Here is a 72,089-nt window from a genome sequence, read left to right as displayed (position 1 = left end):
ACTTATCGATTCCTGAAGATCCATGACCCAAATCCATACTATTACCCAGTTCTCGTAATCTGAATGCAACATGACCCTGTTCTCCCCGAATTATAGTATCATCTTGCTCTACCATCCCAAGAAATATTGTACTCCGAAATGGCTATGCCCATATTAATGAAATAAGACTTCTTCTTATCAATGACTGTCTTGACTATGAGTATTGATAAAAAGTTAAGTGATTGGGTCTCTTGACCGAAAACTGAGTCGGGCATGAAATGTAATGTAAGTAACAATCAAGTGAGTTGTTAACGTTAAGAATCTCTTACTCAGGCACAACCCCAGGTACAGGTTCCTAGTCCGACCCCTACACCAAGTACGGTCGTGATTCAAGAGAAGAAGTTTCTTCTCAAGCAGATCAAGCCACCAGAAATTGATGGGAAAGGAAGGACTATCCAAGCTGATGCTGAGATTTGGATCGAGTCCATGGAAGATTACTGTGAAGCGTCCGATACTGCACCTGCCAACCAGGCAATGCTCACCAAGCTAAAGCTCACCGGTGAAGCCAGAAGCAATGGTGCAGAGACCAAGGAATCTCGAAAGGGTCCATTACTTGGGAAAAGCTGAAAAAAGCTATGCAATGAAGATACTTACCACCTGCGTACCGCACACAGAAGATGAATGGGTTCTATGAGATGGAATAGCTTGGTCTGACCCTTGACGCACACTACTCAAAGTTCGTCTCACTTTTGAAGTATGTGCCACAAATGGATATGACACAATAGGTGTCGACAAAGTTTTGTGCCGGATTAAACCCACCTATAAATACCCGCCTCAAATCAATGAGCCCAACAAACCTTCAGGATGCACTCATTCAAGCTACGCCCATAATTCAAGAGGTGCAGACCAGGCCAAGAAATATCAAGACTTGGTCTTTTAATGATAAAAAAAACAGAGTATATAGATCCCAAGCAAAGAGAGTTCAAGGTCAAAACCGGGGATAAAGGAAGAAAACAAGGACCAAAAATGTCGATCACTTTGTTCTTGCCCAAGGTAATGGCTGCAATCTCCGTTGCTTCCATTGCAATGAGCTCGATCATTTCAAAAGGCAATGTCCCAAACTTGGCGGAGGACAACGTCAAGGACCATTCCAAGGAACCGCCCGTGGCCAAGGAGCTGCCACCCAAGGCAGAGGAAGAACCGCCTGTGTTGCCAACAGGGAAATGTGCAAAGAAGAAGACTCGACCATGGAAGCAGACTTTGAGAGGGCAACAGTTCATGCTGCCCTTCACAAGAGAGGCCCGAATCGCCAGTTTTCGGCGATTCAGACACCATCAGATTATCAAGGTAAAGGCTTCAAAACCTTGATTGATTGTGGCAATAAGCATTTCTTTATCTCAATAGCTTGTGCAAGAAGATTAGGAATAGCCACAATAGAAGCACCTACCTTGCTTGTGGAATTAGCAAATGGTCGTGAGGTCACTTGTACTAGGCAAATTGCTAAGGTGGAATTCTTTGTGGGAGGAAAGTCGACTTCGGTCAGATTCAAGGTCATGAACCTAGGTATCCATGAGTATTTGCTCGAAATGGATTGGCTTAAACTGAATGATGCCCACATTCATTGTGGAAAGGGCCAAGTTTCCTTTCGAAACTCTGAAGGGGAATTGGTCACAACTCATGGAGAGTCTGGAAAGCTGAAAATTCAATTGGCCAAAGCATCTCGAATTATAAAGGGAGTTAGAAAGGGACTACTTGTCTACTTGATTAAGCTTAATAAGCTAGATCAGAAGCACGAGTCTAGTGAAGAACCTTCATGGCTAAAGGAGTACGAGGACGTATATCGTGAAGAGCTGACAGAACTTTCACCTCAAAGGGAAGTTGATCATGAAAGTAAGCTAGTGCTAGGAGCTGCACCAAATCACAAAGAGGCCATATAGGATGTCCATCCCGGAAGTGATTGAGCTAAAGGAGCAACTCAAGCAACTGTTAGATCAGGGCTACATCTGTCCAAGCAGTTTGCCATGGGGAGCTCCAGTGCTGTTCCAGAAGAAGAAGGATGGAACACTTCCGCTGTGTATTGATTACAGAGGTTTGAATCAATCAACCATTAAGAACAAGTACCCTATTCCTAAAATAGATGAACTTCTTGACCGTCATCAAGGTGTGAAGATCTTATCCAATATTGATCTCAGGTCTGGATACTATCAGATAAGGATCAAGGAAAAAGATATCCCAAAGATGGCATTCAACACAAGTTATGGACACTTTGAGTTCCTAGTCATGTCATTCGGGCTAACGAATGCACTTGTCACCTTCAACAGGTTAATGCAAGATATCTTTAGGCCATATCTTGAAGACTTTGTACTCGTCTTCTTTGATGATACCTTAGTCTACTCCAAACAGGAAGAAGATCATGAACCCCAGCTTTGCATTGTCCTTGAGACAATGAGGGCACACAAGCTTTATGCCAAGATGAAGAAGTGTGCATTATTCAAATGTCAAATTGAATATCTGGGATTCATCGTATCACCAGAAGGAATCTCAGTGGATCTGGCCAAAGTCAGATATGTTCTGGAGTGGCCAATACCAACAACTATCAAAGAAATACGCAGTTTTCTTGGATTGACAGGATGGTACGGGATCTTTATCAAAAACTATGCTTTGATTGCAACACCTCTAATGGATCTACTGAAGAAGCAAACATCGATTATATGGTCAACTATTGAACAATCTAGCTTTGATAGATTAAAACAAAGTTTGGTATCAGCACCTATCCTGAAACTTCCTGATGCTAGCACACTTGCCTTAGGATGTGTGCTTATGCAAGAAGGTCATCCTATAGCATACTCTTCAAGAAAACTAAAGATCCATGAGAAGAATTATGCTACCCATGATCTAGAGCTGTTAGCTCTCATCGATGCTCTAAAGCTTTGGAGACACTACTTGCTAGGTAACAAGTTTACCCTAGTGATGGATCATAAAAGTCTCAAGTGGATCTTTACCCAAAACGAGCTCAACATGAGGCAGTATCAGTGGTTTGAAGTGCTGGAGGAGTATGATTTTGAAATAAAATACTTGCTTGGAAAGGAGAATGTAGTTGCCGATGCACTTAGTCGCAATGCATTCCTTAATTCTCTAATCTTGCAAAATCCATCAACAGCTAGATCTCTAGCCACAAAGGTATCCATGCCAAACAACCCAATACTTGAGCTAGCTAGAGAAGAAGCATGCCATGATCCAACCTATCAAAAGATGCTAAGGGAGATCCCTATCAAGGATTAAGACCCGAAGCTATAGACTAAGTATCAAGAATTCTCTATGAATAGTGGACTTGTCTACTATAGAGTGAGATTATGTATACCGGCAAGCCAAGCACTCAAGAAAAAGATGCTTTGGGAAGCTCATAATTTCCCTTTCTCAGGACATCCTGGCTATGCCAAGACCCTCAATGCAGTCAGAAAGAGCTACTATTGGGAGAGGCTTAAAGGTGACGTTCTCAAATATAACACTGAGTGTTTGTCTTGTCAATGTATTAGGACCGAACATGTCAAAATGCCAAGAAAGTTGCAACCACTTGACATTTCCCAAATGAAATGGGAATTCATCAGTATGGACTTTTTTGTTGGCCTACCCCAAGTTCAGGGAGGATACAACTCCATGATGGTTGTTGTTGATATGCTTACTAAGGTTGCACACCTTGTTCCTGTTAAGACAAACTATAAAGCCTCAGACAATGCAAGGTTGTTCATCAAGGAGATATTCAAACCGCATGGGTTACCTAGAAGAATCATTAGTGATCGTGATTCTCTCTTCACATCACACTTCTGGAGAGCTATCTTCGAAGCCATTGGGACTCAACTCTGTTTTAGTATAGCTTACCATCCCCAAACCGATGGTCAAACGGAGCGAGTCAACCAAGTCATTGAGGATATGCTAAGGGCACACTACTGCCGTGAACCAAAAAGGTCAATTCAATACTTGCCAGTGGTTGAGTTTTCCTACAATACTTCTTATCAACAAAGCATTCAAATGACCCCTTTTCAAGCATTGTATGGACACGACTGTCAAAGTCCTTTAAACTTCTCAGATCCAACCTTGAGGGTTGAAACTTCAAGGCAGATGCTGGAAGATATGGATGACCAAATGAAGCCAATAAGACAGGACATCCAAGCTGCCAAGGATACGCAGAAGGCATACGGGGATTTGAAACATCAAGATAGAACCTTCGAGGAAGGAGACATGGTCTTCATTCACGTATATCCAAAGAAGAGTTTCCTATCCTTAGGTCAGCGTAAGAAGCTAAGTCCAAGGTATTGTGGACCATACAAGATCCTCAAGTGCCTAGGACCCAATGCTTATAGACTGCAACTCCCTGAGAACCTAAAGGTTCATAATGTATTCCATATCAGCCTACTAAAGAAGTATGTACCTAATCCTAGCCATGTACTTGATGATCAACAAGTTGTAATGCCTAGCCAAGGAGTCCTTGAGCTACAGCCTGACAGGATCTTAGATGTTAGGGAGAGACAATTGAGATCCAGAACCTTGAGAGAATGCCTCGTCCAATGGAAAGATTATCCCAAGGAGGATGCCACTTGGATGGATGAAAGCACTCTCAACCAACAATACCCCCAGTTCTTCTCAAGATGAGGACATCTCGATTCCTCCAAGGGGGAGAGAATGTAATATTTCCGCTCAAAAATATTGATGAACTTGACTCTATGCACGCCGCGTAAAAACCTGTGCAAGATCATCTCTCACATCGTAATTAGCGACCGCTTAATCCATACCCTGCATGCGCAAGAATGAGGCCTCCACATTGTGAAATCAAGGTCAAGGTTGAAGACCGTAAAAACCTGTGGGGGAGAACACCCTCTTTGAAGGGAAAAATTGGGATAATGATAAAATTAAGTCAAATTTTTTTTATTATCCCTTCCCCCAGCCGATACATGGCTGGAGGAGAGGGAGTGTGGGGAGGAATGGGCTAGGTAGAGTGGTGTGGGTTGCGTGAGGGGGGGAGCCATGCATAATCCATGTGGTGGAGCTTCCCTTTCCCCCCTTGGCCTATATGAACACCCCTTAGGCATTGGGGGAGGGAACACAGGAGGGTAGAAGCTGCCGAATTGAGGGAAAATGAGGAGCTATTGAGCTGCAGTAAACGCCGCCGCCTGTAAATCGCCGCCATGTCGTTGCAGCGCTGCTGCAACTCCACGATCGGCTGCCCTGTCGACGTCAAACTTCCCTCCCTTCCAATCATTGCCTTCCCCTCTTCCACATTGGCCCTGCTCAACATCAAAAGCTTCTTTAAGAAGCTTCTAAGGATAAGAGACATAGGCCTTGTTCGTATGTGGCCTTCCCCGGATTTAAACCGAGTTCAAAAAACTTCAACTCTTATGCGAGGAGAAGGTATCGACCTCCAGGAAATCTCGGGAAGCGAGAGTGAAGGCTAGAGGGAATCCACAGAGTCCATAATCACGTCTATGATGGCTCCCAAGAAGACGCAAGGCGCACCTGCGGGAGGTTCTTCCCCGAACTTACACGTGGAGATCACCGCGGATCCAAAAGCCCAGGTTTTATGAATTTAATCCCACGTATAAGAAATGCTTTAAACACACTCAATTCCATAGGGGGAATGCATTTTTATGTTTATCGTTAATTCATGTGGTAGTGATAAAAGTACATTTGATAAATTATCTCTTTGAACAATAGACAAGGGCTGGTGCATGTCATGCAATAGGATCGCTTGCATTTCCAAAGTCATGAACATAAACTACTTGTCCGTCTTAGGAGATTAGTTGCATGTTGCCTTGTCGTGCATTTCAAAGTGAAAGTCTAAAACGCATATTGCCTAGGGTTAAAAAGGAAATTGTCAAGTGCATTGGCCATGAAGAAAAATAGTATCTTGCATCTTGTCAATAACAGTAGGTTTCATGCAAGTTATCATTCATTGTGACTTTAGTAAGAAAAGTAAAGGGTTCTTGCATACCTCATAGAACGTAGATGTAAATAACCGTATACTTGCATGAAATGTGGTATCTAGCATATTTTCACTCCTTTAGAACAAGGTTAGCATCTCTAGGAAAGGATCGCCCTTGTCGCAAGACAAGTAGATCAATTTATCTAAATCACCTAACCCGCAAGGGATTCGTATAGGCATGGTTAAGTCAATACGATAAACACCCCAAGTGCTAACTAGGGTTTAGCACGTTAGGGATTCCGCCTAGTTTGCACTTAGTTGCCAAGTCAAAACCCTCAAACCCAAAGGTCCTACCCACATTCACGGAATGTTTGGGTCAATTGGACGCCCATGCAAACAACCATCTAGGGTCTCTACCCTAAGGAGGATCAATCGACTTAATGTTAAAACTTTGTTTGAGTTTGGAAACCCTAGGATGGCCTAGTACAATCAGAGTTGGGATGGGTAAGAAGACACCCTAAACCCTACATATTGTCTAAACAAAAGTCCTTGACCAGGAAACGTCGTTCAATGGGTGAAATGATCCCATAAGTTAGGTGTGACACTTGTGCAACAAGTTGCAACGTGGCACAGCCTTGTGGTCTAATCACAAGATAGTTTTGCCAATTCCTTGGAATGAGATTGGCAGGTTCTTACGCAAGTTTAACTTGAAAGAGGATGAGTAGACATCCTATTACATCACCTTTCTTGGACTGATTTGCCAAGTTAAGGGAGGATATGCTTTGCCTAGTAAGCAAAGGATCAATTAGGTTAGAGCGACATGGTCGCCACGATTTACTGTCTTAATTTAAGAAACACTAAGGTGTTGATTAATTTGGTTAACAGGGTATGACCCTAACCCAAGGACAAAAGGGTAAACAAACAAACCCTTGGGGATCTTGCCAAGTCGTAATTGATCCCGAATCGAATGTTGGATGCATTCGGAGAGAAGGATTCACTCCTTAGTAGTTGGCCAAATAAAACGACCACTGGATTGTTTGTGCTTGTATAAGTTAGGAGCACTGTTTGCATTGTTTGCTCAAGGAACTAAGGATGGAAAGATAACTAATGCTTCAGGTTGAAGGCCTAAAGGGAGAGGCAGCATCAGTTACCCTGACTGTCTGCGTGACCCTAACCAAGGGGATTGTTAGCGCACCGAGAACGTGGACCGAACCCGCTGCGAGAGGTCTCTCTGTTGGGCACTACTTGGAGCAGGAGGACGCTTGGGTGCCAAGGGGGATCTGGCCATAAATCCCTTACCTTCCGGGACCTGCACAAGAGGCCAACACAACTCGGGATTGGATCTTGAGGCCCACATACTAGTCTACGGGCAGAATCTTGGATTAGTAATCCCTATGGATTGCTAGATAGCCTTCGGGTGGATTATGGATTAGCCTACGGGCTAGATTTTTATGGATGTATTCCAAAAATAAGTAAGATCACCTATTGGAAAGGAACTTGTTTGGCACTTTTTCTATGTTAAGTGCTAAAGATTATATGAAGGAACCAATGTCTAACTGGCTAATTAAAGAAGTTGTTTTATGCATGTCTAACTAAATGTGGTAGATAATTAGACAACTAAAGCAACCTTGAGAAAAGTGCACTGGATGTAGCCATGGGTTCGTCCTACGGATGGGTGGTGCCTGTTGGCCGGGAACTTTTCTCAAACAATATGGATAGCAAGGAGCTCTTCTCGAAGGAAATGAACAACAAGGGCGCCGACCTAGAGTTTAGGTTACTGGAATCCCGATTTATGCTGTTTTAGGGGAACGTAATGGGACTATACCTTATGGGCAGAGAGGTTGAGCTTTGCATCCCTCTCATTTCCCATTCTCCTTGAACCAAGTGCAGCATGAATCTGCTTCGACCCTGACGTTTTTGCATAAAGTAGTTCACGTGAGGTTCGATGCTAGCTGCCATTCTAGGAGTTTGACCACTAGGAAAACCCTGATTCAAGTCACTCCTAAGTGGGAACGGTTGGAATACTTCCGCTACGTGGCAAACTCGGAAAGACCTAGATCGCAAACCCCGTAACATTCCATGGGAGTGCTGGGCAGAGCTTTCTAGACCCTCTTTCCAATGGGCTGCTAAGATGTGTCCTACAAGTAATGGGTGGACACGTTATAGGACAGGAGTTATATTATTGGCTTTTCCATATGATGTGATAAACTTTGAATTTCTAGGAGAAGAGGATGTTGGTGTTGTGGTAGATAAATCCCTTGATCAAACCACAAGAGCATACATAGATGACAACCTCCGCTGTGCCACTTTGGAAAGATGGCTTTTTAAACAAGTCACCTTTGATGATGGGACATTGCTGCTACAACAACAATCATAGATGCAATATATCTCCACAAATTCTTGTGCAAAAAACATGGAAGATACCAATGAAGATTATGTTTCTGCAAAAAAATCAATTTTTGTTCAGAAGAGATCATATTGTATGGTCAATAGAAAGCCTCGAATTATTTCCCCTAAAGGTGCAAACTTGAGGACTTCTATGGACTCCATTTCAGAGGTTTCCATGATTGATTGTTGCCAAGAAAAGTGTTGTAAGTTTGATGATAGAGAAGCAATGCAACAATTGGGTAAATACTTTTGGGGATTGTAATTTGAAGACCACACAAACTATGTTTATGACAAGTTTGAATCATCATGCAAGATTGATTACTTGGTAACAAGGAAGTACAAATTGATCTTCAATAGACAAGTGGTATGTGGAAGGGCATGGTATGAGATTCATGGAATCCCAAAGACATCTTTTTACACCTACAAAACACAATTTAAGCATAGTGTGAGGAGGGCAATTCATGGAAACAAGGGGGTAATAAGAGCAACTTGGGATCACACAGAGATGGAAAGAGCCATCCTTAGAGACTTTGTTAAGAACAATGTAGAGAAAATGCCACACAAGAGTAGAACAATGCAAGATGGATCAAGGGAGACACAATTGGTCATCCTAAATGTTTATAAGTAGGTAGATATATGGGCAAGTAAATACAACATTGAGTGGTATTGGATGTAAGCAAATGTCCTTGTCCACCTTCAATCGTATTTGGAACACAAAGTTCAAGCATGTAAGCTTAGCAAAGACAAGTGAGTTATTAAAATGTAGTATTTTCTCAAAGATCAAAGAGAAACTTGTAGCAGCAAAGTGTCTTCAAGATCAAAATGTGCTTGTAAAGAAGCATCAATCACGGGGGATTCACTAGTAGTAATAAGGAGACGTCACCTGTGTGCAAGAAATATATGAAAATACCCCTTATCTACCCCTATTTATGGAACCTTACCTTATAAAATGTACCTTACTTTCCTTAAAAAACCCCCCTCCCTTACACTCACATGGTATCATACAATAAACCCTAGAGGGGCATCAATGTGACATGCTACAACAACAAAGTTGTTGAAACATATACTACAATTGGCGCTTAGTCTCAACATTAGATGCAGATAAAAACTTGTGCATCATACATGATAAAATGGATCATAAAAAGACAACTATCCCTAGGTTAACACTTCGACAAAAGAGAGTGAAAGATCTACTCAACTACCAATTTCTTTAACAGGCATGATTACACATGGACATGGAGAAGGTAGATATGGATATTTCTCACTCGATCTATGGCCCTCACGATCCTAACTTCACAATTTCCTCATTGTCATTGTACTTTAGGAACTTGGAGCAACTACACAGGCATGAAAATGGTGATCTACAAGTAGATGGAATGTCGAGATCAACGTATGTGCTACTAAATGCCCTCAACTCGAAAAAAGAACTAGACCACCATCAAGGTATTGCACAAAATAAATTATGCATTGAAGATAATACACCACAGGATGGCCATCATCATTTCAAACGATTGCTAGAGAACTTACTACTTCAACTTGATAATTGTGGATCAGAATACAAAAATCGCTATCTCTTTGCATATCTATCATTGCTTGTTGCACAAGGAACATTCAAGATGATCCAGCTTGGGTTTCTCATGGTGGGTCATACACATGAAGACATCGATGCGATGTTCAATAAATTTTTAGAGAAGCTAAGGATGAGCATGACCTTCACTTTTCCTCATCTTATGCAACATTGTCAATCATGCTAGATGACAAGTCCTACACCTTTCTTATTGACACATGTGCATGACTTTAAGAGATACATTGAGGGATACTTGTGTGATTCCAAAATACACTTGTTGGTAGCTCAAAACCTCTTCAATTTCGATTTTATATGCAAGGAGATACACCTATCATGCAATACAAGATGCATCCAAAGTCCCCAGACAAGAGAAGGTGGCATTGAATTATGGAAGAGAGACCTTGCATGAAAGCCTACTGTTACAAAGGGTGTTCCAACATTGCTGCCCATGTTTGAGTACATTAAGGATCCTCAAGAAGTAGTAAGTGGAGTTAAGATTATTTGAACTATTGGGAAAGATGGTCAAATGTACAAGAACCTGAAGCAGAGTTCACAAAGTTTATAACACTAGTGATTGATTATTGGAAACATATGATCTACTCTCTTCAAACTCCAAATGTCCAAGAAGATTTATTTTTCATAGACTTTTGGCCAAGAACACAAAGTGATGTAACCAATATAGATGTAGATAATGCAAATGACTTTATTGGATTGGAAGAGTTGAATGATCACTATTGTGGTCCTCTGAAAAAACGATCCAAACATGCATTTGAACCAATGCTTGATGTTAAGAAAGATGAATTTGTGCTTGTTAGACCTTCAGATTCAGTATATCCAATATAGCTTGGTGTTGCACAAAATGAGGTCGATACAAATAGAATTTCCAAAAGCTTCAACAAGGTACGTATACAATATTGGGCACTAGTTTGTAGTCATCAAATTACTACAGATACATAGGTGTATTTTAATTGTGTCTACAAGAATCCATTGATTAAAGATTTTCCTTGAATATATTCAAGGATATTAGAACTAAGGTGTTTATTAACACCACCTTTTTGAGTTTTTTTCAATAACTTGGAAACAACCGTAAGCAGTAATATGTTCCATTGCAGCAAGTTCCAAATTAATGAAATTTCTAAAATTCACGAAATCCATTTTGATTTGGATTTCCCATATTGATGGGAAATTCCCAAAATCCCGAATATGAAGTTTGATCATTTTCATTCAAAGTGGAGCATTTCTTTCTGTTTTCTTGTCCTCTTGATCAAGAATATGAAGAATGAGCTGCAATTTTGTTGTGATTGTAAGGTGTCCCCCTGTCCGCTGGTAGGACACGTCTTAGCAGCCCATCGGGAAGAGAGTCCAGAAAGCGCCGCCCGGCACTTTCAAGGAATGTCACGGGGTTTGATATCTAGGCCTTCCCGAGTCTGCCACGAAGCGGAAGCATTCCGGCTGTTCTCACTTAGGACCGACTTGAATTAGGGTTTCCCTAATGGTCAAGTTCCTAGGAGGTACTAGTGTCGAGCCCCAGATGAACTACTTTACATAGAAACATCACGGTCGAAGCAAATTTATGCTGCACTTGGTTCAAGGAGAATGGGAAAGGAGAGGGATGCGAAGCTCGTTCTCTACTTGTAAGGCATAGTCCCATTCCGTTCCCCTAAAACAACACAAACCAGGATTCTAGCTTTCTAGATTCTATGTCATTGTCACCTTGCTCTCAATTCCTTTAAGAAAAGTTCCCGACCAACTGGGACCACCCTTCCATAGGATGGACCCAGGGTCACATCCACCGCACTTTCCTCACGTTGCTTTAGTTATCTAATTACCTACCACATTTAGTTTGACAAGCAAAAATAGCTTCCTTAATTAACCAATTAATCACTGGTTCCTTCACATAACTTAGGCACTGACATAGAAAAACAATGTCAAACAAGTTTCTTTTCAACATTTGATCTTTATTTATCAGTCTTTGGAATACATCATATAATCCGCCCGAAGGCTATTCCAGAAATCCTTAGGGATCGCTATTCCAAGTTCCGCCCGTTGACTAGTATGCGGGCCTCGAGATCCCATCTCAAGTCACGTCGGCCTCTTGTGTAGGATTCGGAGGCAAGGGATTTAGGACCAGAGCCTCCCCTAGCACCCAAGCACCCTCTTGCTCCAAGTAGCACCCATGGAGAGACCTCTCGCGGCGGGTTTGGTCCACGTGCACGGCGCGGCTCGGAGGTAACTGATTTTGCCTCTTCCTCCATGCTTTCAACCTGAAGCATTAGTTATTTTTCTAGCATTAGTTCCTTGAGCAAAGAAGTACAAAAAGTGCTCCTAGTGTACAATCATGAGCATTCTAGTGGTCGTTTGTACAACCAACTGCTAAGGTGTGAATCCTTCTCTCCGAATACATCCAACGTTCGATCCAGGATCAATCGTGACTTGGCAAGATCCCAAGGGTTTCGTAAGCTAAGTTGCTTGTTTACCATTTATCCTTGGGTTAGGGTTTATACCCTGTTGACCCAAATTGTCAATACCTTAGGTTTCCTTATATTAAGGTCAATAAATCCTCGGCAACCTCGTCGCCCTAACTTGGATGGCCAACTGCTTTCTTGGGAAATTCGGAACTCCCCTAGCTTGGCAAATTAGCCCCAAGGAAGGGTGATGTAGCAGGATGACTACTCATCCTCTAAAAAATTAGACTTATACCTAGAACTCGCCAACCTTGTTCTAAGGAGTGGCAATACTATTTTGTGATTTAGACGCAAAACCATGCGACGTTGCAACTTGTTGCACGAGATAGGTGTCAGCACCTAACTTGTGGGATTATTTCTTCCATCACACTGTATTCATTGGTCAAGATGTAGGTCTTCGGAGTCCTCTTGACCCAACCCAACCCTAACCCTACTAGGCTGATAACGTTTTGGCCCTAGGGTTCCTAATTTCCTTGCGGAAGTCTAGCATTTGGTCATCCAATCACTAGGGTGAGAACCCTAGATCATTCTTGCATGACCGATCTGACATTCGTAACATTTTTGAGAATGTGGGTAGGATCTTTGGGATCGAAAATATTAGGTTGGCATCCTAAGTGTGATGCTAGGCAGAATTTTAATGTAATTTAACCCTACCTAGCACTTTGAGGTGATTGTCATATGCAGTTTAATCGTACCTTTATGATTTTCATGTAAGCTACTCAACTATATGCGGATTACTTAGTTGATCCAACCAACCCATGATTAAAAATTATATTTCCTCTAAAGATGAAAATGCTTTCTTCTAGAGTTCACAAGTCTTTCCTTAAAACATGGAAGTAATTGCAAGATGTATCATTCCATGCGAATATGTAATTTCAAAACCATAAACCTTTTGCTTTTATGCAACTAGAGATCTTTCTTTTCCTTGCCCTAAACGGTATTAGTTTACATTCAGAACTACTTCTTGTAAATCCCATGTATATGTATCAAATTCAAGGCTTTAGTCTTTTAATGAAAATGTATCCTTTCCCAATTTTGAACTTTGATAAAAGAGCTTCTATGCATGGATGCATCATTCTTTCGTGACGAGATGCCAATGAATACATGGTTGATTTAATCCTTTTTCTACTGCTTATCGAAACCTAAAGTGTAACTAACATTGCATGCGAATTGCATAATATCAAGTTCATAAATCTTTTCCTTTGGGAGATGCACAAATTTGTCTTTTAACTTATGCATCATACGTTTAGAATTGCAGCTACCCTTGACCATGGAAGTGCAAGCAATTGCAAATACATGACATGCAACTAACTTGTAGATCGAATGAGTAAATAAATTTTCCAATGTATTTAAACTTGCCTACAATAATTAAACGCATGCTTAATGCATCCTTTTCATGAGGGACTATTATCGGAACCTGGGCATTAAGAATTGGAGTGCTGTCCACTCACGTACACGGGGTGGAAACTCCCACGTATGCTCCTCTCGCCTTTTTCTTAGGAGCCATTGATGCAGTAGATTTCAACACAGCAAATCTTCCTTGGCTCCCTTACACACTTCAAGGGTACTACTATCCAAGATTCTCCTCTTCCACGTAGGAATTAGGGCCTTGCAGACACGGTTTTTAAAACTTGGGGAAGGCACAGGAGAACAAGGCCTATGGAAGCCTTAATGGAAGCTTCCAATAGAAGCTTCCAAGCTTCTGTCACAGTAAATGACGTGGAGAGAGAGTGATGATTGAGAGGATGATGATGACGATGATGCCGAAGATGATGATGATGATGATGGTAATGATAATGAAGATGATGGTGATGATGACGGCAGGGGCGCGGTAGCAGCCTGCGATGACGGCGAAGCTCTCTAGCGGTGGGTAGCAGTACTTCGACGACGGGCAGCAATAGCACGATCCTTCCCCTCCCTCCTCAAGCTTAGGGAGGGGGGGTTCATATATAGTATGAAGGGTGGTAACCACACACGTGGCGGGGTGCATGCCTCCTCCCCATACACTCCTACTCCACACTCAAGCTCCTCTCATACTCCCTCTCCCCGCCATGCAACAGCTGAAGGGGAGGGGATTTAATTAAAAAATTTACACTAAATTCATTATATTTTTGTCCCATGAAGGGGTGTTCCCACGTGGGCTATGGTTTTTAGCCACGGCTTCCTATACGCTATGCGGGGCCGGTGTTTGGTGATGCGCAAGGGTGGAGCACTTAGCCCAAGGTTTTTTGTTGTGGGAGATCGCTTCGAACCACTTTTGCACAAGGTCGAGGGTCTTCAATATTTTGTTGCAGAAATATTACATTCTCTCCCCCTTAGAGGAATTGAGATGTCCTCATCTCGAGAAAACCCGAGGGTATTGTTGGTTGAGAGTACTTTCATCCATCCAAGTGGCATCCTCTTCGGGATAATCTTTCCACTGGATGAGGTATTCTCTCAGGGTCCTGGATCTCAAATGCCTCTCCCACATCTAAGATCCTGTCAGGCCGTCGCTCAAGGACTCCTTGGCTCGGCATTACAACTTGTTGATCATCAAGCACATGACTAGGGTTAAGTACATAGTTTTTTAATAGGCTGATATGGAATACAATATGAACTTTTAGGTTTTCGAGGAGTTGTAATCTGTAAGCATTAGGCCCTGAGCACTTGAGAATCTTGTAGGGTCCACAATACCTTGGACTTAGCTTTTGCATTCACCCAAGGATAGGGAACTCTTCTTTGGATGTACGTGAATGAATACCATATTACCTTCAACAAAGGATTTGTCTTGATGTTTCAAGTCCACGTAAGCCTTTTGTTTGTCCTTGGCAGCTTGGATGTCATGTCTTATTGCCTTGATTTGGTTAGAGGACATAAACCGATTAGAACGACCACTTATTGGCCGCTCCCAGCAAACCCACCACCAATCACAACCTAAAATGGGCCCAACACTAGCTCTCTAGCACTAGTCAGACCTCTAAAACAAGCAAGACACCCCCCACATCCTTGCGGCGGCTAGGAGCATCTAAGGCTCACACTACACTAAACTCTAATGTCCATGTTGTGTTTGTAATAGGATACAGTCCAACGTCTATGTTCCCTTCTCCTTAGAGGGATATCCCATAACATATAGGTATAATATCTTGAATCACGAACATAGGGAAGCACCTCTCGACTGACTGGCATGGCTCCACTGCAGCTCTCCTACATCTCGGGGATTGACCCCAAGATGTGTTGCCTAACATATAAAACATAACGCACAAACTCCACTATTTTCTTGTTTTATATGATCTAGGAATATATATATCCTCAATAGTCCCAAGGAAACCGTACAACTAACCTACAGCTTCGGCTCCTTTTCACTCCACATATAAGTCATGTTCTAGAAAGACAATTGCTATGCAATCCATGACTAATACCATGTCATATGTCATGCATAGTGCATATGATCCTAGTGCACAAACAATATTTATCAAATTAGCATTCTATGATGTGTGAAATTAGCCCTTTCATGATCTTCACTAAATATATGCTTCAATGTATGGAGACTAGCACCGATTTCTCATGCTATTAACCCCTTAAACTGAAATATCACAATTCTAAATGAAATGCACAGTCAAATATTTCAAAGATTCAAACCCTCTCAGCCCTCTTAATCTCTCAACATCACCCTTTCCCTCTAATGTTTATGCATTGCATCATTGCATAGGTGTAGGGTTTTGTTTTTTGTCATTTTCAATATATAAAGCAATAAAGATGCACTAAAACATTAAAAAAAGGGTGATTTGAGGCTTAACCTTATGCCTCAACCTTTTCAAACATGCATTGACATTAATCATATTTTTATTTAACTTTTAAAGCGTAAAAACCTATTTTTCTCCATTTTTAGCTATTTTTCACTGTTTATCTATATATAAAAATAGGTTTTTTAAATCAATGATTAGTGACTGATTATGACAGCTAAAAAATGGTTTTTATCAGAATTTCATTCCATGTGCATCTCTTTTTCTCACCCGAAACCAACAAAAACTTTATTTTTACTCTAAAAAGACGCTTTCTGGGTTATAATTTAATTATTGTGACTATTTATTATTATGGTTCTACATTTATTTTATGCAAAGCCCTCAATCATAATGCAAACAAGTTCCAAACAAATTTTTGTTCCATATGAATTTCATTTAGACCATCAAACATTAAAAAAGAAAGAATTTTCCTTTTTAAAAATGAGGCATATCGCTTATGCGCGTGTTGTGGGTTTTTTAATCATTGATATGGACTACCAATGGACCATCTGGCAATCATTCTTCAGTTCTGAACACCTTCCCTCAGCCTCCTCTTGATCTTGGAGCAATTTGATGATTACTTGGACAAGCATCCCTTAGCCCCTCTTCTTCTTAATTTCATATGCATGAACAACCTCTTGAGAAGAGAGAGAGAGAGGGACAAGAGAGAAAGACTAAATCTAGTTTTGTCAATCTGGGCAGCCATTGGAGGATCAAAGGGCGACAATGGAGAGTGAAGGAAGCAAGCACCAGGCCGGTAAGATCAGATTATATAGTTGCATTGAGGTGGGAGATGGCCTATAGCCCCCCTCTCCCTCAAAAAGTCGTTGCCATGCAGTCGCCATAGCCTCCTTTTTTCTTCACGCGGTCGGAACCCCCCCCCCCCCTTGTTCGTCAAATTTTTGGGGGGCCCGAAGGGGAGCCGCAAAGGGTCACACCCTTTTTTACCTCTTAAGTCTTTTTAGACTTGGACTTTTGGTCTTGGTCCTCTTTTCTAGCCTATCTCTCACATCCGATGTCTAATTCAAAGTTTGCAAATTTCTTGCAGTCCATCTTGGGGTCCCCCACTATTGAGCATTTCCTAAAGTCTCATCCAAGATTCTGGAAAATTATGAAAATTCCCCAATCGTCGCTCAGTGGGTCTTTAAAGCACTTTTGGAACCCGTCAACTGCTTGCTACTTAAAATCGACTTGATTTCCTATGCCGCCTTCGACGGAGTTTATTTTTCCCTTGATATTCAAAATTTTTAGCAAATTTTAAGTACCTCTTGGCTCAAAAATCATCTCTCAAGTTGGTGCACTGTAGTAAGGCATCGTACGCATTTTTTGGTAGGGGTAGGGAATAGTTCCTGGGACTGTATTTGGCAGATATGCCATTCCTGACATTGTAGGAGGTAGAACTCCTTTTCCTGGGGTCATTGACAATCTTTTCTCTACTTCATTATATAGTTTAACACCTTCCACTGTACCTTGCAGATTGACTGGTCTTCTTGATTCCATGAACTTGTGAACTTCTGGTTGTAGGCCTTTGAGGAATACTCCTTTCTGGATGCCTTCATCCAAATGATGATTGGTCCATCTCTTCAAGATGGATTCCATTCGTGAGACATAAGCTTCTACTCTTTCTCAGGGGGCTGGCTTAGGCTCATGAACTCCTCTTGTATCCGCTCTTCAAAACCTTCACAACTAAATTTAGTGAGGAAGGCCAATGTGTCAAATGTTCTTGCTATTTGTCTCTCATACCAGTGAAACACCACGCCCTTGAAAGTGGCGGGGAATATTGCTAACCAATGCTCGGGGGATTCTGGCATTGTTAGCCACACATGCTACTATAAACTTTTCTACATGAACATCAAGGTCTTCATTGTACTCTCCCTTAAAAATGGGCAATGGGACTACATTTGTTGGCCTATCATTAATATTTCCAAGATGAATCTGACTAGGAAGGGGACCTTGAGTTGCCATGGAGACTTTTGTAAAGAGTGCTTCTAGGGCGTGAAAGGAGGCCTCTGCCTACTAGCTCATTCTTGGCCTTTATTTTTGCCTTCTCTCTTCTCACCTACCTTTGGACCCGTTCTAATGCTTGCCTCTTGATTGCGACATTCATCAAGGGGTTAGCTCCAACCAGTTGGTATGTACTCAACATAATAGAATCAGAGGAGGCTTTAGTCTCTAGAGGACTCTTTGGCCAACATCTCTTCTACTTCCTTCTTTTCTACGTCTTTGAATTCAGCCTTCAAACCACTACATAGCGGAAGATATTCCATTCTGAAGGTATCAAAACTCATTCTTCTAAGGATCTTTATTGCGCCATCATCATGATAATGCTAGCTTCTGATGGTTTCAATAGTGTATTTTGTGAAGAACACTGTGCCTACCAAATTCGAGTGGGTTGCTAATTGGGACAAATAGGAGATTTTCAGTGCACCAAACATCCCACGTGTCCTGCTATTAAGCATCCGCGAACAAATTTCACTGACCACTCTTTTCTTTCTTGTTTTTGTGAACCTCCACTGACCATGACTCTTGAAGCTTTTTGACTATCTCCCACTTGATGATGTCTAGAAATTCTTCAATAAATGCCAAATCCTCCATTGATACTGATTCTCTCTATTCTACTCTTCATTTTTGTGGGAGGAACTTTGCTACTGTGATGCTACACTTCAACTATCCACTGTTGATCAAGACGGAGTGCAATCTGAAGATGTTGTTCGACGTAAGATTGATGCGACACTCATTGCACAAGCACTTAGAAAAGAGGCCAAGATAAGTAAAAGAAGTTTCAAATTCCGTACTATTAATGGTCAACGTGACAGAAAATTTGTTCTTGCTTTCATCAGTCAATTTGATGACTATTTTCATGAAGAGCAATATGATGAAAAAGATGAACTTAAATGCGTCATTAACCATCTAGCAAACATAGCATCATTATGGTGGGCTATTGTCCGCAAGAGTGTTGATTGTCCCTCCACTAGGGAAGCCTTTCAAAAAAAAAATTTACAAAATTTCCTTCCATCTCAATTCCATGAAAAAGCTATCAAACAGTGGGATCTCCTGCAACAAAGAGATCATGAATCCATCCCACAATACACTGAGCATTTTTGGAGTACGTTGGTTCAACTTTGAATGCTTGAAGATGTTCCTGAGGCGATCCACAAGTGCAAGTATATGTCTAGTTTTCTTGGTCACTTCTATATGGAAGTGAATATGTTCAAGCCAAAGACTTTGGAGGATGCAATTTCTTTAGCGCATGATGCCGAGGATAAAATTCGTGAATGAAAAGCAACCGCAATAATTTTTTATTAATGGTAATGTTGATTCAAAGTAATTCAATTCTAACTTTTGAATATTCAATCAAAATCACTTTTTTCCTTCTTCTTTCCATAAACCCTGGACTCGACGTCCTACTTTACCATCAAACAAAAATTCAAACCCTAAGCCTTCTCTCCAACCAAATCCCAATATACGCAAATTTTTAGCCCTTGCCAATAATGTCTCCAAAGCAAAACCTTTAGTTTGCTACAAGTAGCATCAACCTCGACACTTAGTAGTGAACTACCAATCCAAGAAGCAAGTTGTTCAAATCAATCACTTGGGAGCAACTGAAAATGAAGATCATGAAGAGATGCGACACTTCACTGAAGATGACAATAATATCGGCAATACTTCAGATACTTTACTAGGTATGCCAAGTCCTCATTCATTATTAACAATGAAATGTTTTGTGCATGGTTAAGAAAAGATTTTTTTGCATGATGATGGAAGCACACATGATTTTATTTTCACAAAGTTGGTAAAAGAATTGAATTTACCTACTATTCCAACTCATTATTGCATAAAGGCAGCATTCTTAGGCACTAGATACAATGGTACACAAGAAGCTCATGATTTTCGAGCGCAGAAATTTATTGGTTGTGCCTTTGCAAGCTAGTGATATTATTTTAAGAATGCCTTGGCATCACAAGTATAACCCTGACATAGATTATTCCACACATTTCATGAAAATTCATTCTAGGAATGCCTTGCTGTCACAAATATAACCTTGACATAGATTATTCCACACATTCCATGAAGTTTTATTCTAACATAAAACAAATCACATTACATGGATTGCATGTTTTTGATAATTTTCCACTGCTTAGTCACACATAGGCTAAACGTGCATTGAGAAAAGGTAGTAAATCATATTTATTATGGGTGAATGAAATTGAAGCTAAGAAAAATCAGATGCATCCTAGGCGTACACAATTTCTTTCACAATTTAAAGATTGTTTTACTCCTGATTTACCAACCTAGTTTACCACCTACACGTCTTGAAGTCCATAAAATTGACTTAATCCCAGGTTCTCAACCATGTAAAGCACCTTATAGACACAATCAGATTGAACCAAAAGAAATCCAAGCACAAGTTGAAAAACTGTTGAGAACTGAGGACGTATTCATGTCCTATTAGTTAAGAAGAAAAATAATACCTATAGGATGTGTATTGACTATCACGCCCTTTAAAAAATCACTGTTACGAATAGATATCTAATTCCTAGGGTAGATGACCTCATGGATAAACTACAAGGAGCCACTATTTTTAGCAAGATATATCTCAAATCTAGATATCATCAAGTATGATTGGATATACCTGACATTTTCAAGTCTACATTTAGAACTTAGTTTGGTCATTATGAATTTCTTGTTATGCCTTTTGATTTGACCAATACCAGCTACATTTACTCGTATAATGAATCATATATTTTTTAAGTATCAAAATTGTGTGATTGTTTTCTTTGATGATATATTGGTTTTCAATAAGAATGAGAATGAGCATTGTGTGAATATTTATATTTGGTTTTCAAATTGTTGAAAGAGAATCAATTATATGCTAACCTTGACAAGATTGAAATTTTCCAAACCCAAATCGAGTACTTAGGTCACATTGTTTCTTTTGATAGTATTCATGTTGATCCTAAAAAGATAGAGGACATTTTAAATTGGTCAATCCCTAAAAATGTGCATGACTTACATTCTTTCTTAGGTCTTGCCAGCTTTTATAGAAAATTTGTGAGAAATTTTTCATTGCTTGCATTACCTTTGACAAAATTCTTGAGGAAAGGAGTTGTGTATCATTGATCTAATAATCAGCAAAAGTCTTTTGATTTGTTGAAACATACTTTAACACATGCACTTATCTTGCAATTACCTAATTTTACTCAACCATTCTTTCTAGTAGTCACTGATGCTAGTGGATCAGGAATAGGAGCTGTCCTCATGCAAGATTCACATCCCATAGCTTATTCTAGTTACAAACTTTAACCTTCTAAATTGAAATATTCCACCTATGATAAAGAATTGTTAGCTCTAGTTCAAGCCTTATGTCAATGGAAACACTATCTAATGGGATCCAAATTTATGATCAAAACTGACCAACAAAGTATCAAACATCTCCTTAGTCAGCCACAAATTTCTAACCATCATATTAAATGTGTTGCTTTCATTCAAAGTTTTCATCCATTTATCCAATACCAACCAGGTAGAGAAAATGTTGTTGTCGACGTATTGAGTAAAAGACCAAGTATCCATAATATTTCCATTTTATCTTTTCATTCCCTTATTTCTATGAAGGATACCTATGACCATGAACCCAGTTTTCAAGCTTATTGGAATAAATTAGTTGCTAGTAATTGGATTCCAATTGATTCTTTGTCTTATTCTAATGGATATATGTTTTATGACAAAAGATTATGTGTCACTGTTCAATTTAGATCATTTGTGTTGCACAAAATTCATTGTCCTCCATATCAAGGCCATATAGGTATTATTTCTACTTTAAGAACATTGATTGAAGATTTTTATTGGCCACAAATAGAATATTATATTTCTAACTTTATTTATGAGTGTTTAATTAGAAATATGGTTTGTTAATGTCTTTACCAATTCATGACCATCCATGGAAACATATTTCAACGGATTTTATAACTGGTTTGCCTAATACACAAGCTAATCATGATATGATTTGGACTATAGTAGATCAATTTAGCACAAACAATCATATTTTCTACCATGCAATAAAACATTAACTGCATCTCAAGCTACACAATTGTTTTTGAAGACTATTTTCACTAATCATGGTTTGCAAAAAGTTATTATTTCTGATCGTGATTCTAGATTTTGCAGTAGTTTTTGGACTACTTTGTTTTCTAATTTGGATACTAAGATTGATTTTTCACATGCATTTCATCATAAAACGAATAGGCAAACAAAAGCTACTTATAGTATAATTCTAGATCTTTTGCATGCATACACAATTTCAAAACGATAAACATGGGATACACACTTGCATCTACTTCAATTTGCATACAATAATACACCACATACAGAAGCACCTTTTGAAATTATTTATGGACATAGATTGCCTACACCTGTCACATCATTATCAAACAAAGTTAAAGTTGCTGATGATATTGCTAATACACATGCTACTATTTTTACTCAAGTTAAAGATATGATTGAGAAATCCCAACAATCATACACTAAACAAGCTAATAAGAAAAGAAAAGCTATGAGTTTCAATGTTGGTGATTATGTATGGTTACGCATTGAAAAGAGATTATTGCAAAGTGTTGAGAAACACCTTGTTGTTAAGTTAGCACCTAGATTTTATTGACCTTTCAAAATAATTCACAAGATCAATGATAATGCATTTAAATTAAAACTATCCCAACATTGGAAGATCCATAATACTTTTCATATTAGTTTACTACGACCTTTTAGAGGCCAATTACCTATCCAACCTGTCTATGAAAACCCTCCTTTGTTAGAAGAAGAAACTGAAATTCTTGAACCTGAAACTATTCTAGACACTGACTTTATGACCATTAGAACTAGCTGCATATATTCTAGATATTTGGTTAAGTTTAAAAATAATCTTGTTGAGGAGGCCCAATGGATATACGCCCGCAACCTAAGTGCTTACCCCTCACTGCTCTCTTCACATTGAGCTAATAGCAATTGAGGAAAATTGCTATCCCACCTCGGGGGTATGATGCCAGGAGGCATATTCCACGGTGGATTCCCTGAGGTTTTTCAATGGATATTGTAAAACTATATTTATTTTTCGGGGCTCGTACACAAGGTGGATTCCTTGTACGAGAAGTTGACGGGGACGCCTGTCCTTTTCAGATGTCAAATTAATTTAATGTGCACATGGGTGATTCCACAATGGGTGATTTTGCAAAATACATATCAAATTAATAGACGTTTATGAGTTTAGAGTGTACACTCAAATTAAAGTAAGGCTAGGACAGAGTTCCAACCTATTTAATTATTTTGTAGCTAAATACTTCTAAGTATTCACTTTTGTGGATTTTATCTTATTATTTTCTAACAATTGTGAATACTTCAGTTGATGTATAGAGCAGGTGCGGCGATGGCATTGGGTAGCATTGGGCAATGGCGTGAATTCAAAATACCTGGAAGAATTATTATTTTTGATGGGTGTGCACCTTATCTCTAAAGGCATTGCATCAATATTTATTTAGGTGCGCTTATTTATTAAAGCGCTCGACAAATATTCATTATTTTGTATGCACATAGGCACTCAATTAAATATTCAACTATTTGGTATTTGTATTTGGGCACAACCCGACTTTTTGGATGCCCAAACACCTTACTTTATATTTGGAAAAAAGACTAAAAAAAAGTATGCTAATTATAAAGCAGGCTATTTTTGAGCTTGGAGATTAATAAATCTATAAATACATATCTTCTGAATGTTGAGATATCGAGCTCCACTCGATATGTCAGGGTGACCATTGTGTATTTATGTCACCGACTTGTTAGATGCGGTTGGTACACCGCCCATGAATAATAGCTAGATGACAGCTATCCTTATCTATTCTAGTTCGTGGCTCAATTAGTATGGCACCTTAGTTAGTTGAGTTTGGTTTGAGACCCATATATAGGGTTCTTCTATTTCTTTGTACGAGAGTTCTTTTTGGCTTACACAACTAAGAAGAGGAAAACTATTTTTAGCCTCTACCCTTGTGTGTATTTCCCCATTGTGCAAGCAAGAAAGCTACAAGTGAGACTCCTTCCTTCTCTCCCACAATATTGACATGGTATCAGAGCCTTGATCGTGGTAAGGAGCTCAAGAAAGCAAACCAAGTTCGCGGTGTTCTGGTAAGAGGATCAGTGTTGCTTCTATTTTTCTGTTTTGGGAGCAAGTCTCTGCAGGTAGCACAGCCGGAAGTTTTGGAGGCGGAAGTTTTCTGCACGCACTCAGGAAAAGGCCATGTTTTATGTTGTGCGACCACTGTTCTACAGGTCGGTGAAAAGTTACCACAGAAATTTCATCGTATGCTTGTGTGCAGAGACATTGGGAGTTACAGAATCATCCTTGGTTTCTGTTTATGCAAAATCGTCACTAGGAAGTGACTATGTGGTCAAATACCACTTTCGCCAGTTTTGCAGATTTGCCCTTGTGAGGGTGAAGCTGTGTTTTTTGCAGTGACATAATTTTTTGCAATATTCTGTAATGGTGTCTGATTCTCTTTCACAGATTGTAACTGAAAAGCTTGACAAGAACAACTTCCAAGCATGGAAGTTTAGAATGACTAATTTCCTTATGGGAAAAGGATATTGGGAATTTGTTGCACTCTGATGTGTGGACTACTAAAGCTGCATCTCTTGGAGGCTGTTATTATTTTGTCACTTTTATTGATGACTATAGCAAAAAAAATTTGGTGTATTTTATGAAAAAGAAAAGTGAAGTTTTTGGGCATTTCAAAACTCTTAAAGCTATGGTTGAAAAAGAAACAGGATTGCAAATAAAATGCCTAAGGTCAGATGGAGGGGGAGAGTACCTCTCAAATGAGTTTGCAAGGTTCCTACAGGAGCATGGCATAAAGCAGCAATATTCATGCAGTCATACCCCACAACAAAATGGAATTGCAGAAAGGAAAAATAGGCATATTGGAGAGGTATCTCGTGCCATGCTCAATGAAAAAGACCTGCCAAATTTTTATTGGGCTGAGGCAGTTTCTACAGCAGTCTACATAATGAATAGAACTCCCACTGCAGCAATACATGGGATGACTCTAGAGGAGAGATATAGTGGTAGGAAACCAGATATTTCTCATTTGAAATTTTTTGGTTACATTGCCTATGTTCATGTGCCAAATGAGTTGAGATCCAAGTTGGATCCAAAAGCTGAGAAGTGCATCTTTATTGGTTACTCTTTGCAGCAGAAAGGGTATAGATGCTATAACCCTTCTACTCGTAAGTGTATAGTGAGCAGAGATGTTGTTTTTTATGAGATGAGTAGCTGGTATAAACCAGTAAATGTGATTGATAATGTAGATGCACAAAATGGTAATGCTGCACAGAATTCACAGCAGCAGTCACAAGATATTAGTGGACCTGGAGTGTCCTCTAGCAGTGGTTCACATTCTTTGCCATGGACAGGCAAATTGAGATCAAGAGAATCTTCTCAAAGCAATGCAGATAGTGGTATGCAGGTATCATGAAAAGGAAAAGAGAAGGTAGATCAACCCATGTTTGATGTGAATGCAGGTCACTCTTATGTGGATGGTGAATCCAGTGGCTTAGAACAGAGCATTGATGATGAGTTGGGTATTCCTTCTATTGTTACACCTGGAGTAAGGAAGACCAGGGATATTTTGAGAGCACCTGGAAGTAAGCCTACTTTGCATAGGTCTACTAGAGCTAGGTATCCTGTGGATAGGCTGAAATATGATGGATTTAGAGCCATTCACTATGCATATATAGTCAAAGTGATACAGGAACCAGAACCCAATTCTTTTGAGCAAGCCATGGAAAAAGAAAAATGGAAGAAAGCCATGGATGAAGAAATGGATGCCTTGGAAGCAAATGCTACATGGGAGTTGGTACCTTTGCCTAAAGATAAGAATGCAATTGGCTGTAAGTGGGTTTATAAGGTGAAGCACAATGCAGATGGTTCTGTGAACAGATACAAGGCAAGATTAGTAGTCAAGGGGTATGCACAAACATATGGCATTAACTATGAAGAAACATTCAGTCCGGTTGCAAGGATGGCAACCGTAAGAGCAGTCATTGCTATGGCTGCATCAAAGGAATGGTCTTTACATCAGGTGGATGTAAAGAATGCCTTCTTGCATGGTGCTTTGCAAGAAGAGGTCTATATGAAGCAGCCACCAGGTTATGTGCATGCTATTCATCCTGAGTTTGTTTGCAGGTTGAAGAAATCCTTGTATGGCTTGAAGCAAGCACCTAGAGCATGGTCTGACAAGATAGGACAGTATCTTGTCACTATTGGCTTTCAGATTTCGGAGGCAGATTTCTCACTTTATGTGAGAAAAACAGAGAAAAGTATTATGCTGCTTGTCATTTATGTTGATGATTTGATTATCACAGGTGATAGTGATGAAGATATCCTTCATGTGAAAATGCTATTGAAGCAGAAGTTTGAGATGAAGGATTTGGGAGAGCTGCGTTATTTCTTGGGCATTGAGGTGATTAGATCACCAAGTGGGATATGGCTCTTGCAGAGGCAATATGGATTGGACATGTTGTCCAAATATGGGATGATAGGCTGTAAGCCTATTTCAATTCCTTTGGAGCAGAATGTGAAGTTGAGCGCAGATGCAGGTGAGCTTCTCGAAGACCCTACTATGTACAAACGCATAGTAGGAAGTTTGATTTATATGACTATTACCAAGCTAGATTTGAGCTATGCTATTGGATTGGTAAGTCAGTTTATGCAGGCTCCAAGGAAGCCACATTTGGATGCGACTAGACACATACTCAGATATGTGAAGTCCACATTGCAGTATGGACTATTTTATGAGACTAGGGTTCAGATACAGTTGCATGGATACACTAATGCTGATTGGGCTGGTAGTATTTTTGATAGACGATCTACTAGTGGATATGTGTTCTCTTTTGGGAGTGCTGCAGTCACTTGGAGTAGCAAGAAACAGCCTACAGTTGCCTTGTCGAGCACAGAGGCTGAGTACAGGGGTGCAGCAATGGCTGCATATGAGGTAACTTGGTTGCATAAGCTACTTTATGATATGCATCAGCCTACAGATGGGCCAGTTGTCATTTATTGTGACAACATGAGTAGTATACACTTGGCAAATAACCCAGTCTATCATGCTAGAACAAAGCACATTGAGGTGCATTATCACTATGTGCAGGAGAGGGTTTTACTAGGTCTTATTGATCTAGTTTATGTCAGCACAGAGGATCAGGTAGCTGACATATTCACGAAGGCATTGGGCGCAGAGAAGCTGCGCAAGTTCAGAGACATACTTTGTGTGCAGGAATTGGGATTGAGCTCGAGGGGGAGTGTTGAGATATCGAGCTCCACTCGTGATATGCCAAGGTGACCGTTGTGCATTTATGTCACCGACTTGTCAATTGCAGATGTGGTTGGTACACCGCCCATGAATAATAGCTAGATGACAGCTATCCTTATCTAGTCTAGTTCGTGGCTCAGTTAGTATACCACCTTAGTTAGTTGAGTTTGGTTTGAGACCCATATATAGGGTTCTTCTATTTCTTTGTACGAGAGTTCTTTTTGGCTTACACAACTAAGAAGAGGAAAACTGTTTTCAGCCTCTACCCTTTTGTGTGTTCCCCCATTGTGCAAGCAAGAAAGCTACAAGTGAGATTCATTCCTTCTCTCCCACAATCTTGACACTGAAGCACTCACACAAGTCATGGGGGGAGATTGCACCCAATTGGTCTTTTTGTCTCATGTCATGCAAACTCTCTTCTTGCTTTTATGAAGCTTTTGTAGAGTTCTTTGTTCTTGAGAACCTTACAACATTCACTATGTGCACATACAGCACCCAATCTGTGTACCGAAAACCATCCAAAAAACTGTAGGTCTCTTTGCCAGCCATTCTTTGGAGTATGTGCTCAATATACGGTAGTGGGTAATTATCTCTCTTTGTAGCTACATTTACCTTCTTGTAATTGACACACACTAATCTTTCCATTCTTCTTTAATACGATAACTATGGGGGAAACCCAATCTATGTGTTCAATTTTGTATATGAATCTTGCTCTTATTAGCTTGTTGATTTCTTCCTTGACAACATGGGCGTGCAGTTCAACCAGTGCTGCATCATGTGTCATGGGTATGTTTTGAGTCACCACACTCGAGTCTACCCCTTTGAGCTCTTTTATGTACCAAGCAAAGATGTCTACATACTCTCGCAAGAGAGTAATGTGACTTGCTTCATCTTGCTCAGTCATCGGTTATGTAGACAGGTCATGGGGTCTCCCCCTTGGCTAAATTTACCTCCTTGACCTTGGCAGGTCCCTTGATTGGTTTGCTTGCTTTCCCTTGTCGTTTGGCTCCCAGCAAGGTTACCACCCTATCTCCCTTTTTCAAACTTCATGAATTGTTTTGGCATGTCTTGCAAGTTTTAATGTTCTTCTATCCACAGTACTTTGCTTAGCATCCGTCACTCCTCCCTTAATCATCAACATCGTAGGTGGATGGGTAGGTCCCCCTTAGTGCGTCTAGTCTTGGGAGGCCAATGTATTTTCAGGGTCACTATCTGAGCTAACTTCTGATTCAAAATCTAACTCTCCGTCTTTGCTAGAAGAGGAGCTCTCTCCTAGTGGTCGTATCTAAGAAGGTGAGTATGTTTGCAGCAATGATGCGTCACTCAGTTGGGCTAGGCTTGCCTGCTCATAATCAATTGCACCCATGTACTCCAACCAGGTTCAATCATAGTCCTTGAATTTGACTCATTTCTCTAATCTAAGTGCACTCTGCTTGCGTAGTTTGGGTTCTACTAATACATTTGTTTGATCATACATCCCCTAGTGTCGTACTCTAGAGTATCAATTTTCATTTCGCTCTCATCACTAAAGGAACAACAGTCCTCATATTAATCGTCAAAGCCATCTTTGTCCCGTTGCTCATCGTTTTCTAGGTTCTGACATATTTCTTCTTGCTAGTCGAGGATGCGATCCCAATTGTATCTCAAGTTTAAATCGTGTATCTTGGACCATCGCCATTCACGCTCGTCCAAGAGGTCTTGGAGTGGCTTAAGATTCATTGCTGGATTGCCGACAGAAGGACCCTAGAATCTCCATAAGCTCTTGTCTATTCTTTGGGACTTTGAATGCAACAGGATTGGGTCTTCCACATAGGCTCCCTATCATCATGCAGACTAGCACGGAATATGACAAATCAGAGGTGGAAGTCCAAGAGTGTGCACAAAGAGGGAGAGAGAGAGCTCAAGAACAAGAAGAAGATATTGCTTAGTAAGTTGCTCAAAGGTACAACTAGTATGCTCTCCTCAATTGTGAGTGTATACTTTAAGTAGTTTATATAGCCATTGGAGAAGTTAGGGTTAGGGGTTCCCCTTGCTCCCCTATCCTCTAGTCCATTTACACCTAGCTACCCTTATCCTCTCTAGTTTAAGGAGATTTCCCACGATTACTTCTCAACACCCCCCCTCAATGCTAGGTGGCATTGGATAAAGCATGATAGGATGCCCCCCCTTAATCCACAATGAGATTCCTTTATAAATCAGACTACAAAAGAAGGTTATAGGTAAAGACTCAAAAGAGTCAATCATCTGTGGACTGGGAGGCAAAGTTGGCCTCCAATTCCTTAGGTACTTAGGAAATACATGGACACTTACTAGTGATATGTCCAATCTTTTTATGTTTATTACACTTCATTTGTCAAGGTATTTCTTCTAGCAATTGCTTACAATATGCCCTTTTTTATGACAGAAGGAGCACTTTGTAGAAGCTTTATGGACTAAAACTTACTCATGGGAAGTAAATGCTAAAGTCCCTTCATTATGGTTCCTCTTCTCTTCATCTAGACATGATTGGATGGTACTTGCCAAAGTTGGGTTCGGGATATTAGTTAGGGTAGTCACAAGAGTTGGAAAGATCTTCTTCACAAACTTCAAAAGGATGAAAATGGCATCTTCATCATGAATTGGTGCTTGAACGGAGGCCAGCTGTGCCATAAGCCCCTTCGTATGGGAAATAAACTTGCTTAGATCTTCTCCTTGTTTACATTCCAAGAAAAAAACTCAATCTTTAGAAAGATCTTGGAGTTCTTCCCCGTAGCGTCATAGAGCCTTTCAAGCTCATCCCAATTCTCCTTTGTAATGGAGAGTTGGTCAATATGATGAATTAAAGATTTATGCAAATGAAGCATGATGCTAGCTTGAGCTCTTTCATCATCTTCTACATCAAGGGGAATGGATGGGTCAATAACTTTGGTCCCTTTTATGAAAGGCCAATAACCTCGTTCCATCATTTTATATTTTACCAGGACTTGCCAGGTATGGAAATCTTTTCCATTGAACTTGCAAATTTGAGGCCTTACATCTACATAGGCCATGACCATTATAGGAAGGTCTTAGCTATTGCCTTACGTAATGGAAGTGTCTAGTCCTTTACAGGTGACCAAGTACGAACCAGATAGTAGAATTGATAGCCCTACAAATGATAACCAACTTTAAAACTGTAAAGATGAAAAAGGTTGGAAATCATACATATGTAATATCTCAAGATATGATTTTGGTGGTCCTAATTTGTAAACAACCCTTGTTTTAAGTTTTATTTTTTTCCTAGGTTTCAATGAGGTGAACTTTGACTATATTTCTGGCTCTTCCCCTCCTTGCGGTTTAATATACAAGCATTTTGTTGAGCAAGGTTGATTAATGACCTCGACACTTGATGAAGAGTCTGAGGAAATTTCAATCACATCAGTATTCATAGGACAGTACTATTGATGTCATTAAATGCCTTTTCAATGCTTAGAAGCACTCATCTCAAGATTGAGATGTTTAGGTATTACATTGTCAAGCTTGGTGAGGCACTTGACTTATTACCGATATTGAAGTCATGCTTCTTGGTGAACTTATGATGTCCCCCAAGTGTTGGAGCTACTCATAGACCAAGAACACACTTTAGAGCATATGCTTTAGTGATTAGAATCATTGTTAATGATTATAGATTGAAAATTTTGAAAAATGGAAAAGCTTGAAGCTTTCTGGCTATGGTTGCCAGAAACCCACAATTAGGGTTTTTCTCATAGCAACTAGCAGAGGAGGAATTTCTCCAAACCCTCTTAGAGGAGATGGCCCATTGGGGGAGCTAACTAAGCCCCATGATATCTGCCTTAATCGTGCCCTCTACAAGTCGTGGTCCAACTCGAATCAGCAGGCCGCTTGCAGATCTGCACCAATTTTTGCATTTTCTTCAATGCTGCTCTCCACAACACCCAATGTCAGTGTCTTTTGTGCCATGCTACTACGCCTTGTGCTAGGAAAGAAGTCTTCATAAGAAGTCAAGAGCTTAAATGCTCTCCTTTGCTCTCCCTAAGTCCTCCAACAGAGGTGGGTCAAGCTAGCTATGGTGGAAATGAGAGTAAATGAGAATACAATATTTCTTATTGTGCACTTAGGTGTGTTGGGAGGCTAAGGGAAGCTGAGGGATTAGAGATGGCTCTGATACCATGTGACAAATCAAAGTTGGAAACCGAAGAGTGTGCACAAGAGGGAGAGAGAGAGCTCAAGTACAAGAAGAAGATCTTGCTTGGTAAGTTGCTCAAAGGTACAACTAGTACACTCTTCTCAACTGTAAGTGTGCACTTTAGACAGTTTATATAGCCACTGGAGAAGTTAGGGTTAGGGTTTCCCCTTGCTCCCCTAACCTCTAGTCCATTTACACCTAGCTACCCTTATCCTATCTAGTATAGGGAGAGTTCCCATGCTTACTTCTCAACACTGAAGGTGTGTTCTTGAGCTTACGAGTTTCCTTGATGGCGTGTTAGTACTCCTCAGTGTCTGAGAATAGTAGATCGATGGTAACAAGAAAATGCATCCATCCTTGCTCATCCTCAGTGCACAGGATATACTTGGTAAGGGCCCTATAGGATCCCCTAGTCTGTTATCCCTCGCCCTTCAGCATGGTGGAGATGGCATCCAGGTCAACTGGTGTGGTCTTCCAAGTGTCCATCTCTTCCATTCTCTTCATGACTATGAAGTCAACCAATAATTGGATTCCTGCAATCTTCACTAGCCAATTTTTCAACACTTTGAATGGTTTCACCTTCATTCCGTTAGCCAATGTGACATTGAACCTACTAGTCTCAACCGGTGGGTTACCCTAGGTCTAGAGTATTGCATGGCTTAGCACACTCAATCCTGCCCCTGTGTCTACAATCCCCTTTCTTGTGATATCCCCCAGAGCTAGGCTGGCACTACTGTATGCATTTCCATTCCTTCCCAAAAAGCATTGACGTGTAGGGATTTAGGCATGGAATGCAATGTCACACTTGGTATTTGAGTTTTTGTGTCGTGCTTAGGCAAGTCTATGATAATTGTCTCATTTGGTTCTTCAACCCACTATTTGAGCTCTAGCCATAGCATTGGATACTGCCTAAGCAGGTCGCCCAAGCTTAGAGTTGCAAGGGTGGTCACCAGTGTATTGAGGAGATAACAATATTAGTGAGTTTGGGAATCTCCCAATTCCCATCTTTTGAACACTAAAAAGGTGGCACCCAGATAATATGCCCATAAGTTTCTCAAAACCATATGATCTAATCTATAATTGAAAAGTGCCTAAAAAATGGAATCTATTGAGCTATAGAGCGCTCGATTTGGAGTTATACTGTTCAAGTTATGACAAAAATCCAAAGATTTGACCACATGTCCCAAACTTATAGAAAATTCCCATATTCCCTAATATGGTGTTGGAGGTTGCTAGTCACTTGTGTCTCTCATAAGTTTGAGGTTCTTGGCCAATGGCCTTGACTATTTTGCTAGCTTGAAGCATTTAGCCTTTGTCTAGGTGGCTCTACTTGTGGTGTTATCACCTCTCCCTTGATTTTGGTCATGGTGGAGAGATTGGCGCACTCATGCTTGAGACATCATTGATATCGTCTTCTAGTATGGGCTTAGTGTCTTTTAGGTGCTCCTGGGCCTTCTTCACCCATTCTTTCACCTTCTCGATGGCTTCGAGCTACCACTTCGGGTTGGGGTACTCCCCAACCTTAGCACTTCCCCTTTCAATCATCCATGGAGCCAACATTTCTTCCTTTGTGTCAATGACTTTCCTCCCCATAGGTAGTGTTGTGGCTCTTCCGCTTTTGAGGGTGACCTTAGCATCTAATCTTTTCTTCCTTCATCTCTGAGTCTTCTTTCCAACTGAAGTTGCATCAAGGTTGCTAGGCCCTGGCAATGATATGCTATCTTGCTTTGTCTGTGTGCGGATCATGACATGCAACGGGATAGGAGTGGCTTCCCCATCGAGTGTCTCTATGCCGAACAACCCCAAGGGAGCTTATGGTTTGTTTCCCAAACTAGAGGATGGCCTCCATTTGGGGAAATAAACAAAGAGATGAGTGATTCCACACTTAGTGCATCTCAAGTCAACCTTATCTCTATTTGCTTACTCCTTCTCAGGGCAACGAGCGAAGAAATGTGTCCTAGGTGACCACAACTCCAACACATGATTGGCTCTTGGGTTTGTGCTCCTAGGCCTCTGCCTCTCCCCCTCCCTAATGCCATCATAGGCACTAGTAAGTAGTCTAGAAGGACTATGTTGCCTTCCTCATCCTACGATACGTATGGATTTACATAAGGCTCGTCACCACTAGGCTTGTCCATATAGTGGAATGGAGTATCACTCGATGGGTGGGTAACATAGGGTCTAGGTGGTCTAAGGATACCTATAGGATTTATTTCCATCCCAAGGATGGGCAGCTTACCATCATTGGGTGTCAGGAGAGCCAATGGGGCTCCCCTTCCAAAGAAGTTTGGTGGCATGTTCACAAGGTAGGGTTGACCGTAAGGCTGCGGGTATGGGAGTCTCTGAGGTAGTGTTAGAAATCAAGCTCACCGTCAATGTGTCTTCATCTATGACCGACATCTATGACAGCTAGTGTGTACAGCTATCTACATGTGACTACATTAAATAAGTCGGGTTAGTAGTCAGTCAGTGACCTGACTAGAGTTAGTCAGTCTAGTCTACATTTACACTAGGTCACTTTATCTTGTAGTGTGTGTGTGCTTTTCAGTATAGTGTGTGGAAATGAAGGAATGAGCTTGAGAGCCTAAAGGCTCATGGATATGGAGTTTTTCCCTTTCTCTCTCTCTACTCTTTTAACATGGTATCAGAGCTTCATCCATGAGGTTGTAGAAGAATGGGCATGACAACTTGCAAATGAAGCCATAGTCAAAGGAAGGAATCAGCATGGATTGCCTTCTGAAAATCGTGGACTGCCTCCTGAAACCTGTGTCTTGAAATCGTGGACTACAACCTGTGTCTGAAAATCGTGGACTGCCTCCTGAAAAACAGCAACCTGTATTTGAAAATCTGCGGCCTGCTAATCTGAGTGGACAGCAACCTATCAATCTTCAGTGGGGCACCTGGACAAGGTTCATAGAGCATGTATGCTCACTATTGAAGGTATTTGAAGTGTGCAAGGAGTAAATGCTTGTGTGGGAGCTCTGTTATGAGCTGGAGTGATAGACACAGATCTGTAATCATTTGTGAACTACTGTAAACATGAATGGACAGCATGCATTGTCATTACTGACACACAGGAGCCTTGTACTACACTCAGAAGGCATCTTTGAAGCACAAGAATGTGTCAAAGCATGTATACATTGGATCAAATGTCTTGGAGCTGAGATCTCTTGCTCAGAATACTCAGATCTGAAAATCAATGACACAGTCAATGACAGAATACTCAGATCTGAAAATCAATGACAGTAGGCTGAAAACTGTCATACACAGTCAATGACAAGTACTGTGCATTACTGAAGCAATACAGGTCATCTTGGGGGTTCCATCATCTATATGAACTGGCCTATACATGTTGAATGCATGGAGAATTGAAGCAAGCAATGAGCATCATTGAAAACTGAATTTTGAAGCTGAAATAAATGCAGTTACACTGTCCTGGTTAATTACAAACAGCTCATGAGGTTTATGCCATTGGTCAATGAAGACAGGTTGTCTATGCCTACTCAGATGCTCATGTATTGAACTTGCCACTACAAAGTAAATGTATGACATGGTCAAAAGACATTTTGGAGCTGCTTGGAGCTTGGTATGCTGAATTCTGGTTGACTGCAACCTGAAACTGAATTTGTTGACACACTCAGTTTTGGACTTGAAATTGCTGCTGGTTACTCACAGTTTACAGTTTTTAAACTGCATGTATGTACCCTAGCAGTGAGGTTACATAAGCTTAAGCTGAAGCAAACACATAGCTTATGTATTGACAGTTATATCTACAATTGAGACCACTTGTTTGTGGGTTGTTTTGGGGTGTCAGTGGGCTGAAATACCCTGGTTTTTTTCTGCAATTTAGTGCAGAAAACTGTCATAAACTGTTACGGACTGAACTTAGAACTTAGTCAGTCATACTTATTGGACTGCAGGGAGTCAAGCACTTGATAGACAGTCTATTGCATCATGGCTAATGCACATGGGACTGACAATATCACTCAGATAGTTGGAGAGAAGTTGGATAATAAGAACTTTACATTATGGAAATTCAGAATGAAAAACTTTCTGGTTGGCAAAGGTTATTGGGATTTATGTACAGGAGATGAAGTTGCTCCTGAGTTGCCTGTACACAATCCAACAAATGAACAGAAAAGAGCCTACAGGCTATGGAATGAAAGAGCATGCAAGGTGTTGCATTGGTTTTCCTTATGTATATTTGATGCTATGGTAATTCAAATCACTGGATGTGAGACTTCGAAGGATGCTTGGGACATACTGATGAAAAATTATGGAACCATGACACATGCAAGAAAGATCCAGTTGAAACAGCAGTTCAACAACATGTCTAGGAATGGCAAGAGCATCTAGATGAATACCACGGAGATTAAGACCATAGCTGATCAACTTGCTACTATTGGCTCAAGTGTATCAGAAGATGATATGATTGTTGTTGCTTTGAATGGCTTAGGAAAAGAGTACAAAGCTTTTGACACTTCCATTTCTGTCAGAGAAGAGCCCCCTAGCTGGGAAGAGCTAGTTGCTTTGTTGCTACATGAGGAAGTCAAACTTGGTTTGAATACAAGTTCTAGTGCATCTCAGAGTAGAGACACTGTGTTGTACTCTAGCCAGCGTGGCAGAGGATCTAGAGGTCGTGGTTCATTTCGAGGTCGTGGTGACACTCGTAATACTTATGGACAGCAGCAGCAGTAGAGTAATTGGCATGGTGCAAATACATAAGGCCAGCATGGATCTGGTGGGTTTAGAGGCAGGGGGAGATCACCTCGAGGAAGAGGATGTGGATCTCGATCTTGGCAGTCTACTGATCAGTCCAACAAGGACAAGGACTGCCATTATTGTGGCCGGTATGGGCATATTGCAAAGGATTGTTACAAGAAGCAAGGAGATATGAAGGCAAAGGGCAGACAGCATGGGCACTATGCATCATCCAGTGGTGCTCATGATGAGTCAGTTGATAGACTCTTTGCCATGCAGCATGTATCCAAGATTGTGTCAAGGCAGAATAGAGATGACAGGTGGTACATTGACTCTGGTGCGTCAAACCACATGACCCCGCATGGAGAGTGGTTTGATGAGATGGTTGCAGGTACACATGGTCATGTATGTACTGGGGATGATACCCAACATGACATAAAGCATAAAGGGATTGTTCCATTGATGATGCCTGATGGCAAGAAGAAAGGCCTGCATGATGTCTTACATGTACCGACCATAACAAAGAATTTGTTGTTTGTGGGTCAAATGGCAGAACAGAATCTTCAAGTGAGGTTTAACAAGGATGGATGTTTCATTGAGGAGTATGGAAATGGCTGCAAGTTAATTGCCAAGGGCAGAAGGGATGCTAGGATGTTTACTTTGGAAGCGACCATTCCTAAACTTAAAGCAGCCATGTTTGCACATGATGAGAGTGCCATCAGAGATGTAGAGATCTGGCACAAGAGAATCGGACATGTCAATGTACAAAAGCTGAAATCTATGCAGCAAAAAGAAGTAGTACTTGGATTACCTAAATTCAAGTATAATGATTTTGGTCATGTATGCCCTGCATGTCAGTTTGGGAAGCAGGCACATTTCCTTTCATGAGACATGTAAAAAACAGCACTAGGCCTTTACAATTGGTACACTCTGATGTCTGGGGTCCTTCACATAATGCTTCCTTTGGCGGTGCACGATATTATGTCTCATTTATTGATGATTTCAGCAGGTACACTTGGCTTTATATCTTGAAACATAAGGATGATGTGTTTGATGCATTCAAAGACTTCAAGAAACATGCTGAAAATGAATTGGGCTATTACATATCATGTTTGAGATCAGATGGAGGAGGTGAATATGTCTCAAACTACTTTGACAGGTATCTTGCTAAACATGGGATGAGAAGACAGCTCACATGCAGTTATACACCACAGTAAAACGGTGTTGCAGAGCGGAAAAACAGGGTTTTGATGGAGTGAGCTAGAGCTATGCTGAATGAAAAATGTATGCCAAATGGTTATTGGACTGAAGCAATGGTGACTGCTATATATGTGCTGAATTGAACCCCTACAGCAGGGATTCATGATGTCACTCCGTATGAACGGCTGTATGGTCATAAACCTGATATTTCACACTTGAAGGTATTTGGCAGCATTACATATGTGCATATACCGGATGAGAAGAGGAAGAAATTGGATCCTAAGGCAGTGAAAAGTATGTTTATTGGATATGCACACGAACGGAAAGCTTATAAGTGTTATGTATCTTCTACGCATGAGACACTCATAAGCAGAGATGTGGTATTTGATGAGTTAGCATCTTGGTATGGGAATCCTGTTGCAGTGCCTACTGATGGCTCACCCAGTATGAGTCATGCTAAAAATACTCGTGCAAAGAGTACTTCCATGACTGGTCAGACAGGTGATGTATCATCTACAGTGAGTCCTTGGACAGGTCGATTACGAAGTCGCACTACTGCATCCACTGACACGGATATGTCAGTGAGGAGGAGAACAGATAAGGGAAAAGAAAAGGTTTTTGAAGATGTAACAGGTCCACTCACTGCAGGTTATGATTCATCTAGTAGTGACAGCTTAGATAGTGAATTGGGGATTTCGTCTGTTATGACGCCAGGTGCTAGACAGAGCCATTATGTGCTGCCTCATGAGAGGCAAGCTCACAGTGAGCCATGGCTCAAGAGATCAAAGAGGGTCAGACGACCTGTTGACAGGTATACTTACACTGGATATTCAGCCCATCATTATGCTTATATGACGAAAGTAACAGGTTTTAGAGAACCAAGTAAGTTTGATGAGGCAGTTTCAGATGAGAATTGGTGTGCTGCTATGGATGAGGAATATTCAGCTTTGGCTGAAAATTGTACATGGGGTTTGGTACAGTTTTCTGAGGGAAAAACACCTATTGGATGCAAGTGGGTGTATAAGGTAAAATGTAAAACAGATGGATCATTGGAAAGATATAAGGCCAGGCTGGTTGCAAAAGGGTATGCGCAGCAGTATGGTCTTGATTATGAGGAGACTTTCAGCCCTGTAGCAAATATGGCTACAATTAGAACTGTGATTGCTTTGGCAGTAGCTAGAGGCTAGAAACTATGGCATATGGATGTAAAGAATGCATTTCTCAATGGAGAATTACAGGAAGAGGTTTACATGGAACAGCCTAAAGGCTATGTACATCCAGAATTTCCAGCACATGTATGTCGGCTGAAAAAGGCATTATATGGGTTGAAACAGGCACCCAAAGCATGGAATGCTCACATCAGCAGTTATTTACAGCAACATGGTTTTCGATTGGGAGATGCTGATCATAGTCTATTTGCGAAGAAGACAGATAGTGGCTATGTTTTTCTAGTTGTCTATGTTGATGACTTAATCATTACAGGAGATGATGAAAATGGGATTGTAGAAATAAAGACATGTTTACAGGCTGAGTTTAAGGTCAAGGATCTTGGAGAGCTGAAATATTTTTTGGGGATTGAGGTTGTCTCTACACCTCGAGGCATATGGCTGCTACAGAAGCAGTATGCTCATGACATGTTACAAAAATATGGTATGGCTGATTGCAAGCCTATGGATACGCCTTTGGAGCAGAATGTCAAGCTGCAGATTGATGTTGGGACAGAGATTGAGAGTGTTACTATGTACAGATAGATGGTAGACAGCTTGATCTATCTCACGATCACTAGACCTGACTTGAGTTATGCTGTGGGGCTTCTTGTCCGGAATGCAATAACTTGGAATGCCCTTATCACAGGCTATGCTTTACATGGGCAGATTGGAAATGTATTGGACTGTTTTGAGCAGATGCAAGAAGAGGGTGTGTCCCCAGACCCAAGTTCTTTTGTCTGCATGCTGAATGCGTACAATCACTCATGCCTACTATTTGAGGGGGAAGGGAATGTAAAAACAACACTTGTCGAAAGAGAAAAAGAAGATGCGCTAATATTAGAGGGAAGAAGCTTTTCCTGGGGGCCATCACTTTATATGATAATGGGACTAAAAGTTTGGCGGACTTTTTTTGCTTGTGGAGGAAACGGGGAAAGTGTCCAGAAAATATAGAGTCTACCGCTTTATTTTGAAAATAGTTTTTCATCCTTCGTGGAGTGGCGACCTGAAGACGGCTATTCCGGTTCCTCTGTGTGGGATGCAGACATGGCGGGGATCCCTTGGCTTTCTTCACCGTCTCAGGAGACAATGTCAACAACCAGAAAACAGGAGGAGAAAGACGCTAAAGCAGATTTATGAGGCTTTGATAAATCAATCAGTGGACTTGGTTTTAACAGCTCATCCTACACAAACAGTTCGTTGGTCATTACTTCAAAAGTATGGACGGATTTGGAACTATTCATCACAATTGTTTCATCCAGACATTACTCCTGATAAAAAGTAGGAGATGCTTCTACTCCTGACATCGATACTTTGTTGCTGATTTTTCTTCTGATCTGCGGTCCTGCTATTGAGATCCATGTGGTCGAAAGTCTGCAAGCTGCGATTTCATCTAATCACTCAACACCTGTACCCCTCCTTAAGGTCCCATCAACACCGTAAATTCGATACACAACCTTGTCTAGCTTCAGTTGGGATTAAGACGCTGAGACAGTGAAGATATATATTTTCCTTGAAGGGGCTTCCCAGGAAAATGTTATCATAGATTTCAAGTCTACTTCTTTTGATGTCAAGATTCATGATGTGTCTGGCAAAAATTATCGGTGTGGTGTATCCAAATTAAGCAAACCTATATTACCTGAGAAGTGTACTACTGTTGTCAAGCCCAATCGAATCATAATCACATTCAAGAAGGCTGACAAGGGCAACTGGCCTGATCTGCACTTCAAGGAAGACAAGCTGAAGCTTAAGTTGGAAGCTGACAAGGATCTCATGGCTGGACTGATGGACATGATAAAGAACATGTATGAAGAAGGTGATGAAGATATGAAAAGAACTATTGTGAAAGCATGGACAGAGGCACAAACTGGGTAGAAACCTGATCTTGGAAGACTTGAATGAGGAATCTCTTGTGAAGGCTATCACTAGTCTACTTCAGCAACCGATTCTTTTCTCTCTGTCTCTTCCATATGCCAAGGCTGGTGCATCACTCCTGGAACTTGTTTAAAACAAGTCAACAAGATCACTGCCGGTATCTTCTGACCTACTCAATGTTCTGGAAGACCCCAAGATGAAGTTCATACAAGGCAAGCTGTGACTTGGAGCTGCAATTTGCTCATGGCAGGACATGGCTAACTCTAAGTTTCCACCAAGAGCCATCATCTTCGTTTGCACAGAGATATATAACCACAACCCATTTCCCTCTTCAGTCTTAATTCCGTTGAAGGTGTTGCCTTCTTTGCTGTCCACTGCTATTGTCTTCTCTTGTGGCAATCTCTTGCTGAAATTTAAATGCTGAGAACAGTCTTGAACTGATGCTGAATGTTGGGTAGACTTATGGGTTGATTGCTCATTGATTAGATCGAGAAAAGGTTCAGAATTGCTGCCCAACAGAACTCTTTCCAGCAAAACTCTTCAAGTCTATGTGTCAATGGCAAAATTGACTTCATACACCTGAATGCAAAACAAATTATGAGATACTATAGATTTTTCTGAACATGGACCTCATGTAATTTACTTGGCAAGGAATATAGTGAATTTTTGCATCAAAAATTCGAATTCTTCTTGTTAGCCTCTTTCCTTGTTGCAACTTGAACTCCGTGTTCAGCAGCCCTTACACGAAATCTACGACATTTTTGGTGAACCCGACGTGAAAGTGCTGCATCACTTTTCAGCAAGATGGGAGACTCGCAAGAAGAGATGACAGATGATAATGTCATGAAGAACCTGTTTCAGTCATTTACCATGTATATGCAGCAGCAAGCTCACGCAAAACGTGACAGTGATGCTATGGATGCCTTGAAAGGTGTCCAACAGGAGATGAAGCAGTTTAATGGCCACCAAGTGTCAACTTACCTGCATTTGTATGAAGAAAAGATGAAGTTTTTTGGGGTTTCTCAAGATGTTTGGAGCCACTACTTCTTGCGGATTGTGGTGCGCGCTCTTGAAGGCCGAATTGCAGAAATTCAAGAAGCACATGCAGGTTGGGCTGAATTTAAGAAGGCATTAAAAGATGAATATTTCCTGGAGGATACAGGTCTTATGAATCGCAGATATTTTTTAGCATGGGTTTCTATGCCTAATAAGGGACTTTCTGTTACCGCTCTTCTGCGAGAGTTTGAAAGCCGCTATGATCAGTTGGATGGGATTGAGCAGCAAGATTTGGAGATGCAGAAAGTGGAGTTATTTTTACAAGCTGCTGATGCTGATTTATAGGAAAAGTTGGATGATCTTTTGGAAGATCAAGCTACTGATTCAGGTTTAAAGACCGAGTGGAGACATGTCATTGATGCTGTGAATGCTCTTGTTAAGAAGCAGCGCAGGAGAGTAAGATTGCATCGTAATAGAGGATCAGTTCCTGAAAAATCCTTGGAGACTTCTTCTTCTACCCCTGCTGCAACTTCTTTGCCTAAGCCTACTCCTCCTGCAGTGAATCCACCAGTTCCTGCTGCTCCAATGCCCTTATCTGTAGATGATGTTATTAAAGGCTTGGCTGATTTGACGATTGAAGCAGTCAAAGCTGAAGTTGGTAAGTTAAAGGAGCAACTTATGTCAGTACTTGTTATAGCACCTGCTCCAGCGACTGCTTTTCCAGCTAGTCAAAGAAAAGGGCGACGATGTATTTGGTGCGATAGTACAGAGCACCAACACTGCAGAGATTGTGATGCTTTTCAGGAAGCACATAAGAAGAATGTAGTGTTCTGGGGACAAGATGGGAAGATATGGTTGACAGAGACTGGCGCTCCTCTTGACACGAACTTCGGTAAGGGAGGCATGAAGAAGCTTCTTGATGATATGGCTGCGCGATCATCTTATGTGAGTGTTAGAGAGGATGCTTCAGCTTTTGGAGTCCAGCTTGAGCAGAAATCTGATGGAGACTCTGCTTTATGGTCCTCTGCCTTGGAGATAGCAAGAAGAGGGAAAGTTCAGGCATCTACTATGACTTGTGTGGGCTCTAGCATCCGAGGAGAAACAGGATGGGATTCTCCTGTTGACAGGTATTCTATTTTTGCTTATATGACTAAAACGCAGGGTTTAGATGCCATGGTTGAGGAAAAGAGAAGAAGAGATGAGGAGGGTCCCAGTACCTCCAAAAAGACTAGAGGGGGTGACATTGTTTCACCACCTGTTACAGCTCCACCTATGTCAAGTTCTCCAGCTCAATCAGGTCCTGAACAACCAATGGGAGACAAGCAGAAAGAAAAGAGGCAACCAAGAAAAGAGCCAGGATTCAAGCTCTTGTCAGACCTTGATATGCAAACGGATATGAGTAAGATTTTTCATGAAAGAATTTTGAATAGTGAAGTCACTTTTACTGTTGGAGAAGCTCTTGGGATTGCTAGAAGAGAAATACATGATCAGATGCAGGATCTTTTGCGGAGAAAACGACATGCGATGGAAGGACCTGCTTTACAGGGATTGTGGCATAGAACTCTTGGAGAAGAGCATGATGATGCACTGAAGGTTGAGAATGCTTATGTTAATCCGCAATTGGAGAAAATAGTTCAGCCTATGCAGTATGAAGATGATGATACCCCTATTCTCATTCCTCGCAGCCATTTTTCACAAAGTCATTGGGCTAGAGCAACCACTCAGACAGTGGTAAGGATTGGAGAGAAACAAATTCCATTGGTTGCTTTAGTCGACCATGGTTCTGAGATTAATTTTATTGCTCGAGGCGTTTATGAGAGTAGCAAGTGGCCTATGGATGCAGAGCATGGCTGGCACATGAGAGCCACCAATAATACTTCTGGTGATATGTATGCTGCTTGTCCGAGTATCAGAATTTCTATTGGTAATGTTGAAGAGGATTATCATTGCTTTGTTCAGGATTCTTGCTCTTATCCGATTATTCTTGGACAGCCTTTCATTACAGAAGCAAGAATGGAAACGAAAGTGATGGATGATGGGTCAGCTTATGCGCGGATACACAGTAAAGATGGTATGCGAGCTGTTCAGTTTATGACTGTTGGGGTAAACCATCCGAGAAACAGGGACTCCTTGCGTGATGAGGCACCACTACCTGCGAAGGAGTTGGATTTTCATTAGGTACCGCTGTCTTGCGAGATGCCAGTGGTACAGAGCGGAGAAAAGAGGAGATCTCGCCTCCTGGCAGCCAGTCTTTCTCCAATAATTTTGTTGGTTTTTCTTCAGATAGTTCAGTGAGTTATCAAAAAATTTCAGATTTGCCTAGAGCTGCCAGGCAGTACATTGGTCGTAAGGAGAAAGAGTTGAAGAATGCAGGTAATTTGCAAGCAGAAGAGCATGTAGATGGATTGTATGAAGGGATGTCTTATGCAGATACATTGTTTGAGATGGGAGCAATGCTGAAAACTGATGTATGTAAGGGTTCAAAGATCATACCTGTGCAAACCTTGGAAATGTTTCAGGAAATTTCTGGTTTTATGCTGAAAACAGAGTTAGAGGCTGAGAAAACTCAGCAAACTGAATTTATGGCTGATCTTGATCAACTAATAGAGCTGCAGAGGGCTGAATTCATTCAGCCAACAGAGTTGAATGCAGAAAAATTTCTACATACAGAGTTTCAGGATGCACCTATGCAGTCCATAGAGCGAAAGGCTGAAATTTTTCAGCCAACAGAGTTGAAAGTTGCTAAAAATTTGCAGAAATTATAGCAAAGAAAAGAGTGCTTGAATGATGCCAAGGTTGACACAAAATATAAAACAGTTGATAAGAGGGTTCGCTTCCTTCTGATAGTGATGAACAGATTGAAAAAGCTATGAAGCAGCCTATGTTGAGAGATCCTACAAATATTGGACATAAGTTTACAGCTGAAACTCTTGCAGAATTGAAGATTGGAAATGATGATTTTTTGCTTCCAGTGGAAAAAGAATGTTTTAGAGAGATTCTTGGACGTCATGGTAAGGCATTTGCTTTCTTTCCACATGAAATTGGCTGCATTAGTCCCAAATTGGTTGCACCTATGGTCATCTTCACTGTTCCTCATGTACCATGGAATATACGTCCTATACCTGTGCCTAAAGCACACTTGCCAAAGCTGATAGAGTTGCTGAATGAGAAGATTAAAATGGGGATTTTGGAACCCTCTTCTGCACCCTATTCTAACAGGTGGTTTACTGTACCAAAGAAGAATGGTACTTTGAGATTTATTCAGGATATGCAGCCCGTGAACAAAGTGACAATCAGGAATGTGGGAACAGGTCAAGTTGTGGATGAATTTGCTAAGGCTTTTGCAGGACGAGCCATCTATTCTCTAGGTGACTTGTATTCAAGTTATGATCAGTTTCAGCTTGCCTTGGAAAGCAGGGATATTACTACTATGCGGACACCTATTGGTCTTGTGAGGATGTGTACCTTGCCTCAAGGTGCCACAAACTCAGTTGCTCATATGATGAATGCTATGTATAGAGTTCTACGAGACTATATTCCGCAGTATACCATGCCTTTTCTAGATGATGTGCCTATTAAGGGTTGTGCAGAAGAAGAAAAGAATGAAAGTCTTGATTTGCGTGGATGTAGACAGTTTGTGGCTGACCACTTGATTGCTTGTGAGCAAATATTGACACGATTAGAGGAGGTAAAATTGACACTTTCAGGGCTGAAATCTATTTTTGGTGTTAATGAAGTTATCATAGTTGGACATATGGTTGGATACTATGGCAAGAAACCTTCACCTGCAAAGGTGGATGCCATAAACAGGATTGCAGAGTATTGCTCGACTACTTCAGAGGTTCGGAGATTTGTGGGAGCTTGTGTATTTTACATGATTTGGATTCCTCATTTTGCTCATATAGCAGATGTTCTCTATCAACTGCTTCGAAAGGGGCAGAAATTTCATTGGGATGAGAAGCATTCAAAAGCTATGCGTAAGCTCAAGAAGCTATTGCAATCAGCTCATACTCTACGCAAGGCAGATTATCAGTGTGGACGACCGATCATGTTGACAGTTGATACTAGCCCTATTGGCATAGGTTGGACTATGGGACAGGATGATGCTGATGGAAATAGGTATGCAATCCGCTTTGGAGCTAAAGTTCTTAATGAGCGACAGAGGAGATATCCGCATATCAAAAGTAGTCACTGCACTGAAGTGTAACAAAGGGTATTTTATTGGAGCTTCAGTTGTTGTGGAAACAGATTGTTTGCCTTTGCTTGGTATGATTACTAGTTGCTCGACTCCAGATATAGCGATGCTTCGGTGGATTGCCTATATCAAATCATTGAATCCAGAATTTCGACACATAGCAGGGAAAGATAATCCAGTTGCTGACATGCTATCTAGAGCGAGATATGAGGATGAGGAGTCAATGCTTGCAGAAGATGATGAAACAGAATTTGCTGCTTCTGTCCTTGTTCATGATTGTCATGTATCTACTGTTGAAGCCTTTATTGAAGAACTTTATGTTGTCGAGTGGCTGCAAATTGGACAGTATCTAAGTTCATTGACTCGAAGAGCTGATTGGACAGATGATGAATTCAAGAAAATCAGAAGGAAGGCTTATGGGTATTTCTTGAAAGATGGTTTTCTTTGGAAGCATCCAAAGAAGAGAGGAGGCTTGCCCTTGAGAGTAGTTTGTGATATAGCGATGCAGATACAGATTATGCGAGAGTTTCATGAGAGTTCATGGGCTGGTCATAGAGGTGTGTGGGCTACCTATGAGAAAATCAAAGAAAGATACTGGTGGAAAGGGATGTATAAAGATGTCTCTCATTTTGTGGAGACTTGCAGGGACTTCCAGCTTTACTCTTTAGTGCGACATCGTGATGAGTTGCATCCGACTTATCCACTATGTATGCATTATAAGTGGGTGGTAGACTTGGTTACTTTGCCAGTGGGACTTTGGCAGATGAGATATCTTGTCTTAGCTAGGGAGGATCTTACAAACTATGTTGAAGGCAGATCTTTGCGGACGAAGACCACCACTACAGTATGTAAATTCTTGTTGGAATAAATATTTTGCAGGTATGGATGTATAGGCAAGATTACAGCTGATCGTGGAGAGCTAGATGCAGATGAAGCTAGAGAATTCTTTTCACGGCTTGGGATTAAATTGGCTCTTACTACTGCCTATAATCCAGAGGGAAATGGCAAGAGTGAAAGAGGACATCCGCCGATAGTTAAAGCATTGGCAAAAGCTTGTAGAGGTCGGATTGGGGATTGGCCGAGATTACTACCTTTTGTGTTGTGGGCTGATCGCTCTACACATACTGTGACTACTGGATGCATGCCTGCAGAGTTGATGAATGGGCAAAAACCTGTCATGCCTACAGAAATTTGTGCTCTCACTTGGAGTGTTCTTCCGTGGCATGAGAATTTATCAAGGGAAGAGCTTCTAGCTCTTCGGATTCGTCAACTAGAGAGAAGGACAGAAGATGTGCAGCTAGCAGTTAATCGTTTGAAGGCAGCCTGTCTCAGAAATAAGGACAGGTTTGATTTAAGGCATCACTTGAGGCCTAGAGCCATAAAAGAAGGAGATTGGGTTCTAGTCTACGACAGTATCTAGAAAATCAGCATAGTAGCATGAGAAAAATGGTTCAAAGATGGTTTGGACCGTATGAAGTGAAACAGGTTTTTGACAATGGTACCTATGAGTTGGCTGAATTAGATGAAACAGTATTGAGGGTGCCCATTGCTGGAAAACGAGTCAAGATTTTCAAGAGAAGAGAAGATGAAGAATATGCACTTGAAGTGTTGACAGAAGAAGAGCAGGTAGAAGAAAGACAAGCAGAAAAAGCAGAGAACATAAATGATGAAGCTAATGGAGAAACAGGTCTACTAGAAACAGAAGATGGACTTGACCTGTTTGTGGACTTGAATGATCCTGGATAGTTGGCACATCCGGAGGATGTGCAGGTTTAGAGGGGGTGGATGTCGTGCTGCTGCGCATCCGAGTCGTATACACCTCCATTTCTTTTGTTGTGCATTTGTGTTATTTTCTGTGTGTGATTCATTGTTTGTGTGATGCATTTCGATAATCCGCATCCAATGTATATATTCCCTTAGTGCATGTATATGATTTTGTTTGGATGCATGATGTGTGTGTGTTAGAAAAATATGAAAAACTGATGCCAAAGGACATTATCAAGCTGATAATTTTAATGATGAACTCCAAGAAAAGTGCAGGATACCGTGGAATCAAAGAAAGCTTTATAGAAGCTGACATTTAAGCTATGAAGACAAAGGTGTAAATTCAGGAATATCATGTGCAATGGGAAAAGCTCAAGGAGTGTTGGACGGGTTTCCTTGTTGAGATGTAGTCTCTTGGAATGCACTTATTGCTGGGTATGCACAGCATGGACCAGGTGAAGAAGCACTAAAGTTATTTGATAAGATGCAATCTGAGGGTCACTCTCCCAATGCAGTCTCATTTATCTACGCCTTGAAAGCATGTGCTGACATAGGAGCACTTGCCAAAGGTCAACAAGTTCATGATGAAATTGTCAGACTAGGTTGGTTGCAAAGTGATATTCTGCTTGGGACTGCTGTGGTGGATATGTATGCCAAGTGTGGTGCATTTGGCAAAGCACAGGGAGTGTTGGATGAGCTTCTTGTCCGGAATGCAATAACTTGGAATGCCCTTATCACAGGCTATGATTTACATGGGCAGATTGGAAATGTGTTGGACTGTTTTGAGTAGATGCAAGAAGAGGGTGTGTCCCCAGACCCAAGTTCTCTTGTCTGCATGCTGAATGCATAAAATCACTCATGCCTACTATTTGAGGGGGAAGGGAATGTAAAAACAGCACTTGTCGAAAGAGAAAAAGAAGATGTGCTAATATTAGAGGGAAGAAGCTTTTCCTGGGGGCCGTCACTTTATATGATAATGGGACTAAAAGTTTGGCGGACTTTTTTTGCTTGTGGAGGAAACGGGGAAAGTGTCCAGAAAATATAGAGTCTGCCGCTTTATTTTGAAAACAGTTTTTCATCCTTCGTGGAGTGGCGACCTGAAGACGGCTATTCCGGTTCCTCTGTGTGGGATGCAGACATGGCAGGGATCCCTTGGCTTTCTTCACCGTCTCAGGAGACAATGTCAACAACCAGAAAACAGGAGGAGAAAGACGCTAAAGCAGATTTATGAGGCTTTGATAAACCAATCAGTGGACTTGGTTTTAACAGCTCATCCTACACAAACAGTTCGTTGGTCATTACTTCAAAAGTATGGACGGATCCGGGACTGTTGATCACAATTGTTTCATCCACACATTACTCCTGATAAAAAGCGGGAGATGCTTCTACTCTTGACATCGATACTTTGTTGCTGATTTTTCTTCTGATCTGCGGTCCTGCTATTGAGATCCATGTGGTCGAAAGTCTGCAGGCTGCGATTTCATCTAATCACTCAACACCTGTACCCCTCCTTAAGGTCCCATCAACACCGTAAATTCGATACACAACCTTGTCTAGCTTCAGTTGGGATTAAGACGCTGAGACAGTGAAGATATATATTTTCCTTGAAGGGGCTTCCCAGGAAAATGTTATCATAGATTTCAAGTCTACTTCTTTTGATGTCAAGATTCATGATGTGTCTGGCAAAAATTATCGGTGTGGTGTATCCAAATTAAGCAAACCTATATTACCTGAGAAGTGTACTAGTGTTGTCAATCCCAATCGAATCATAATCACATTCAAGAAGGCTGACAAGGGCAATTGGCCTGATCTGCACTTCAAGGAAGACAAGCTGAAGCTTAAGTTGGAAGCTGACAAGGATCTCATGGCTGGACTGATGGACATGATAAAGAACATGTATGAAGAAGGTGATGAAGATATGAAAAGAACTATTGTGAAAGCATGGACAGAGGCACAAACTGGGTAGAAACCTGATCTTGGAAGACTTGAATGAGGAATCTCTTGTGAAGGCTATCACTAGTCTACTTCAGCAACCGATTCTTTTCTCTCTGTCTCTTCCATATGCCAAGGCTGGTGCATCACTCCTGGAACTTGTTTAAAACAAGTCAACAAGATCACTGCCGGTATCTTCTGACCTACTCAATGTTCTGGAAGACCCCAAGATGAAGTTCAGACAAGGAAAGCTGTGACTTGGAGCTGCAATTTGCTCATGGCAAGACATGGCTAACTCTAAGTTTCCACCAAGAGCCATCATCTTCGTTTGCACAGAGATATATAACCACAACCCATTTCCCTCTTCAGTCTTAATTCCGTTGAAGGTGTTGCCTTCTTTGCTGTCCACTGCTATTGTCTTCTCTTGTGGCAATCTCTTGCTGAAATTTGAATGCTGAGAACAGTCTTGAACTGATGCTGAATGTTGGGTAGACTTATGGGTTGATTGCTCATTGATTAGATCGAGAAAAGGTTCAGAATTGCTGCCCAGCAGAACTCTTTCCAGCAAAACTCTTCAAGTCTATGTGTCAATGGCAAAATTGACTTCATACACCTGAATGCAAAACAGATTATGAGATACTATAGATTTTTTTGAACATGGACCTCATGTAATTTACTTGGCAAGGAATATAGTGAATTTTGGCATCAAAAATTCGAATTCTTCTTGTTAGCCTCTTTCCTTGTTGCAACTTGAACTCCGTGTTCAGCAGCCCTTACACGAAATCTACGACAACGTACAAGAGAGATTTAACTTTTGTGACATGTACCATATTGCAATAAAAATTTTAAAAAAATGGGTTCATGCACCTGTTCACAATCGGCCGGCAATACAAATGTTTCACGCAAATCCATCCATCTTTTTTGAGAATCTGTTTCGAGAAATCAAGATGGGCCTCGTTGAACTATTGCCCCAGCTCCTTCAAATACCACTTTGAACCACTGCACATCGAATAGAATTAGGAAGAAGCTATGGTAATCCACCGTGATAATACTTTGCCAATTTCCAAAATACTCCATCTCATCTATAACGGTGTTTGGATATGTTGCTCATCATCAGCTCTCTTGCTCGAACTTTGCCATGATTCCACAATCTGTTGTGGAGCATATTTTGTTGATATGCTCCATGCAAAAATGCAACCCATGCAACCACCCCACACTATATATTTTGTACTATACATTGAAAGAGTCAATTAATTGTTGCATATAAAATCCAGATACAACAAACCCTAAACATGTTGTCACCTTTAGACTACATCCCCTCGAGAATTCACACTCCTTAGTTGAGACCTCTACCTCTTCGCGAGACGCTGTGCTCAAAGCTCCATGCAACCATCACGTTGACATAAACCACAGCATCTTCTTCATGCCCTCGGGATATCAAATTGATCAATGGTTCATACTACGTCAAAATTTAGATCGCACTTCTTCCCAATCTTTCTTGGCTTGCTCATACCTAGCAAGCCACGTCTCCATGGAGGCATGGTGCAACATACAAAATTGATTCACTTTCTCCTCCATTGCAGCATCCACTCTTTTTTCCACCCATTTTCAACGACCACACCTCTGGTCAATCTATCATCGTCCTGTAGCAACCATAACATACTATTGACTGAATCCACCGTTGGTAGCCACTGTGAAATATGCACTAACGCTTCAGACACCAACCAACCTTCAGCCATACTACCTTCTGGTTGAGCTCATTGTCACACAAAGCTTTCACGGTTGTCATGAAGCATTCCAAGAAGAACATCCATCGTGTATGGATAGGTCCAACAATCTCAAGTTCACCTACAAGATACATCACAAGGTGGGTTTTTATCATGAGCATGCTGGTGGGCAAGTACTTCTCAAAGAGATAGACTGTCTCCACTGCTTCGTGCCTTATAGATTCAATAGAGGATTTCCTGATCTCCTTTTGTGAGATCCATTGCACTAAATTTGACGACTTGTAAATCGCGCTGCATATTTTTGAAGTAAGGCATCCTGTGATCACGATCGGTAGTACAAATTGCCATAAATGAAGAAGCATTATGAACAATGACTACACTCCAAATAGCAAAATATGCAGGCCACTTACAATCCATTTGTAGTAAAAACCTGACATATCTTATGCCAATCATGTAATTTTAGCCCTGATAATTGGTCTTCTTTAGAAAATCCGGACTTGAGAGAATGCATCATACATGTCGAAGTGCAGATAGACTTGATAATTTGCTTCACAAAGAGCTCTTCTTTAGTGGACAAAAACCCAAGGAGTGCGAGGTAGCTACAAGCAACCATCAACACTCAAAGTGCCTACATCTTGCCTACCTCCTTCAAATCCATTCGTACCCTTGCAATGTCTCTCTTTCGTGTGATGTGGTCTCATAGTAAGCTACCCACATTCTTGAAAATATGCATGGGATCTAGCAAGTGGTTGATCTATAAGTGGTTCCAATACGAAAACTCGTAAAAAACTAAAAAACATTGCATTTCATTTGGATGTGACTCCATGTGGAGCATTTTTTGCTCGTACTAGCTTTGGGCATTCATTGATGCTGGAGATTGTCCAAGAAAACCTTCCCTCAAATTATGACCCTCCAGCAAGAAAGCAACATGTCCTTGATATACCATCTTCTTCATGGTTTGTGACCTTCGAGAGTCTAACTGTGGCCCACACAATGAACATGCATGATAACCTGAGGTAACCAAACATGTCCCAATACTTCTATCCAGTGAATACAAACTTGAACGAGCTATGATAGATATTACCAAGAACGAAAGCCTACTTACTTGAGCACTCTCCAAATCCCAAAATTCCATGCATGGTCCACATGAGAATGGCTCGAATATTGGCGTACTGTTGACCATTGCACTTGCTCATATCTTTTACGGTGACCCCCTCCTCCTACAAAATGTTAAGCTCATTGACTAATGGAGGAAGATACATGTCCATATTCTTGACTTTGTAGCAGCAGGGAATGAGCAAGCTAAGGATGAGGCATCCTTTCTTCATAGAAATCCATGGAGGGATGTTGTAGTTAACAAGGACTACATGCCACACACTATAAGAAGTTGAGCGCAAACCGAATGGGGTCATGCCATTCATAGCAAGACCAAGCCAAAGATTCCTTGGCTCTCGGGCAAAGCCTAGAAAGGTAGAGTCAATGTAGCTCCATGCACGTGAATCCACTGATATTTGTTGGACTCCATCATTTGTGGATCTATTCTACGCATGCTACATTGTCAAGCTCACCATGTCGAACATATGAAATATGTGATGTATATTAGGAATAAGTGAAAAGTATCTAAGAACTTTTTGAGGGCTGGTTTGCCTTGCAAGTCTTGTCGATACCTATGAGCACCACACTTTGGATATGTCTCCATAGTCTTGTACTCTCCTTGAAACAGTAAACAATTGTTGACACACGCATGGATGCTATTGTAGTCCATGTCAAGCTTTTTTAAAACATGTCGCACATCATCAGGAGACTCAGGCATGGTATTTGCAAGTGGTAATATATGATGCTTTAGTAACCTTACAAAAAATCATAAAACACCTTGAAAAAACACATTTTCTTTTTATGATGGTGCTGAAAAGAAATCAAGGAAGTGTATATAGAAGATACGTGAATAACTCAGTCACACTCGCATCACTCCACCCATATTTTGCTTGCGCACTTAGGAGTGTAGGCAATGTCTTCAGGAGAGATACTCGGCACCCATCATATAATGGTATGGATGCTTCCTCTCTAAGCAGATCAGATGTCTCGACATCCATGGGCATCAATGCATCCATCGTTGCCTCCATCGTAGGCTCCGAGATTGTGGAGAATTCTAGAAGGCTGCCTGCCTCCTCTAGTATTGATGGTATAGATTGGGTAATACCTTCCAAGTCGTGGATTGGCTCAAGCACTCCATCCATCACACACCCACAAACTCTTCTAACTAGCCACAAAGGGTGCACTCCTCCTTGGGATGAGACGTCACCTCCCTGTAATAAATTTTACGGCCACATCCAATGTTTTTGTATATGATATTCAATTAGTTTGTGAATACAATGCATGATTGATATGCACTTTTCTTACCGTTTTCTCAAAATCTGAGATCGCCTGATCAATGATCTCTGATTGAAACTTGCTGAAGCGTTGTATGTGTTCCACATACAATTGACATTTTTGTCTAATTGCCAACTTACATTGAGAGCAAGGACATGGGACACACTGATTAAGATACGCCTCACGATCTTGAACATCATGGCCTTCATCATTTTCCATTTGGTCTATGTTATGACAAACTTTTTTTTTTGTTATCATTCTTTTTTTCTTTCTTAAATTGTTTGAGAAGGGATTTTTTCTCTTGTAACTCAATCAACAAAATTAATGTATGTAAAGTCTCCACCTAGGGCCTACACTATGTAAAGTCTAATATGCTATGCATGGGGACGAGGGAGTAGCTGCCCTATGTCGGGGAGTGATTCTCGTCCCGTGGTATTGCACTGGACTACTAGTACTACTAGTACTTGCCTTCTCGAACACACCAAAGGTGCATTTTTAACAAAACCTCTCGCTCTCTCTCTCTCTGTCACTACTACTACCACCACCACCACCACCACCACCTGCTACTGCTACTGCTACTACCACCACCACCACCACCACCACCACTATTACTACTCGCCTTCTCAAAGTGTTGAACACACCCAAGGTGCACCTTTAACAAAACATATCTCTCTCTCTCTCTCTCTCTCTCTCTCTCTCTCTCTCTCTCTCTCTCTCTCTCTCTCTCTCTCTACTACTACTACTACTGCTACTGCTCTCGCTCTCTCTCTCTCTCTCACTCACACTCTCTCTCTCTCTCTCTCTCTCTCTCTCTACTACTACTACTACTACTGCTGCTCTCGCTCTCTCTCTCTCTCTCTCATCTCTCTCTACTACTACTACTACTGCTACTGCTCTCGCTCTCTCTCTCTCTCTCACCACTACTACTACTACTACTACTACTACTACTACTACTACTACTACTACTACTACTACTACTACTACTACTACTACTACTACTACTACTACTACTACTACTACTACTACTACTACTGTCTACATGTGACTATATTAAATAAGTCGGGTTAGTAGTCACTCAGTGACCTAACTAGAGTTAGTCAGTCTAGTCTACATTTACACTAGGTCACTTTATCTTGTAGTGTGTGTGTGCTTTTCAGTATAGTGTGTGGAAATGAAGGAATGAGCTTGAGAGCCTGAAGGCTCATGGATATGGACTACTACTACTACTGCTACTGCTCTCGCTCTCTCTCTCTCTCTCTCACCACTACTACTACTACTACTACTACTACTACTACTACTACTACTACTACTACTACTACTACTACTACTACTACTACTACTACTACTACTACTACTACTACTACTACTACTACTACTACTACTACTACTACTACTACTACTACTACTACTACTACTACTACTACTACTACTACTACTACTACTGTACAGCTGTCTACATGTGACTATATTAAATAAGTCGGGTTAGTAGTCAGTCAGTGACCTAACTAGAGTTAGTCAGTCTAGTCTACATTTACACTAGGTCACTTTATCTTGTAGTGTGTGTGTGCTTTTCAGTATAGTGTGTGGAAATGAAGGAATGAGCTTGAGAGCCTGAAGGCTCATGGATATGGACTACTACTACTACTACTACTACTACTACTACTACTACTACTACTACTACTACTACTACTACTACTACTACTACTACTACTACTACTACTACTACTACTACTAGTACTACTACTAGTACTACTACTACTACTACTACTACTACTACTACTACTACTACTACTACTACTACTACTACTACTGTACAGCTGTCTACATGTGACTATATTAAATAAGTCGGGTTAGTAGTCAGTCAGTGACCTAACTAGAGTTAGTCAGTCTAGTCTACATTTACACTAGGTCACTTTATCTTGTAGTGTGTGTGTGCTTTTCAGTATAGTGTGTGGAAATGAAGGAATGAGCTTGAGAGCCTAAAGGCTCATGGATATGGAGTTTTTCCCTTTCTCTCTCTCTACTCTTTTAATAGTTTTATAGTGCATGGTGGCATGGCTGAACCTACCACAATTAGCACAAGGTCATGACCTAGGGTCTTGACACTTGGCTTGCAAGTGGTTCCCACCACAATGCACACATAGAATGTGTGGCCGCATTGGTCATCTCATCATCTCCTGTAGTTTGGTTATGTCCATCCTAATCTTTGCTAGCTCCTGTCCTAAGCCACTGCCCTTCCCTATGTCCTGCGCGCTTGGGCCTTCTCTTTCACTTAGCATTGAGGCCCTCTTGGAACTCTGGTACTCGACTCTTCTCAATTCAAATATTTGGAGCTTCTTTCCTTGAGCTGGTTATCCACTCTAATAGCTTCTTACTACATCTCGCTGCAAGCTCGAGTTGCCGACCAAGGCTTTGTAGAGCTCTTCACTTTGTATTCCACTGATGAATACCATGGATATCACTCTTTCAGTTGGTCTCTCACCCATTGGGATTCTCTTGAAGAGGCTCCTCACCTGGGTCACATAATCTCGAATATCCTCTTTCTCTCTCTCTGCTTAACATTCATGAGTTGCACTAGTAGGTTGTTAGAGTACCCAAGTTTAGAAAATCTCTTAATGAGGAGATTTTTCAAGCCACTAAAAATTGGCACGCTTTGTAGCATCCAAACTCGTGTACTTAGTTTGAATAGGTCTCTGAGTCCGAAGGCTTGGGAGCATTGAGTAGGATCGGTGAGGCCATTGGTCTCAGTCGAACTGTTCCACAAAGCTGTATGGGTTTAGTATATGTCTAGTTGCTTCGCCACCTTAAAAATTTTTGATTGGCTCTTAGAGCCTTGGTTAACTTCTAACCTTGCTATCAATGATGTTGCTAATACTGCAATGCTATGCTCTACTACCATGTTATCTAGCAGTCGCTTCGTCGGAAGTTCGCTCAATGTGAGGTCTCCATCTAGTGCCCTCTCACTCTCTGACTAGTTTCTGCCTGCTAGGGCTAGCACTCTTTGAATCTCTCACATTTCTAAGCTCTGGTGCAAACTCCTAGTTTGTTGGTCATGGTTGTAGGCAACTAGGCCTTGCAGAGCCCTACGTGCCAGCTTCCTCACCTCCTCAAGATCTACTATGATGTCCTCTACAAGTCTGCTGCGATACTCTAGCTGGGTTTGAGCATTGTATTTTCTCACTAACTGTTGGACAACCTCAGGAAAGTCTCCTAAGTTAAGCTCCTCATTGCTTCTACAACTTGAGCTTCCCTCTTCCATATCTAGGACTTCCTGTTCTGCCAAGTTTTCAATCAAGTCGATAAGGCCGAGTAGATCCACTTCCATAGTATTGTCTGTCCTTGTTGCGTTTAGATTTTTGACCATGTTCACCACTTGGTCCTACTTTTGGGGATTCAATCGCCCTTCTATGTCTTTGGGTCTTCTCTTACTAGTGGGTTTCTTCAAGTTCTTAAGTTTGATTGTGTTCCTTTGTTAATTACAACCAATCCTCAACTGACCCTCACTCTATGCATGTGTGCGCATGTGTGCTCTTTTCTATGGACTATGAAAAATCAAGCTTTTAGCTTTCCTCATTTGTGCTTTGAGGACTGGAATTGAGAGTGAGTGAGAAGACAAGTGCCTAGACAACTCTAGCACTCACGTCGTGGGTTTAGACTAATAGGCTTCTATGCTCCGTTTTTGGCTCCGTTTTTTACCATCCCGACTGGTTTATAGGGTTCTCTCTGTTCCCTCCACTCAGTCATGATTTGTTAGTGCTTTAAGACTCCAATAGATGTTGCTATCAAGCTAGATCACTAGATGGTCGACTAGTGTTGCCTCTATGCCGCCCGAGTCTCACTTATCCCTTTGTTCCTTGTGCCAAAAAGGCTTCTCGAGCATTTGTATGGTCTTCGGATGTTCGTACAGTCGGTGTCTAGGTGGTCTGGTCCAATTTTCAATTTTTTTTGGAAAAATCAAACTCTAAATGCAACAAGAATCAAAAGCAAAGCACTGAACAGATTTCTCCTACTCAACTAATCATCCAAAATAAAAAATACTTACTTGTAGCATGGATTAAAGACTCAAAACCTCTTATCTATCTCAAGCTCCAATTTTGGGGATGAAACCCTTACTTTGATGCTTGATTTGAAGCATGCAAGTGCTCAAGCTTGAATCCATTTTCTTGAAAATGGAACCAAAATGTAGAGGTGAGCACAAGCTCAACTGCCAAGACCCACAGACCGCTTATTGTAAGCCTTTCAAGTGAGCACTAATGGCTACCTCTTATATAGCCGATGCACTATCCCTCTCTACGAGTGTAGTGAGCTTACATTGATGCCCGATTGAGTTGCTTCCTCTCTCAAGCACTCTGATAGCTCCATGATTCATGATACAAGATCAAGCATCCTCAAGCCTCTTCCTCCAAGCTCCATCCTCAATAGCCATGCGCGAGACAAGAGAGAAGAAGAGATAAAGAAGAGAGGATATGGTGAAGAGCTTCACCTCCAATATCTCTCACTCTCTCACACTCACTCCCTCACTCACTCACACTCCCTCCCTCAAGCACTCACAAGCAAGCAAGGGAAGAGAGGTAGAGAAGAAAAAGAAGAGTCTACTTTGCCACACACCAAAGAATAAGCTCTCATTCACTTTTTGAACTTGATATACAAAACCCTCTTTCCCTTGGGCAGTCATCCCCTTTTTACATGGCCGGCCATAGCTTAGGCCCTTTTTTCCATTGTTCTCCTATCTTCCTAGCTTCCTTCCTACCATCCCCATCTATTACAATTTGCACAGGTCAGAGCTTGGCACTCTTAAAATAAATCATGGTGCACCTTGCACTCTTTTACAAAAGTATTGACTTGTGCTTTTTCTTATGACACCTCTTCTTGATTTAGGACTTTTTCAAACTTCTTGTGTTTCTCAATTTTTCTCGGCGTGCCTTTGTCCTCCATTCCACTTTTGCCTTGGCCTTGTCTTTTGCTTTAGATTTCTTGGATCTTCCACCTTGTTCTCGTCTGAGGGTTAACATGGAATGGGGAAGGACAAGAAGGAGGAGGGGGAAAAACACAACCCTCAATAAAAGAACAATGAGTGAAAATAGGGATCTAAGGAGCACCTTGAGGTTGAAATAGAAGGGGTAAAATAACCTATGGATTAGATTTATAAAGTGAAAGATAGGTTTCATATCTATGGACCATTTTTTGATGATAAGATAAAGAACACACTGACTTAGGTCTGCGAGTATTTTACACATGAGCAGAGGCCTTGTTTTGACACTAATTCAAAATCACAGAATCAATCATGGTATGCCAAGAAGTTTCAGGGAAATCAGCCACTTTGGAGAAATATGTCTAGAATATCTAATTTATTTGCAACTCCAAATTTCTAACATACAAAATAGCTTGTAATACTACATCCCCCACATAACAAGCCAAGTTTTCATCATCTGGGATCAATAAGTCACCTCCTAAGTATATGTAAGAAATAAGCATGGTATATATAGTCACAGAATCATCAAAAATTGTTATGACCACTTTAATCAACAAATCAAAAGACCAAGCTCCACTCCAATTGTCCTTTGGAAGACGCAAATGCATTGTGGAAAGCTTAGTATAAAATGCTAACTTATATTGCTGATAATTCACAAAGAATGATTGATTTGGAGGAACAAACTCCTAGAACTACTCAAATGAAAACCACAACAAGTCCATTTTTGACCGAAGCCTTTTCACCTTGGCTTGGAATAAAGGTCATAATGTGGCATTTCTTTGAAGGACAGCTAAATCTACAAGGGATAAGGAAGAAATTAGCTGCTGCACAAAACGACTATGTGAAGTAGAACAAGGCTGAGCCAATTGTTCCTTGTGTTGTTGAATCTGAGTATTGCTTTGGTCTAGAATAGTTGTAGTTGATTTGAGCTTTTCTGTCCTAGTAGCTATCAAAGCTTTTAGTTCTTGAACCTCCTTCAACAACCTATCCCTCTCCTTAGTCACAACGACAAGTTGAGATTTAGTCTTTGCCAAACTAAGCTTGTAAAGTAGAGATATCCTCTTTTTGACCATTAATGACCTTAGTCTATTACTCCATCTATGTATAGAGGTTAGAAAATGTTTCTTGGGAAAAGGCTAGAGCATCCTTAATGTGATAACATCATCATCTTCAATAGGAGGAGAAACCCTTGGAGGATCAACTTGTAGTGTGGAAATTTCCTTCATAGGGACAGCATATGTCAGGAAAACATAAAGGTAAGTTCCAAACGTGACATTTGTCACATTACCCATCATGGCTTATTTTAGCCAGGAGATATGAACTCCAATCAATGGTTAAACTTTTCAGCACCATGCGAAAAGTTGTAAATAACTCCTTCAAAAGATAATTAGAAGGGGTTTTGGCATGCATAAATCTATCTTGAAGGAACTGGTACAACTGTTTCCAGAAAAGGATTGGAAATCATGGATACACTAACTCCTCAAGTAGTGATAACCCGCTTAGGATCCAAGACATCCTAGGTCTACTTTTGTAACATCTTCAAAGTATCCTCATTAGAGAATGGTTGATGGGTAGTAGGAAAAGGTTTCCCACAATATGGTAAAGAAAGAGCTTTGTGCAGGCTCTTAGACATCATGAGGATAACTGTACCATGAGAAAAGCCAAACCTTTTGTTGTAAGAAGTTAGGACTGATTACACATGTGAGAGTCAGCTAGGACAAGTGGCAGTGAAAGTGTCCAAATTTGGATAACTTAGCCTTGGTAATAAGGTTCGAATCTAGTAACAATGAATAATCATGTAACACCAAGGGAACATACTGGACTAGGGGAGGAGTATGGGAGGTGCCATCATTTAGATGGTTCACACACACACGCATGACACTCACACACAGACAATCGTAAGAAAAACCTGCAAAACACCCAAACAATAGTAGATAAGGTATCAACAATAAAAAACTCACATGGACTTGACCGATGACTAACTGACTACCCCAAGCAATCCACATCGTGAAAATTTTTGTCATGACCTCTCCACTTATAAGATCAAAAGCTTCATGCTATGCATATAAATAAGCACCCAATATCCCCATATTAAGAAATCCAAATAAAATATAATCAAATCACACTGTATCCTCAACCCCAATCAAAGTCAACTGGCTTCTTTTAGCAAATAATTATGATGTTTGGTGCAAAAAATAAAATAAGGAGAGAAATGGGATACTTGGAGGGGGTGTGAATGCAATGAATCTAACTGCACCCTCAACAAGTGACATGATGGAAAAAACTACAACCACAACACAATCCAAAAAGCAATCCAAGTAGTTGGAAAAGGGATATCATAAGAAAAGAGTTACCAAAACACCATATCTAAACTTTTTCAATGTAATTGGGTGGTTTTGTTTTAGGCTTTTTTAACATTTTTCAAATGAAAAATTTAGATCAACAAGATATGTATCCATGGATTGTAGCAATTAGAACCACGTTGTGTTGAGTTGTGTTTGGGTTTTTTTCTTTTGGAGGTTTTTATTTATTTTTATTTTCCCTTTTATGTTGTTTTGGCATGGTTGTGTTTCATTGTTATTTTTCATTCATTTCAATTAGCAAAATGTTGGCTCAAATTTGAACATGAGAATACACTTTTTTTTATAATTTTAGTAATTTTTTGACTGTTTTTCAATTTTGAAAAGAAATTTTCAAGAATTTGCTCATTTAAGGAGCTAGTTCCTATTCAAATAAATATTTTTGCAATTTCTTTTGAATGGTTTCAACTCATATCATTGTGTCATAATTATGAAAGAATTTTTTTGGAATTTTTTGACATTGTTTTCTCTAATTTTATGATTTTCTAAGGATTTCATTGATTTTTTATGAAATTTAAAATTTTTTGAAGTTGATTTATGTTTATCGATCTTGATTAACAATTTTTCACTTGATGGAAAATTATTAAAAAGTATTAGAAACTTTTTAGCTTTTATCAGTTATTTTGGCAGTTTTTTCATTTAATTTTAATTTTTACTTATTTTTTCATTTTTAAATATTTTTAGGGCTTTTTCAAGATTTTAAAATGTCGAGAATAGGGTACTCAAGCACGAACTGTGTTTTGACTATGTATGAATAGCTGCAAGCTCACCACTACGCTAAGAAGACTGCACACACGTTCTTACAGGTAAGAATGATTGTTAACATGTCACACAGTCATGAACATGAAAACACCATGCTTGAACAGGCACAAGCACAAACACACAGAACTAGAGGAGCACTAACTCGTACGTGAACGAGCATGATGTAGCCGATAGACAAGCGAGTGCACGTTGGAGAAGACGAGCACACAATGGAGAGAGCAGACGCACCATGGAGGGGGAATAAATTTTTAGGGGAAGGGGTAATTAAGGTTGGAGGGGATTAAGGTTTTGGGGAATGGGATTAGGGGTAGGGTTAAGGTTTTAGGGGGGGTGGGATTAAAGGAGTGGGGGGGTAAGGTTTGGGGGGTAATTGGGAGTCGGGGGGATTAAGGGTTTAGGAGGGTAATTGGGGGTTGGGGTTATAATTAGGTGGGCGAGCAGGAGGGGGATGAGCACCGTAGGGGAGGGAAGGGTAGGAGGAATGAGAGACAGGTGGGGTAGGGGAGGGAAGGGTAAGAGGGGCAAGAGACGGGTGGGGTAGGGGAGGGAATGCAGTAGGTAAAAGGGCGCGCAGGGAGGCAAGGACAGAAGATGTAGGAGGGAAGGAGGAGGCTAGTGGTGGAGGTGACGCAGTGAGGAGAAGGCACTACAAATGGGCAGGCAGTGAGGAGCACTGGGGGGCAACAGTAGCAGGTAGCGAAGATGAGCCTGGAAAACGACGGTGGTGACGCAAGCAGCGGGAGACCAAAGGGAGAAGGGGAGGGAGGTAGGAGGAGGGGAGAAGGAGGAGGAAGGAGGAAGGAGGAAGGGCAAAGAGAGGGAGGGAGGAGGAGGGAGGGAGGGAGAAAGGAGGAGGTAGGGAGGAATGGAGAAAAAGGAGGAAGGAGGTAAGGAGGAGATAGGGAGAGCATGCATAGAGAGAGAGAGAGAGAGAGAGAGAGAGAGAGACAAGGAGACGGTTGGGAGGGTGGGATTGTTTTTTTGTTTTTAATTTTTTATTATTATTATTTAAAAAAGATGTAAAGCATGCCCCCCAGTCCAATGCACAAATGTGGGCGGCGAGTAAAAGAATTTGCATTGATGGGAATACTTGGGATGTGTGAGAATCAGGGCAATGAAGCGCCACATGGTGAAAGTTGGACACGTGTTTCAAGGCAAAAATATGTAGTTTATGTGACACATGGGGGGCAAAAATGCAAAAAGTAAACAAGAAAATTAATTCAAAGAGATCTAGGCATTGGATGAAGATGCCATAAAAGGTAAAATTGGGTAGGTCGATTGGGGGACTGGCATGGAAAATGCCTTTGTTGCAGTTGGCAGCAAATAGGGGGGTTCACATGGAAAAAGATGAAAAATCAACCACAAGAAATCACACAAAAATTAATTCCACAAAATCCGTTAGTCATCAGAACGAAATGCAAAAAGAAGTAAAATCATCTGTAATGATAAGTCAGAAAGGGGTATCATGTTAGACTATAGTTTCGATGAGAATAGGACCCTTTCATATGGAAAAAATAGTAAAAACACACATGTAAGATCAAACAAAATTTAATTACAAACAATCCGTAAGTTGGAACAAGGGGCAACAAAAAGGAAAAATAGACGAGGAATGGTGGATAACAAGGCTATCAGGGCAAAACCCAAATCTAATGCAAGAAGGGTGCATTGACATTGAAAAAGAGAAAAAATACGTAAGGAAACACAATTAAAAATTAACAACAAAAAATTAGATGGTCGAAACGAGGGGAAGAAAAAAGGAAACATGTCCAAGGGAAATAAGAGCTCAAGGTTGTCTAAACAGAACATCATGGTGATGAAAAAAAATGTTCACATGGAAAAAATAAACAAATTACCTAAAAATAAGCCGCAAATACACAAAAATAAATAACAACCAATCCATGCAACACAAAGAGAGATTGAAAAAAAATTATTAAAGAAAGGGGAAGATTAGGGTTATCACATCAAAGTGCATTTCGGATGCAAAAAAGGAGTGTTTGTATAGAAACACGGCCTAATAATGTAAAATGCTTCAAGCTCATGAACTATTGCTCAAAGTTAAGGGATCCATAAAGAGGAAAAGTGACTAATTCGAAGGGATGAACATGGCTATAAAGTGGGATATGGATTTCAAGGAACATAGGATGGGTTCATATAGAAAAGTAACAAAACAAACGATAAAGACAAATGGATAAGGAACAGCCCCCAAGATGAGGTGAAAAGAGAATGGATGGGTAGGGAAGGGATCCCATTAGAGTAAATTTAGGACATGGTATACATGTATGATCAAATAGGGGCATTTTCATGAGGGTATACAAAATAGACGTGCAAGGATATGTGCCCACACTTAAGACCTTACGGAGGAGGGGGTATAAAGCAACAAGAACCTAGGACTTGATAAAAAAACTAGACTCTAATATTGCCACACTTAAAATAGGACAGATACTTGTAAACATTAGGGGTAGGGTGGTTAGAAAAACTTGGCTCGATTTGTAGATGGTTGAGGTGAATCATCGTTGATGTGTAAAGAATCATAGTCATCAGCAAGAGAGGTACCACAACTCGCCAGATCATAGTTATCCAACATGGCATCCCCAATTTGGTACTTGGATTGCATATTGGAAATGTCATCTATTGTAGGAGTCAAATGCACTGAGAAAGTTGCAGTATACAATGCACCAAGGGAGGAATCTTTGAAACTACATCCTAGAAGGTTGACTAAGGATTTGACTATCTTGGATTGCGGGGTGTTGCCACCTTTTCCACAGCTAGCTTCCCGTCCAAGGGTGTATACCACCATTTCTTAGAATGAGGAATGTTACGACAATAAATTTCTTCCTTTTCTCCCATAAAAATTTTGATATTGTTTTTTCTCCTTTTTTTTTTCTTTTTCCCTACTCTTGAGGGTGTTTCCACCTTTTCTCGAAGAATAGTTTGGCATGACAGGGACCGAAGTTCTTTTCTCCCATGATCGATATATTTATTTATTTATTGTTATTTTTCAAAAAGGAGAATAAAAAGAGTACCATGTATCAAAACCATACTCACCACCTCCGCTAAATCAAATAAAAAGGGAATAAAGTAGGAATGGGAGGTGGCTGTGAGGGGCTAAAAGAAGGAGGCCACCCCATCAAGATAAGGAGGAAGGTTATCAAGAGGAGTAATAGGCAAAGCCTTAGAGATCAATGCGTAAGGGATAAAAGGGCTATTGGTGGTGATTGTGAAGATTCCCATGGAGAGAAATACTTCTTTAGGCAATAGCCATTAATTAGGATGGGATCATCAAAGGCGTCCACAGCTTGTATCTGAACAAAGCCATTAGGATTGACAGTAAGTACCTTATAGGGCACCAATGCTGTTGAAGCATGCTTGGAAACTTGCCAAAACGTGAATCATAAGCAAGGACTAATTCACATTTCTTAAACTCCTTCTGCTTGATGAAGCTACCATGATAGGCCTTTCGTCGAGCTTGCGAAACATTCCAAGTACAAGAGACGATGTTGTAAGGACTCGTCATCTCCCAAGCGCTCTTTGATAGCCATGCGTAGAGAGGGAAATTCCAGTTCAACAGGAAAGACAGCTCTTATGCCATACACTAGCCTAAAAGGGATCGGTCTTATAGCAGCCTTATGGGAGGTTTCGTATATCAAGAGGGATTCTATAAGTCGATCGTCCAAATTACGGCGATGTGCAACAATCATCCTTGTTAGGATCGAGTAGAGGATGTGATTTGTGACTTTGACTTGGCCGTTGGCTCTGGGGTAGGAAGATGTGGACTTGCGATGGGGGATCTTGTACAGATTTGTCAAATCTTCCATAATCTTGTTGAGAAAGTGAGTACCTTTATCACTTACTAGCTCTAAGGGATTGCCAAAATAGATGATGATATTCTCATACAAAAACATGGCCACACTATTTCCATCATCCCGTTTTAGAGATTTGACTTCACACCACTTCGTCACATAGTTCATACAAACCAAAATGTATATGTTCTTCTTTCTTCTAGTTGCCTCACAAAGTTAATTCCCTACTTCTTGAATGGATCTAGAGGAAGAATGGGTTGTAGTAGCATAGTATTAGATTTGGTAGGCTTTTGCATCTGTTGACAAGCATCACAATGTTTGTAGTAGTCTTAGGCATCCCTATGGAGGGTCGGCTACCAATATCTTGCAAGTAAGGCCTTTCTAACAGTCACTTCTTCTACAAAGTGTCCTTCACAAGGCCCATCATGGCATGCTTTCAGTTTATTCCAAGATCATCTCCTACAATACATCTTTACAATTCTTCATCCTTGCCTTTCTTGTATAGAGCACCACCTAACAAGGTGTAGGGGATTGATTCCACAGAAGATTCTTCTTTTCATGGTTGAAGATACCAAGTGGATATTGTTGAGTAGTCAAGAGGTTTGTTATGTCTGCATACCGTGTGGTTATAGTTTCAACTAGGAAAAAGGAAACATCACGGAGGTCAGGGTCAACCTGCCCCTTATCGTCACTCTAAGGGATTCATGACAAGTGATCAGTTAGAACATGGGAGTGACCAAGCTTGGTAACCACTTCAAAGTCGAACTCCTTAAAAGAAAGGAGTCATCTCATCATTCTTCCCTCCACATTTGCTCTGTTTATCAAGAAAGATAGGGCCTCATGTTCCACATAGAATTGGAAATGCATCGAGACAGCAAGTAGTGTTGAAATTTCTCTAAGGAAAACACTATTGCTATGTATTTGAGCTCTATCACTATGTACTTGTGTTCTCTGTTGGTTACTTTTCAGATTTCATAATAAATAGTTTGAATTAATTTTGAGAAGCCTTTTTGGTGTAAGATTGCTCCTAACCCTTCTATTGATGCATCAATGCGCACATGGAATTCCTTCATCCAATTACGAGGCTGCATGATGGATGCGTGAATCAGACACTACTTTTGGGTCGAATGCTTTGTCACAATCAGTGGTCCATGCAAACTCTGCATCTTTTCTCAAGCATGTGCAAGGGGTCTACCTTTGTTACAAATTGTACAATGAATCATCTATAATAGCCCATGTGGCAGAGGAATCCCCTCATCTATTTGAGGTTGGTTGGCACTGTTAAAGTTGTAATCTTCTCAATCTTGGTAGGATTTGTTGCTATCCCTTGTGTGAAGACAATGTGCCCCAAAAGAACTCTTGAAGAGACTTCAAAGATGCATTGAGAGAGATCCATACTCTCAACATCTATCAAAGCATTGTTCTATGTGTCCCCCCACTGCTTGCATATTAGGCTATAGACACAGAACTCATCTAGGTAGACCTCAATAAAATCATGCAAATGGTTTTGCAATGTATCCATCATCACTCATTGGAAGGTAGAAAGAGCATTACAAAGCCCAAACAGAATCACTCTATAAGCATAGGTTCCCCCTATTGTGAAGGTTGTTTTGGATTGACCTTCTTCTACAATTTAGACTTGGTTGTATCCCCTGAATGTATCCAGGAGAAAATAAAGCTCATGGCTTACCACTATGTCCAAGAGTTGGTCTATGAAAGGAATAGAAAAATGACCCTTCTTAGTCTTGGAGTTTAGATTTTGAAATTCCACGCATATTCACAACTTTTAATTCTTCTTGGATACTAGCATGATGGGCAAAACACATTCATTATTGGTTAGTAAATAGACAAACTTAGCCTAAGGAGCTTAAGCGATTCTGCTTTCACTAGGGGCTGAGCAGTTTGGATTCATGTGCTTGTGTATTTGCCTCACAGGCTTGGCATTAGGCTTTAGGTCAATGTGATGATGGCACACCATGGAATCAATCCCTTTCAGATCTTTGTACGACTATGCAAACACATCCAAGTTCTTCTTCAGAAGGTCATGTAGGACCAATAGCTCCTCTTCTAGAAGATTGATACCCACCATCAGGTAGTACCATCAACATCCATGAACATTAATTTTTTTTAACCTTCTACTTCATATATGAAGGTCCCATGGACTACTTTTGGATATAGATCCGACTCCTTTAAGGGAGTGGTCTCCTCTTGTGATCTGCCACCAGAACCGACTTCCTCTCTCAATGAGGACTAGGCTGACTCCTTGGGATGTTGAAATGATATCATTGGTGTTTCAGGTTTGATTTGGAAATTAGTTACTTCTTGGCTTGACGACTTGTCTTATGAGAATGCATCCAGGAATGTCTTACAATAGGAACCTCTAGAGTTATGTTTGGGCTGCAGAACTGGTAGTTGTTGGCATGGTGCATTGTCATCATCCTATCTTGAGAAGGGTAACTTTGGGTGCGATAAGAGACACTTTTGAAGGAAGGCTTATTCTGGTTAATCTATTTATTGTGGATATTTTGCATATGATGTGACTAAGGATTTTGGGACCTCTATCTTATTCATGCCTTCTTCAAGTAGGATGGACTCTTTCAACTTGCTTTTATAGTCTTCTTCTATACTGTCATCTTCATCCTCTTCAAACTTTTTTTTCTCGTTTATAGGGGTTCTATAAGAGAAGAACATATTCTCTATTGTATCCTGTACATCTGATTCTGCATCTATCTATGCTTCTGTCTATCTCTATCTTTGCTTCTATCTCTATTATTATCTCTGTTATAGACATGGTAATATGGAGAATAGTACATCCATGCCTCTATCTCACTGTCACAAGTGATTTCCAAGGTATTCACCCATTGACAAAGACTTTGCTTCTTTCAAGAGTTGGCTTACACTGCCCATTGTCAAGGACTGTGCCTCCATTTTCTTGGGAAAGATGTGTCCAGCAACTTCTTTGTCTCCTAACATGCCATGTGTTATTTCATTAGAAGAGCCTTTTAAGACTTAAATTGAAGTGGATCTGTTACTTTTTTGCAATCCATACAACTTTAGTACCACTTTGTTGGGTCCCCTACCTAGGGCTAGAGTTCCTTTTTGAACCAATCAGTCCATGCCCTTTCTTCAAAAAGCCATGGTCTTCCTAGCAGCAGAGGACATGAGATCCTGTAGGAATTTGGTTTTACCACTAGATAGGTCAGTCAATAATCTCTTCTTGCAAGGGTTTTCTTCACATATGGAAGAAAGGACAAAGGCTTAATTCTACTTTGGTCTACCAGTTTGATAAGCCACTACATAGGTTGCATACCTTGCAACCCTAGATCCTTCATTGTCACATCTGTCATTATTTTCATTGATGATGAACCTCCATCAATCGATGCATTTTCTATAAAATATCCTTCAATCTACATGCTGATCTCTAGGGTACTAGGATCCAAGAAGGCATTAGTTACATCCACTTCTTTTACAAGCTTTGGGGCTTTTTTGGACTTAGGAACAGTTGTAGAGGCAATCCTTAGGGCCTCTTCTTATTCTTAGAATACTTTTGAATTTCTTTGGCAGCTAAAAGACAACATCAACAACTGTTGGAATGTTAGGTTTGGTTTGAAGATGTCTAGGTCTTTGAACAAATCATATTCTTTGATAGGATCCATGGGCTTCTCCAAATCGGCTACGAAATGGGGCAACGCCCACTTTATCTTCCCTCTTTCTTCTAGCAGTGACAACATCTACACTTTTTCTGCTACTACTGGAGGTACTTCGACATCCTCTATCTCTTGGACCTCTAGTCATGTCTTTGTAATGGTCTCTATATCCTTCAGTAGTACAAGACAGCTCTGTAGTACTGTAACATTTTGTTGTTTTGTTACGTTTCGCCTTGGAAAGATTGAACTTCACCATTTTGGTAGAGAGAACATTATCTTTTTGAATTGTGGTTTCTCTTTTTTTGGCATGTGTTATTGTGGCAACTTCCAATTTCATCAAGTTGGAGGCAAGTTCTTGGGTCTTTTGTTGGGTATCTAAGGTGGCTTTCACAGGAGCTAGATTGGGACAAACTTTTGTAGTGTAGCATTCTCCTTTGCATTGACTGCATAAGGGTTTGTAGTCCATGGAATTTCTAGGGTTTGGACATTTTGGTGAGATATGTCCCTTTTGTCTGCATCTATAACACTCCGCTTCTGATCTCTGGCCACCACCAAACTATCATACTCGATAACTCTGAGAGGGAAACCTCCTTGGTTCAAAATTAGGACCCAAATTTCTAGGCTTTAGTTCGATATCTTAGGTGGTCATCTTAGATTCCAACAATTGGATCTTGCTTCATCTTTCTTCCTTCTTTCATGCATCTACTTCAAAGAGCAGATATCTTCTATATCGTTCTTCCTTAAACAATACAAAAAGAAGGCCCATGGATAGTTGGTTTTTGGGAACATTAAATGGCTAAATGTCCTTCTTGAAGGCACTTTCCACACCATGTATTAGATCATAGAGCATCTCTTCCACCTCCTACAGGACAAGATATATTGGGGGTATTTACCTTCACTGTCTGCAAGTGTTCTGTAATCACATCTATCAACTCCTTCTTGATGCTTGCAAAATTGAATTAGATAGATAATCCTTCAAATTTTCACCTCATGAAGTACTTACACTAGGGTTTTGGGAAGCCTATGTAATCAATGTATAGACTAGTTGGAATGATCTAGAGGGTTCTTTGTTCTAATTCTAACTCAGAGCTCCTGTTGAGTCTGGTGGTTGATGGTTCCATTGTTGTTGTTGAGTTGCCATTGGGGAAACTGTTTGAGGCCATTATTGTTGTGGTTGAACTATCATTTGAGGTACTACCATCTGTGGCCACTATGGATTCAGTGCACTGTAGTACGACACTATTTGCATCTAAGTGTAGGGGTAAGGAACAGTCCCTCGAACTGCATTTGTTGGGTATACCATTCCTGGCATGGGAGGAGGTAAGACTCCTCTTCTTGAGGTCATCGACGGCCTTGCTTCAACTTGATCATACAGTCATGCACCTTTCACTACAGCTTGTAGGTTAATGGGTCTTCTCAACTCCACAAACTTATGAACTTCTAGTTGTAGGCCTCTAAGGAAAACTCCCTTTTGGATGCCTTCGTCCAAGTGATGATTGGTCCATCTCTTCAATATGGATTCCATTCTAGAGACATATGCTTCCACCTGTTCACTAGAGGACTGACTTAGGTATGTGAACTCCTCTCGCATCCGTTCTTCAAAACCTTCCTACCTAAATTTAGTGATGTCGTGCCCTTGAAAGTAGCGAAGAATATTTCCAATCAATGCTTAGGGGTTCCGGCTTTATTAGCTACACACGCTACGATGTACTAAGCTACATGAAGATCAAGGTGTTCATTGTACTCTCTCTTAAAGATGGACAACGGAACTACATTTGCTGACCTGTCATCAATATTTCCGAGACAGATTTGACTAGGAAGGGAACCTTGAATCATCATGGGGACTTCTTTAAAGAGTGCCACTAGGGAGTCAAAGGAGGCTTTGATTTTTTCCTTCTCTCTTTTCACGTACCTCTAGATTTTTTCTAGTGCTTGCCTCTTGATCACATCATTCATAAGAGAGTTAGCTCTACCCAGTTTGTATGTACTCAATAGAAAAGAATAAGAAGGGCTTCATTCTACTCTGGAGGACTCTCTTGCCAACATTTCCTCTACTTCTTTCTTTTCAGTGTCTGTGAATTTAGCTTTCATTCCACTACTATAGAGGGCAAGATATTTGGTTCTAAAGGTATTGAAACTCATTCTTATGATGAGCATCTTTGTGGTACCATCATCATAGTAATACTAGCCTTCTCATGGTTTCAATAGTGTATGTTGTGAAGAAAACTCTATCTACTAACTTCTAGTGGGTTGCTAATTGGAAAAAGAGAAGGTTATCATGCACTAAGCATCCCACGTATCTTGTTGTTGAGCATCCATGAATTGATTCCAATGCTTTTTCTTCTTGTTCTTGTGAACTTCAACTGATCATGACTCCTGAAGATTTTTTTACAATCTTCCGGTTCATGATGTCTAGAAATTCTTCAATGAAATCCAAACCTCCCATGGATGGTCATTCTCTCTATTTCTACCCTTCAGTTTGCTCCCAAAAATTTGTCGCCAAGATGCACGTCTCTATTGCTTTAGCAAGGAGAGAAAATAGTCCACCACATAGAGCCTACATCAAGATGGTAATATGTTTCCGCCATTTTGGGATAAATTTCTTATAGAAAGTGACTTTGGCAATGAGAATTTCCAAATCTCTAGTGGTAAAAGAAACTTTGCAAGCATCCATTGAACTCGTGTCCTCTCAACAAATTTGCCATTTCCTTTATTTTTAATCCCTTTTGATTCCTATTGATGGTAGCATTCCCCGACTCTGTGTATACCAAAAACATGGAGCCCCAAGAGAGGCACCAAGAAAACGGGGAATCTACTACAATAAAATCAATCTTGTATCATCAACAAGCCCACTTTTAATATTTGAATCAACCACAAGAAGAAAAACAATACCAAACTTCTCAAATCTTCACCAACCTCATATAGCCATTCTCCCACGAATTTATCACAACAAAAATTCAACACATTCTTCATCAAAAGAACAAGAGATC

General features: G+C 40.7%; 2 pseudogenes; both read left to right on the top strand.

The window, feature by feature from the left end:
* The first annotated feature begins 38,263 nt into the window (after positions 1 to 38,263).
* Positions 38,264 to 40,574, top strand: LOC148028849 (uncharacterized; annotated as a pseudogene).
* A 7,439-nt stretch (positions 40,575 to 48,013) lies between these two features.
* LOC148028848 (uncharacterized) lies at positions 48,014 to 49,495 on the top strand (annotated as a pseudogene).
* The last annotated feature ends 22,594 nt before the right edge of the window (positions 49,496 to 72,089 follow it).

This window comes from Lygodium microphyllum, chromosome 11, assembly GCF_053477565.2.
Source record: "Lygodium microphyllum isolate KBCC chromosome 11, Lygodium_microphyllum_v1.1.10, whole genome shotgun sequence".
Classification (NCBI taxonomy): Eukaryota; Viridiplantae; Streptophyta; class Polypodiopsida; order Schizaeales; family Lygodiaceae; genus Lygodium; species Lygodium microphyllum.
This window is presented reverse-complemented; position numbering and strand designations above follow the sequence as displayed.